The sequence below is a fragment of the Pyrus communis genome, chromosome 10 (assembly GCF_041283825.1).
Source record: "Pyrus communis isolate YQ-2024b chromosome 10, ASM4128382v1, whole genome shotgun sequence".
Classification (NCBI taxonomy): Eukaryota; Viridiplantae; Streptophyta; class Magnoliopsida; order Rosales; family Rosaceae; genus Pyrus; species Pyrus communis.
Genome location: NC_142574.1, coordinates 8,129,492 through 8,194,507, shown reverse-complemented (window position 1 = coordinate 8,194,507; position 65,016 = coordinate 8,129,492). Strand labels below are relative to the sequence as shown.

General features: G+C 38.0%; 6 protein-coding genes, 1 long non-coding RNA gene and 1 other non-coding gene across 34 annotated transcripts; 4 read left to right on the top strand and 4 right to left on the bottom strand.

Moving 5' to 3' along the window:
• Positions 1-4,443: 4,443 nt before the first annotated feature.
• Positions 4,444-6,301, bottom strand: LOC137728015 (uncharacterized). 2 transcript variants are annotated; one of them, XR_015952286.1, is made up of 2 exons: positions 5,368-6,301; positions 4,444-5,237 (listed from the first exon to the last, which is right to left on the bottom strand). It is a non-coding gene; the product is annotated as an uncharacterized LOC137728015 (long non-coding RNA). The 2 variants fall into 2 exon arrangements; XR_011067908.2 differs by having other exon boundaries at positions 4,477-5,191.
• A 1,595-nt stretch (positions 6,302-7,896) lies between these two features.
• On the bottom strand, positions 7,897-13,864 carry LOC137728751 (putative CoA ligase CCL6). The gene is made up of 19 exons (XM_068467508.2): positions 13,360-13,864; positions 12,846-12,909; positions 12,618-12,707; positions 12,279-12,335; positions 12,047-12,095; positions 11,793-11,869; positions 11,483-11,522; positions 11,301-11,395; positions 11,031-11,195; positions 10,447-10,557; positions 10,263-10,350; positions 10,108-10,174; positions 9,954-10,029; positions 9,761-9,878; positions 9,185-9,430; positions 8,896-9,035; positions 8,540-8,722; positions 8,327-8,446; positions 7,897-8,161 (listed from the first exon to the last, which is right to left on the bottom strand). The coding sequence occupies exons 1-19, from the start codon at positions 13,500-13,502 to the stop codon at positions 8,114-8,116; spliced, it is 1,977 nt and encodes a 658-aa protein (XP_068323609.2). The 5' UTR covers positions 13,503-13,864; the 3' UTR covers positions 7,897-8,113.
• On the top strand, positions 13,023-13,096 carry TRNAI-AAU (transfer RNA isoleucine (anticodon AAU)). The gene has a single exon. It is a non-coding gene; the product is annotated as a tRNA-Ile (tRNA).
• A 9,055-nt stretch (positions 13,865-22,919) lies between the features above and the next one.
• On the bottom strand, positions 22,920-25,464 carry LOC137729647 (RING/U-box superfamily protein). The gene has a single exon (XM_068468640.2). It carries the CDS (start codon positions 25,044-25,046, stop codon positions 23,856-23,858), a length of 1,191 nt encoding a protein of 396 aa, XP_068324741.1. The 5' UTR covers positions 25,047-25,464; the 3' UTR covers positions 22,920-23,855.
• A 2,226-nt stretch (positions 25,465-27,690) lies between these two features.
• LOC137728914 (mitochondrial import receptor subunit TOM6 homolog) lies at positions 27,691-29,974 on the top strand. The gene is made up of 2 exons (XM_068467715.2): positions 27,691-27,989; positions 29,836-29,974. The coding sequence occupies exon 1, from the start codon at positions 27,808-27,810 to the stop codon at positions 27,967-27,969; it is 162 nt and encodes a 53-aa protein (XP_068323816.1). The 5' UTR covers positions 27,691-27,807; the 3' UTR covers positions 27,970-27,989; positions 29,836-29,974.
• An 11,182-nt stretch (positions 29,975-41,156) lies between these two features.
• On the top strand, positions 41,157-42,875 carry LOC137729293 (CASP-like protein 5C1). Its single transcript, XM_068468185.2, has 3 exons — positions 41,157-41,305; positions 42,301-42,433; positions 42,505-42,875. The coding sequence occupies exons 1-3, from the start codon at positions 41,157-41,159 to the stop codon at positions 42,697-42,699; spliced, it is 477 nt and encodes a 158-aa protein (XP_068324286.2). The 3' UTR covers positions 42,700-42,875.
• On the bottom strand, positions 42,816-54,238 carry LOC137729292 (Tetratricopeptide repeat (TPR)-like superfamily protein). Of its 26 annotated transcripts, none has more exons than XM_088677617.1 (8): positions 53,977-54,186; positions 53,741-53,851; positions 53,554-53,639; positions 47,876-47,992; positions 47,602-47,775; positions 46,961-47,062; positions 46,120-46,184; positions 42,816-45,214 (listed from the first exon to the last, which is right to left on the bottom strand). In XM_088677617.1, the coding sequence occupies exon 8, from the start codon at positions 45,074-45,076 to the stop codon at positions 43,610-43,612; it is 1,467 nt and encodes a 488-aa protein (XP_088533743.1). In that variant the 5' UTR covers positions 45,077-45,214; positions 46,120-46,184; positions 46,961-47,062; positions 47,602-47,775; positions 47,876-47,992; positions 53,554-53,639; positions 53,741-53,851; positions 53,977-54,186; the 3' UTR covers positions 42,816-43,609. The 26 variants fall into 26 exon arrangements, with proteins under 26 accessions (XP_088533743.1, XP_088533742.1, XP_088533738.1 ...); XM_088677616.1 differs by having other exon boundaries at positions 53,554-53,643; positions 53,741-53,846; XM_088677612.1 differs by lacking the exon at positions 47,876-47,992 and having other exon boundaries at positions 53,554-53,643; positions 53,818-53,851; positions 53,977-54,204.
• Positions 54,239-61,962: 7,724 nt separating this feature from the next.
• Positions 61,963-62,969, top strand: LOC137727316 (uncharacterized). The gene has a single exon (XM_068466182.2). The coding sequence runs from the start codon at positions 62,113-62,115 to the stop codon at positions 62,842-62,844; it is 732 nt and encodes a 243-aa protein (XP_068322283.2). The 5' UTR covers positions 61,963-62,112; the 3' UTR covers positions 62,845-62,969.
• The last annotated feature ends 2,047 nt before the right edge of the window (positions 62,970-65,016 follow it).

The following is a 65,016-nucleotide window of genomic DNA, read 5'->3' as shown; positions in this document are numbered from 1 at the left end:
ACATGCAATGCATCTGTAATATTCAGATTAAATGTGAATGCATGACTCATTACGCTTTGTGAAAACCATTCGAAAAATCATGCAACCCTTAAGATGTGACTTTCACCCTAAGTGCACTTACAATTATCAATGACAAGAAGCATTCTCAATTTCACAGTGACATTCCAACAGAAATTGTATCCGATTACTTATCCAAACACTCTAATGGTAGCTAAGCATTATGATATAAAGACAGCTTAAACACAATGATTATTAATTCAAAATATGCATGCATAATTATATCATAAGCAATTAAATAAAGACTACATATTCATGCTAAGGTTCATGACTTCGCCCTAACAAAAGAGAGTTAGTTATGCATATTGATAATTAAAATACAAAGGAAGTTTATTCAAATAGAAAAAGAGTGAAACACAATTAAGTCTTCAATTAGCCAGAGCTTCGGCAATCCTAAGTTGTGAAGAGAATTCCTAGGCCGGCCCCTTTATTTATACTACTACAATTTATATTCTTCTTAGAAAAAGGTATTCTAAAAACTAGGAAACAAAACAAATTAAGAGAAACTAGGAAACAAAAAAAAATAAGGAGAAACTAGGAAACAAAATCCCTAGTTGATAAAATCTGCCAGCAACCAAACAACCACGTCCATGCCCTAAATCAGCTTCAAAATAGGCCCCAGATGTCTCTTTTTAAAGTTTAGATGTCCTGAACATATTTGCAGAAAGACCTGAACCCAAAAGACACTATTTTTGGAGGCCAAAAAGCCCCAATAAACTCAAAACGCCACTTTGTCAGCACCGCACGCTAGTTCTTTATTTCCTCGCCATAAGTTAAGGTAGAAAAATCTGAAACTTCAACACAAACCAGTTGAAGGACTCACAAACATCCATCAATAAGAATCACTCCAAAATTCATCCGTTTGATCATTTTTTGCTCACAAAAAAAAAAAATCACAAGTCCTAAATTAATAATTAAAGTATCAAAATTTCACTAAAATAATTATCAAAACATCCTAAGAATATGATTAGATATATAATATAAAATCGACGTATCAATAAGCCAAGTACGCATGCCATTCCCAATTGATTTAGCCTGCAGTATATTATCACCACCGCACCATTACCTATTCATGGCGATACGATACATGTCGGAGCTTAAGATGAAATACATGCTACAACTTACAGACCATTTGTATAGCAAATTTGGTTCAGAAGGGGATGAAAACCTTCATAGATGACAATGAGCTTCCAAGAGAGGAATCAAAGACTTGTATCATTGTATTTTCTGAAAACTATGCATCCTCAATATGGTGTTTGGATGAACTTATTAAGATCTTACAACAAGATGAACCCCTCAAAAGTACGAGAAGTACCAAAAATTTCCTCTGATTTTGTACTTCCGAGTGATTCACCTTGTACAAATACTTTCAAAGAAATGAAAATTTTGTAGGATCTTAAAACGTCCATCCAAACACCACGTTGAAGATGCATTATTTTCGGAAAATGCAGTGATAGGAGTCCTTGACTCTTCAAATGCTTTGAGAAGAGACCTGTTAGTCTCCTACGCTCACACATAAGAACTTAGTGGCGGCTTCCTATCTACTAGCTATCTACTAGCTTTAGCCAAGGTAGTTGGAGAGAGAGAGGGCTGGGAGAGAAATGGAAGCGAAGGATTGAGGCACTGAGCAGCTAGGGTTTGTAGGTATTGGCGCGGCGCTGGGCTCGAGATTGCAAGGAAAATCTAGAGAGAGAGGTTGATAGGAAACGGCGAGGTGCTAAAAGTTTCTTAAATAGGCAGCTGCTAGGTTTCCTTCACACGTGGGAATGGTGCAAGTTGATCCGTGTATATTAACCTTTTGGCAAGCTACCGGGTCCTGACTTCTATGGGCCGCTGAGGTTCTTGTTGGATTGGGCTCGAGTAGGCCCCAATTCTTTTCTCCACATCTTGACTCCAGAGTCTTTTTTTTTATTTATTTTTGCTCATACACTAATTCATGAGTTATACTTTGAAATTTGTACATCACACCAACATGGTTAATGGGAAGTGAGATTGAAGCACTTATTTTTCGTCTCAGCTATTTTTAGTTTTAATTTTTGTTTGAAATAAAGTAAAGTTTAGTATGTGTTACAAATAATGTAATAATTGTTCCACCTAGACCAGTTTTGCCTAATTAGTAGTGATTCTCGCATCAAACGGTAAAGTCTTGGCATGGGATAGGGTGGTTGGTTGATTTCGTAGCCTTTCAGCTCAAGTTAATAAGTCCTTAGGGGTGTACTATACCTAGTGCCCTAAAGCCCCCAATGGTTTGGGAGTCATTGACCTAAAATTCGTTACATGGGTTGGATCGAAAGTTTAAGTAAACTGACATTGCACGACCATTATTGTTACTGGAAAAAAAATATATATATATGAAGAAAAAATTTGAAAAAAAAAATCCGAAAAAAAATTGAATATATAAGTGTGTAAAGTATTAAATAAAGAGGATGACATGTAAGGATTTTAATCGAGTCTCCTTAACTTTGTTGGTTCACTTTACTCCAAAGGAAATTCATGAATTCTTTTCTAAGTAGCTTTAAATGGCTTAGACTTTGTGGTGGGATTCGTTGGAACTTTTGAAAAGATGTTCTAAAAAGAAAAGATGTTCTAGTTTTTAACATTTTCTTTGGGTTGTGATTTGAAGGTGGAAATTTTGTGTTAGTTAAGTTTTAGCTAAGTGTCTAATTAAGTTTTTGTTATCGTCTGAGTCTTGTTTTGCTTGAGGACAAGCAGAAAGCTAAGTTTGGAGGTATTTGATGAGTCAATATTATATTACATATTTCACCCTAATCTTAGTTTATTTTGGAACAATTTTGATCTTTGATTTGTATTTCCAATACAGGACTTTCAACTTCCTCTGGGGCAAAACATGATCAAATGGACGAATTTTGGAGTAATTCCAATTGAAGGACGTTTGTGAGTCACTTAGCTAGATCATGTCAAAACATCAAATTTTTTCCACCGAGTGATTATTTTCTGACGATAGAATAAAGGAGCAATGTAAAGTGCTGGAAAAGTAACGTTTTAGGCTTGAATACGAGTTTTGGAGCCTAAGATGGTCTATTGTGGATTCGGCCCCTTTTGAAGATGTGTTCAGGTTGTTTCGATCTTTAAAGGCTAAAATGTAGCAAGACAGTTTCCTTGTAGATTCTAATAGTTTAATTCAGATTTTATTTTCTAATATATTTTATTATTATTTGGTGTCCTAATTGGATCAAAAGACTTTTATTAGGGGATTGTTGGATAGCTTATGTAGAGCGATAGAGGTCTTTGGCGGGGCAAGTCTTTTTCTTCTTCTCTTTTACGCAACTTTGGAGAAAGGAAATTGGGTAGGGTTCTTAGAGAATTTCTGACTTTTACTCTAAGGTGTTTTCAATCTTTTTCTTCATAATAATATTTTCTTTGATTTTAGTTATGAATATGTGTAACTAATCCGTTTTTGCTAGGGCGAGGCCATGAGCCTTAACAAGAATATGTAGACTTAACTATCTCTATGTGTTAATGCTTGATCATCATTAGGATGTTTAGGTAAGTAATTGGATGCAATTCAGTTGGAATATCAACAGAGGATTGGGTATTTGCTCTTTGTGGTCAATAATTGTAATTTCACTTAAGACGAATATCACACTCTTAGGTGTTGCATGGTTTTTCGAAGGGTTTCACAGAACTTAATTAGTCTTGCATATTTACATTTAATCAAAATATCATAGACAGATTATATGTTAAATATACGTTATTGTTTGAATATCACGAGGAGAATGTGTATTACGAAAAGCTAACCTTTTAAGTTGCATGTGTAATTCATAAACAATTGGTAAAGTTACATAGGATTATTAAGGTAACGGCGGAACCCTAGTGCTTTACAAATTTGATTTTTAAAAACCATTTCCTTTTTAATTGATTTCTTTAAAATTGGTCTTTGCTGATTTCTTCAATTAGTTTCTTTAAAATTCGTTTTTAGTATCTAAAATTCCAAAATCAAATTTTCCAAAATTTTGTTTTAATTAATTAATTAAGAATTGATTTTACATAAATTATTTAAATAATCCTTATTGAGAACGATCTTGTATAAAGCATATTTACTACAACAAAATTGTATTCTTACAAGTATTTTGTGTAATTTTAACTTTAGTAACGTAAGTACTAAAAATCCTATCACGTCTATTCTCACCAGGAAAACAAATCAAACTCCCAAGCCAGAAGATGGTAAACCTAACTTTGGCAAGGCAAGGTAAGAATCGTCTGACAGTCCTACCTGCTAGCTTTAGCCAAAGAAGTTGTAAAATCTACGCCTACTTTACTTTTTCTTTTTTCTTTTTGGTTTTGGCTTGGATTTATGGATGAAAATCTTCGGCTGACCGACCAACAGAAAGCGCAGCTATTGCTATAACAAAAACAAAACCATAATTTTTGTAATTCCACAAACGAGCCATTTCTTAATTTAGTAGTTGTAAAATAGTTTTTGTTCAAATATTTGTTCTTGGGGCAATGTTATTTGTACACACAAAACTAACACACTTGCTTATATTCTCTAGTAAATGTCTCGGTATTGTGTATACAAATTATATATCATTGTTCATGACCGAAAAAAGAACATTATTGGTGTTCTACTCTACTTGAAACTCTGAGATAGGGTTTGAACGGGGTTCTATCACTACACTTGGTGTCTCAAGTTGAACATGGCTGTCGCCTGTTTAATGGGGTTACTACAACATATTGAAGCTCTAGTAGCTCGGGATGGATCGTCTTTTGCGACGAGTTGGTTCCCGGGTCATCCTTTTGTCCGAGTCCGTTTTGCTGTGGGTACATAAGCATTAGAACCACACCTCCAATGTGAATTGAACCAAAAGAACAGAGAATATTGGCAGCCACTGACAAAGCCGATGGGGTTGATTAGCAGGCGATCTAGACAAAAATTGTTGCTTACTAATCCCATTCTGTTTACGGTTGTGGTCACTAACTATGATGATATATAACCTCCAGACTGGCTGGAACTGCCGGGAGCGTTGATTCTTCTTATAGTGGTTGCTCCTAATTTATCTGCGGACACTGTGAGGGGCGACTGGATTGATGTTGTAATGTCTTCTCATCGCCGGTTATTTGCTGCAAGAACACATCCGGGCAGCCGGTGGGTTCAGAGACGCTTTCACCAAACCTGGTGGAATATCAAACACTGTTGGCATAATCACTATTCGTCTACCCTGTTTGGGCAATTGTACTTTGCATCATATATACACTTTTTTTATAGCAAAGGAACTCATTTTTTTCACCAAAAGAAGAAACGACATGCAACTTAATTACAACTTTCAATTCATGAGTGTAAATTGTTACCTTTCCTCTTTCCTTTTCTCCAACATGAGGCAACATAAAAGCGCTAGCCAACCACAGAAACACAAAAGTAGAACCAAACAGCAAGCTTCAAACTTCACACCTGGAAAAAAAAAAAAAAAACACAAAACAAAATTCAAAATCTTCCCCATGTTCATAATCTCCGATATCTCTTCCCCATGTTCATTATCTTCCCCATGTTCATAATCTCCGATATCTCTTCCCAGTGTGTTCATCCTCCAGCAGTACTACGTGGGCAGCACAGCTTGCCAAACCTTTGCTAATATGTCAAAGCTTCTCAAAGCAATCAAGGAATCAAAATTTGTATCATTGTATTTTCTGAAAACTATGCATCTATAATATGGTGTTTGGATGAACTTATTAAGATCCTACAACGTAGAGAACATTCAAAAGTGACAAAAATTTTGGCCAATTTTTTACAAGGTGAATCCCTCAAAAGTATGAGAAGTATCAAAATTTCCCTCTGATTTTGTACTTCCGAGTGATTCACCTTATAAAAAAATTGCCGAAATTTTCATTTCTTTGAAAACTCTGTACATTGAAGGATCTTGAAAAGTCCGTCCAAACACCAAGTTGAGGATGCAAAATTTCAGAAAATGCAATGATAGGAGTCCTTGACTCCTCAATTGCTTTGAGAAGAGACCTATTATTCTCCTACGCTCACAAACTTAGTGTGGCTTCCTCTTCGAAAGATCCTAACTTATTTCGACAAGTCTCTCTTTGTGTTGGTCATGGCTTGATCGGATAGGAGAGCTTCTCTCTACATGTTTACACTCTTTGGTGCTATGTTGGTAGGCATAAGCTCTTGGCTTTGCACCCGCACACTCATCTTTCTGCAATGCACGCTATATACATTGGTGGAAGCTTGTATTCTCACAAGGAAAACAAATGAAGCTCCCAAACCAGGAGGTAGTAAACCTAACTTTTGCAGGGCAAGGATCATCAGACAGTCCTACCTACTAGCTTTAGCCAAAGTAGTTGTAAAATCTACGCCTACTTTACCATTTCTTTTTTTTTTTTTTTTTTTGACCTTTTTCTTTTTTAACTTAAAAAAAGTAAAAAAAAAAAAAAAAAAGACCGGTTGGTGGCTTCTCCACGGCAGTTCACCCTTCCAGGGCCCAGGAAGACTCACAGAAGCATTTTATCCTCCCCTTGGCCACTATCGTGTGATTCACTAATGCTAGGAATCGAACTCATGACATGTCATGCAAAATACGGGCTTGGAATCCGCACACTCATCCAACTGCACACTATATACATTGGTGGAAGCTTGTATTCTCACAAGGAAAACAAATGAAGCTCCCAAACCAGGAGGTAGTAAACATAACTTTTGCAGGGCAAGGATCATCAGACAGTCCTACCTACTAGCTTTAGCCAAAGTAGTTGTAAAATCTACGCCTACTTTACCATTTTTTTTTTAACCTTTTTCTTTTTTAACTTAAAAAAAAAAAAAAAAAAAAAAAAAAAAAGGACCGGCTGGTGGCTTCTCCACGGCAGTCCACCTTTCCAGGGGCCGAGAAGACTCACAGAAGCATTTTATCCTCCCCTTGGCCGCTATCGTATGATTCACTAATGCTGGGAATCGAACCCATGACGTGTCATGCAAAATACGGGCTTGGAATCCACCCCAATGACTAGACCACCCCGTGGTGGTTCTTTACTTTTTCTTTTTGGTTTTTGGTTTTGGTTTTAATTTTGGCTTGGATTTATTGATGAAAAGCTATGGCTCGTCGACCAACAGAAAACGCAGCTATTGCTATAACAAAAACAAAACCGTACTTGTTGTAATTCCTACAAACGAGCCATTTCTTAATTTAGTAGTTGCAAAATAGTTATAGTTCGAATATTTGTTCTTGGGGCAATGTTATTTGTTCACATAAAACTAATACATTTGCTCTTATTCTTTAATACATGTCAGTTTTGTGTGTACAAATGATATTATCATTGTTCAGGACCGAAAAAAAGAACATTATTAGTGTTCTACTCTACTGAAATCTCTGTCTTTGTAGGGTTGGAACGAGGTTCTCTCACTACACTTAGTGTCTCAAGATGAACATGGATCTCGCCTGTTTACCGGGGTAACCACAACATATTGAAGCTCTGGCAGCTCGGTATGGACCGCCTTTCGCAACGAATTAGTTCCCGGGTCATTCTTTTTTCCGAGTCTGTTTTGGTGTGGGATACAGTACATAAGCATTAGAACCACACCTCCAATGTGAATTGAACCAAAAGAACAGAGAACTTTGGGTTGGGTTGGGAACACAAATTAATGCATAACATCTCTTACTTGTATGCTAAGCAATGTAGACGCAAGCATTTGAGGCTTCAGAAATCAGAGAGGAATTGCTTTATTCAACCTCACCTAACCACGCTGGACTTTAAGCAATCAATCAATCACTTTAACGTTTTGCTTGGTTACAAGCCTGTGCTAGTAGCCTCAGCTAAGAAGGATAATTGCTTTCTCTAAATCATGCATTCTTACTTGGAAGGAAATAAAACAAACATACACTCTGGGTAGCAGATATGTGAAATTATCGGGAATAAGAGCTTTTACATTATCTTTATTTCCACACAAACTAACTTGACGGGATCGCGCCCATCCAGTGTCTTTGTGAGTAGCAGATACCCGCTATTTTCTCACATAGTTCCTCAAATATCAGAAATAATATCTTTGGGAAATTGTGGTAAAAACGTTTGATCCGATAGCTTACAGCTTTCAACATCGCTGTCATACCCTTGCTCCTTTTCCTTCGCTGTACAGTGTATCAATACGGTCCTGCAGATGATATTCCGACAAAATATAAATTAACATTAGCTCGACAGAGAAATATCAGGGCTTGTGTTTGGAAAATTGGTTGGCCCTTAAAAAGTACTTATAGGTGCCACCAGTCATGACTTGTTGGACAAGGCAGTAGATAGAAAACGACACCAGGAGGCATACCTTGTAATATTTAAGCAGCTGTGGTCTCTTCAGTTTGAATGTTGGAGTAATGAGATCCCTCTCCATGTCAAAGGGCTTCGGTTCCAGGTGAACCGCTTTTAACAGCTCAAAACCTCGGAGCTGCAGGAATGTGTTCCAAGTTAGCTGAGTAGACATTGACATATACGCCATGGAAATTGAAACAGGGAATTGGGTGAAATATTATCAACATACTTGTTGTTTCTGACCAGTACTATTGAGCTCATCCAAAATGTACTTGCTTGCCTTCGGGTTTTGACATAATGATTTGAAATCATCGGTCAAGTGATGCTCTGCTGCCCAATCCCCCAACGCCTTAGGGTCAGGGACCACCACAGCAACAAGAAACGACTCAAAGCTGTTCCCATATACCCAAATCTGCAAACCAGAGGAAAATTCACAACTTTAGAAAAATCAAAAAACAAACCAGAGGGAACTTCCACAAATTACAAAGACCAACAAATAAAAACTCATATATGGAGGCAAATAGAGGTGGGTTCTAACGTATAGGAATGATTAACTTGTGCCCGGTCTAGCAAGTAGCAACATACCGATGTGATAAGAGGGCATTGCAAGTATTTGCTTTCAATGTTTTCTACCGCAACATATTCACCTTGCGATAGTTTAAATATATTCTTTTTCCTATCTATGATTTTCATTGCTCCATCTGCCTGCCATTCTCCAATGTCACCTGCAATAAAATCAAAGTCACCATCACATTTCAATGCAACAATTAAGCATCAACAAACTTTTCTAAGATGTCCAGTGGTGACATCTGCACAAGAAGACAAAACATTGGGCATCAAATGACAACTTTATGGCTGACTGTTTAAAGTTTACCTGTATGAAACCACCCATCAACAAGGACTTCCTCTGTTAGATCTTCTCGCTTATGGTAACCAGAAAACAAGGTTGTTCCTCTCAGGCAAATCTCTCCACGGGGTACACTGGAAAGTGCATCGTATCCCATTTCCGGCACTGACTCAAGCCTTGCTTCAATAGTTGTGATAGGGACGCCGACAGTTCCAATCATAGGAAAAACATTGCCAATGGACGTGAAGCTACCACCACAGCTTTCAGTAAGGCCTACATGTAAAAGAGTTTAGCAAGTTGTTGGAAGGTTCTTTTTCATCATGAAGGGAACTTTTATAAAACTACTGCAGATGAGTAGAAGCTCGCGTAACTGAACTTTCAAAACACACTTAATATTTCAACCAATAAATAATTTATACCAGCTTCTTCAAAGAAGACATTGAATTCATTTTAGGTCAATGTTTTGTTGTTTCCATTGCACTAAAAAATAAGTTCACTGCAAAACCTACGTCGATTAGTCAATTAGGTAAATTCTAGCAGCAGCATTCCTACAATCTCTATATCATTCCTAGATGACATAAAGCAGAGATGCTTCAAACATACCATATCCTTGTGATAAAGTGCTGCAGCTGGTGACCCTCAAAAATTCCTCTACATGCCTAGGCAAAGGGGCAGCACCAGACAACAATATACGAACTCGTCCCCCCAACGCTTGTTTTATCTACCACAAGTAACATTTTGTTAGAATGTAAAACAGCTATTCAAGAATTGAATGGCGAAGGATGCAACAACAAACCTTATCAAAGACAAGTTTGTCCAAGAGAGGTGCTGCTTTTTCTTGTGGGAGACCCTTTTCCAGATTCGCCAACTTGCTGTCAATTAAATCTTTCATTAGTTTTATTGCAGGAATGCAAACGCAAACAAAAAGGGGAGCTTCTCAGGATTCATACTAGTTATAAGCATATTGGAATAATGTCTTCTTCAATACACCCCCGGATGAAACTTTGTTGACAATACCTGCGAGCACAAAGTTTAAGCCAAATATTTAGAATTAAAAAAATTCAAAGACAGTAATTTATCGGGATCGGTATGATGTATATTTTACCAGAGTATATGCGATCATACACTCTAGGTACCCCACAAAACATAGTAGGCCTTAGTTCCTGAAGGTCCTCGAGTAGAAATCTGACATCCTGCCCAAGTTCAAGAAAGAAATCACATCAGAAACAAGTTACAGAAATTTAAGAAAACAGATAACTTTGAAAGATATACGAGTCTTATATACTTACTCCTCGCCAGAAGCCTACAGAGGATCCTTTGTAGATGCAATAGCTCTCCATTATTTGATCATATATATGGGCCAATGGAAGAAAGGAAAAATATGAATCTTCTTCCGTACACTGTAATAGAATTGATTTCATGAGATCAGTATTGTAGTTTTAATGCACTATGATTAGCAAAAGGAAATAATTTCTCATATTGCAGTAACAGAACTTCGGAAAGAAAAATTTCTGCAAATGAGCAACCTTGAATGAGCGGATGACTTTTTTATGAGCTCTAGCTCAAGTAGCATTGGGATGGGCGGGGAAGCGGTCTAGGCTCAAATAAGATATGACTTACTTAGCAAGGAATTACTACTTATAGTTTAAATAGTTGTTTGGAAAGACCAACCACAACAACATTAATTAAGGGCTACAATATAACTCCTCAAAATGCCCGTCACCAAATCACACCCAAACTAAGCATGCCAAGTGCCGGGAGCCATCCTCCCTTTTTTCTAATTTAACTTCGAGAGGCAGAAAAAACACAAATTTGGAAACTCCAGCAATATATATCATAAAAAGGCTAGGAAATAGCGTGTTAAGTTGTTTACCACTCTATCTGTTAGAAAAAGTAGTTGCTCCACAGACAATACTTCTGCCATAATTGCTCCATTACTAATACGTACACCTTTTGGTTCTCCAGTTGTTCCACTTGTATACATTATTGTGCAAATGTCAGTCCTCCGTTTCAGAGGTAGTTCACAAGCTGCATTTCCCTGAGAAAAGGTGTGGAGAGGTCATTTTACATAATTGACAAATAAGTTGGCGAATCCTTTACCAACGAAGGGAATTTATATGAGAGAGAAGTATAAACAACTTACCAACTGAGAGAATTCCTCCCAAGAAAAACAAGATACCCCCAGTCCTTCAGCTTCCTCCTTTTGAGCGCTAGAAACACTTGCAAAGCTGACAATTGCTGTAAAAAGAAAATGCATAACTGAGTTACAATCTGCAGCAATTGCACCCCAAATTCCAAACCTTCAGGGAATTGAAGATGACCGACTTTTTAAATTGGTAGAACAATTTGGAAGGCATGACAGAACCTGCGCAAAGCATTACCATATGAGCAGGACATCAGAACATATAAGAAAAAAACTGAAATTCAAAACTAAAATACCACATATGTATTGGGAAATTAAGTAAGACGGTCGTCAAACTATTTAGGGTAGAAATATCCAAAAGTAAGATTGTCTTTGTATTTATCTGAGGTTTTGGAACCAAGGAGTTGGATAGGATGCTTTTAGTACCAAACTATATGACATCAATAGTCTTGTGCATTTGTACTTAAGGAAATGGATAGAAAGCACACTTACAGCAGGGAGTTTGTTTTCTTGAACAAAAGCTATTGAAACTTCAGCATGATTGATGATGAACTCAACTGCATTAGCACCTGTAACACGAACAACCGTGACAAGTTAATCAGCTATATTTAATCAAACTCAACCACCATCATCAAAAGTCGAATTGCCCGTGGAAATGATATTAACGAAGAAAATATAAAGGTATTCTGAAAGTAATGGTGGTATACACACCAAGTTCTATTGACAAAAGAGAAGGAAAAACATACCAAGGGTGTCATAGAGTGGAACGTATGTTATGGCTTGGCTATTACAGGCCTGCAAAACATCAACAAAACATACAAGCATTACGCCAGAAAGCCAGAAAGTCGCCTTCAGTCCCCAACATCACAGTCATTCAACCGTAGTCACAGAATTTAATGTCAATATTAGCATGCATTTCGCGGAATGGAATGCATAAACACGGACATCCAATCATGAAAACGCGAAACAAAGCATTACCTCCATTGCAGTAAGCCACTGGGGGCAGTTTGATCCGTATATACCGCAACGATCTCCCTGTAAAAGTGTAAAAGATACAAAAACATCATGAGACTAATCTCAGTTTGCTTTCTTTTTTATTAGAACTATTTTCAGTACCATTATTACATCAACTCTCAACTACAATAGTACTAGTTCGACATAGCAAACTATAGATCACATCAAAACTATGGATAACTTATGAAACCATGAGACAGGAGCACATTAATGTATTCAGGGTTAACTTAGCGCCGTATTAACTTACTAACTAGTTAGTATTTGAGCGCTACCGCATGCATACTTAATTGGCATGTGACTTACAGGATTGACACCGCGGCTTCTGATGGCTGAACCCATTCGAATCGCAGCATCATAAACCTCTTGATACGTAAGCCACACATACGGACCCACCTATCATTTCCAATAAACAAATTTATTAAAAATTGGGTTTTGATAATCTTAATTGGGAAAAACAAATAAAATAAATAAATAAATTAGCTCACGGGTTTCAATGGGTTGGTGCTATTTTTGCTCAAACGGAAGCTTTACCTTTGTGTCGGTGACCTGCCGCCGCCCAAGCATTGGGTTGCTCGGATATTTCTTAGCAGAGTCACTGCAAGTAACACCAGAGTTTCAGCCATGAATTCACGCAGAAATTCGAATCAGATTTTATATGGTGATTAAAACATAGAATTATTATTAATTATACTAGCGTAATCATCAACTGGCCTATTAGCTCAGCTGGTTAGAGCGTCGTGCTAATAACGCGAAGGTCGCAGGTTCGAGACCTGCATGGGCCATTTTTTTGTTTTCTCCTTTCTGCTATTAATTTGATTTCGATCTGATGAGTGAGTGCTACGAGGAATAAATATATTTACATTTTCCTGAGAAATTTGTCTGTCCATTTTCTGAGGATCCAAACAAACAACAAGCTCAATTCAACTGCCCTCAACAGAAAAATGTGACACTGAATTTAAAGTACATTATTCTGATCCATAACGCACATCAAATTTTAACAAGACACGAAAAAAAAAGCAAGTACCAAAATGGGATGATAATGTACCTCAAAAACTGCCAAGGAGACTCCAACCCCTCCGGCAGCTCCATGAGACCATCCTTAGCGTAAATGCTCCGATACGCCGGCCCCGCCGCCGGCCTCCCGTTGGCGGCCGGCCTCGATTCCTCAACCTTCACTATGAAATCCATGGACCCTTTTACCCAACTGAGATTTCAAGCTGGTTACAAGTAAAGAACTGAGATTCTGAAACAAATATAATGGAAGGTGGAAGGGCTAGCTTCTGGTGAATGTGACCGGTAATTAATAACCAGAAGTAGAAATGGAGGTGGAGAGGTGGCGGTGGGGGAGATTAAGTCAGCTGAATGCAATAAATTTTAACCAATTTATAGCGGTGTTTATGAGAGGTGGTCTTCAAGGTAGCTGTATGGATGCATGTCTTGTAGATTGGTGAGGAATAACTGGCATTGCATTTATAATGGTAGACGGAGTTTGGTGAAGTACTTGCTCTGTGGAGTGTTTCGTAACTTTTAATATCAACGAGGCATGCTGTGATAAGATCCCCACCTAGTAATAAGTGGTTAAGTTGAGGACAATATTGGTATTCTTGGTAGTTGATCATATTCGACCTAAAATGTTTATAAGGGTATTTGAGAAGCTTAAAGGGGTGTGTCTTTATCATTTCTCATGTTTTAGGAATCATTTCTTTGCCAATTAGTCTTATGGTATAATAGTAATTTTCTTTACTTGTAAGTGAAATTTTTCAACTTTAAATTTTGTAATGACGTGTTTCATCCAATTATTCATCTGCTCTTTAGTGTAAATATATTGTTATATCAAAAATGTTGTCAAGTACATTGGAAAGGGATATCTTCGGATCCCTTCCACCTAATCATCATCATCAAACAATCCGAATCCTTGAAATTTGATCAAACGGCTAAAATTATTATAACTTTTAAAATGGGTCCGTATTTTTAGCCGTTGAATTAAATTTTAAAAATCCAGATTGTTTAATGAGAAGAATCAAGTGAAACGGATCCGGAGAGGATCCCTTTCCAAGTACATTTTGATGAGATTGGTATCTTTTGTTGGTTGCCAAAACATTCACTGATGACCTCCTTCGATTAAGTAGAGAACAAGTTTGTTGACCATATGGATTTCTTTCCACATGGACAAAATAGGATTCTCCAATTTTTTGAAACAATTAATTAAACAATCTCACATAAATCAAATCTCTATATAAAGGAGTAGGATTCTTTCCTCTTTTTTTTTTTCCTCTCCTTCCCTACCCTCTTATTTGAATGGTTACGGTTAAGTCATGTCAACATCTTATATTAATTTTTTATAATAAGAGAAAAACAAAATAAGAGAATGTGAGAGGAGGGGATGGAAGGGGATGTAAAGAGAAGGGGAGAGAATCCTAATCCCTATATAAAAAGTCAATACTGTTTTGAACAGTGTTTTTTAGAGTCACAGCCTTCACTAAAAATAAGTGAACAGAAGTGTCTCCCAAACAAAAAAGTTCAAAAGTAATTCAAAATAATGCATGTGTATTTTTATCATATAAACAACGTTTTTTAATAATTAATTCTTTTTGTACATTTTTTTATACAATTTTTTAAATTAGTATCTCACAATAAATTAGTAATAATGTGATTCAATAAGTTGTCTATTAAATAGTATTTTCTCTATTCGTAATGTAAATTCAATAGAATGTAAATGGAAATTGAAAGACCGATTTTATTATCTGGATTCGGCTGCTTTGATTGGTTTATAAAGGATTTCTTCTATCATGTTCGAATATTATTTATTTACTTCAAATATTTGATTTTTTTTTTTGTCATAAAAAAAATTATTGAAGTAATTAACGCACACTGAAGGCTATTATAATCTAAACAGAATTGTTTATGGTTCAGTCACATAAGTGAAAAATAAGTTAGGACACCCTAAAGAATTTTAATCTAATCAACCTTGCCGAAGTAAATTATTTTTCACTTAAAGAATAAATTTTTTTCCTAGTGTTTTAGAGTTTTTTTAAGATTAAATCAGCTAGTTAGTAATGTGTTCACTCTCTTACACTTAAGATGGGATAGATCCTCCATTTATTGTAAGAGACTCTTTTAAGGCTATGTTAGGAATTTTCAAGTCTTAGAGTCAAGCGGTGACAAAATATTAGATAAAAGAGATTATATAGCTACTTAGTTAATGTTGAATTATCAAAAAGACGGGTCAAGGGTCCACTTCCCACAACACTGATATTATCACCAACTTACTGATATTATCCCTAACTTTGTAATTATCACATGCACAATCCGTTAGGTGTCAGGTGTGGGGTTTTATCACATCAGGTGTTAGGTGTGAAGTTTTATCACAAAAGACCTTGATACTAGTTGGAGCGGGGTTAAGATATTTAAAATCTTATTTCCCAGAGATACGGTTAATGTGTGATATTTCAACATGCCCCTCACATGGGACCCAATTACTAGGTCACACATGGGAGATCCACATATCGACAACCACGTGGAGCCAAGGGGACTCACCTTACACGCGGGGCCAAGAGGACACACCCATCACATGGCAGTACAACGCAGACCCGCTCTCTGGCTCTAATACCATGTTGAATTATCAGATAGACGAACCAAAGACCCACTTCCAACAACATCGATATTATCTCTAGCTTTATAATTACCACATGCTCAATCCATTAGGTATAGAGTTTTATCATAAAAAATCTTGGTATTAGTTGAGGCGAGGTTAAGATATTTAAACACTTTTTTTTTCAAAAATACGTTGGATGTGAGATATTTCAATAATTAAAAGATGTGCATAGAGTACATTTCTAATTCCTCCTCTTAAACATTTTGTAATCCATCCCTTGCTAGTTTTACACGATCAATTGGGACTCAGCAATCCCTCTCTCAATCGAAGTTTTAATGAAATTTAATTAGACAAAATAATTTTTAATTAGAGAACATGCCAGTCATCAGATCTTATTAGCATTCCTTTCTGTTATTATTACTAATCTAACTAGAAGTCTGGGTTTGCCTCTTTACCTTATCTTATCCTTATCTCATTCGTGGTGACTCATGAGAGAGGAACTCTTGCAGATTTTATTTCTTGGAAGTCAATAGTTTCATGACTGCATTTTCTTGCTCGAAAAGAAAGACAGAAGAAAAATGCAGCTTAATGAATATTAAATTAGTTGATTAGAATAATGTGTTCATTTCTTTAAACTTGTTAGAAATAATTCCCAAAATGAAAAGGGGAAAGGAATTCTCATTATGTTGAGAATGAATTCCGATGGGAGGAGGAACCTTGCATGAGCTTATAAGAAGTTGAGCTACTTTCCATATTGTCATTACAGGTGACGCAGTCATAGTACGAATCACTAGTGATTTAGAAAATTCATGTTAAAACTGATATATAAGGATATAATGGATCTTTACAACGTTTAAATCTTACATACTATTGTAGCCAGACCTATTACTTAATTCGACCTTACTATGTCTTATCCTTTTCTCCTTTTATCACGCGAGACAAACTCTTCCATGCAGATTTTCTCTCTTGTTTCTTTGAAAAATGAATAATTTGGTGACTGCATTTTCTAACAACCCAGACATGCAGATGCAGTGCAGGTGAGGTTGGGTATGACCTCAAAAAGTAAAGGTGGATTTTTGGTAGCATAAGCCTAAACAGTGGTTGGAACAAGCTATCTGCTTGTATTGGATGCTGAAATCCCAACAATATTTGTGACCTCTTCGGACGTTTGTTTGTTGATCAACTTCTCATATCCAACGTGTTGACAAATTGAAAGCCTCCATTTCCCTTTGTTTTTTAATTAAACAAGGAGAGCTACAACCTGAATTTGCCTATAATTGCAACAAAAGTTCAGTTTAAGAGTCTGGAAAAAGAGTTTAAAAAAGTCAAGGATATTAGAAGAAAAAATAGTTTAAGACAACCAGTACACAATATCTCATTGAAATAAAAAAAACTTTAAATAAAGCTTCCGGTACTATTTATTTTAACAAAAAACCATATTTATACACTAAAAAGTCAATCTTGATGCTATTTACTTTACCCTTTATTTTGTCATTTTCGTTAAAACTCAAAGTTTTCAATGCATTTTAATTAGTTTTCCTTTTAAATAATCTTGACTTAAGTCATAGTAGATTAAGCTTAAATTACAGAGTTATGTATTCTTTCACAATATGTTTTTGAACAAACGATATTATTTACACTAAGCAGAGAAGGTGGGCCCAGCCTCACAATAAGCTAACAATAATGTGGTTCAAATTTGTCTTTGTTGAGAATCAAACCTAAGACCTCTCACTTAAAAATATAAAAAAATATCATTAAATTGTAGTACTAAATAGCTAAATAACTTTTTTCTCTATACTTTATTTTGAATCTTCATCACTGAATTATATTAAGCCCAAAAAAAACCCCCACACCAATAAGTTTTTAACTTGGACTTGGCCCACCACTATAATTTCATCCAAGCCCAAAATGGCCTGGTTGGGCATTGTTTATACCCTTTGTCAGCAGCCCATTTTGGTTGCTTAAGGCCATCTCCAACCGAGAGCTGGTTAGAAGGCTCGCTTTAGACCTTTGGTCTTCCAAGATATTAATATTTTAATGAATAGTACAAGGCCATATTTGCCTCCGTCTCCAACCGAGGGTCAAAGGGCTAGAGGGCTCGTTTTAACCTTGTCACAAAAAACCGTCTCCAACCAAGGATCATAAGGCCAAACATAATTTATTATTTAAATTTAAAAACTACAACAACTTAAATTTAAAAATAACAACAACTTAAATTTAAAAACTACAACTAAAATTTAAAAACGACAAATTAAATTTTAAAACTACAAATTAAATTCGAAAACAACATTAACTTAAATTTAAAAACTACAACTTAAATTTAATATCCATAATCAACATCATCTTCATCATCCGCCATTGTACGAGTATAGTCAGAGGTAAACAATCGGCTCATAATTTCTTCTTCTTTTTTTCCTATCAAAATAGGCCTTACTCATTGGAGTGTAATTCGAAGTGTTTCTTTTCATATTCTTATCATCCATTTCTTCTTGTATTTGTTTGGCCCGTTCTTCATGCCTACACTTCCTTTCTTCCGCCTCAAGGGCATTTTGCTCCGTCAATAATCGCAATGAGGCCGCCACTTCATGTTGAGTGGCGTAATCATCATTTACCTTGCCCTTTTCCTTCAACCTTCGCGCCTTGTTTCGTCCCATAGCCCTAGGTATGGAACCTTCACTCGAAGACAGATTTTCTACTCTTGTTTGTTGAATGGTTGGAGATCCATCTTCATCCATATCTGCAATTGAGGATGCAATTCTGAACACCCGCGTGGGAGCTCTCTGTGGTGGATCTTCAAATAACACCCACCCTTTACAAATTTCCCAACAACTGTGAAACTGAAAGGGTTTCGAGCTGCTGTCCATATACAATTCCTCCGCTTGGCGTACCTAGAAAAAAATTAAAGGAAATTAATTTATGAAATTAAATGTAATATAATTAAATATTTAAAATAAATTGTGAAAACACTTACTTCGTCGTAATAATTAGCACTACTGTTGTGACATCCCGTCCCAGGATTATTAAAACGTACGTGTGAATTGACCATTTTACCCCTAGTTCGTTTTTAGCACATTAGTGTTGTGTAGTGTGGTGTTGTAGGACCACACACACTCACACATCACTCTCACTCTCCCGGGATTCCCTCCCTCTTTCCCTCACTCTCTGTCTTTCTCTGTCTCTCTGTCTCTCTCTCTCTCTCTCCCCGAGTTCTTCTTCCTTCTGCAAACATACGGACAACACACACATATACTCAAACCTTCACCAATCAAGAATCCAAGACCACCCTCGTGCTCGTGAGGCTGAGAGGAGTTCAGAGGTACCATTTTCAGGTAAGGAAACTACCATTTTCACGTCGATATCGCCATGTCCGTTTTAGTTACTGTTCATGCAAGATTAATCTAGATTGTTTTTGGAATTTCTGAGCTTGTAGATGTGTTGGTGAGGTTCCCTGGAGCTTGGGAGTAGCTCGTTGAGTGAATTTGGACGTCAGGATCGTTGGTTGTGGAGTTGGCCGAGTTTTGGACAGGTATAATCTCGTCATTTTAGGCCTTAAAACTTGTTGGGTCATGTTCTACTAGCTTTAAGGTTGATTTTGGTGCAAGAAACGTGGAAAAAGGTGGAAAAACGAGGGAGAAATAGTGAGTTGCAGGTTTTCCGGCGACGGCGCCGGCGACAGTGACGGCGCCGGCGACAGTGACGGCGCCGGCGTCGGGGACTGATTGGAGAAGGAGACGGAATATTCCGTCAAAGTTGACGGAATATTCCTGACGCCGTTAACGACATCAGTTAGGTTTAACGGAATATTCCGTCAGTTTAACGGAATATTCCTGACGGCGTCTGTTGACACCGTCAGTGTGCATGGCACGTGGCCGCGCGTGGGGGGCGCGTAGGTCCGTGCCTATTAAGGCGCGTGGGGCCGCGTGCGTGGTCCAAAAATTATTTTAAAAATGGTTGTGATCCTGAGGTTGTGTAGAGCACGTTGGTATATTCAATTGTCCAAATTGAGCAATATATGAGGAGTTATTAGCTAAGATTTGGACTATGCGTTAAATAACGTCAATTTGGTTAATACTCATATAGGCGAGGCTTGTACGGACGTCGGGCATGGCTAAGGGAGGCTCAGGGACCTACGAGACGTCGATGTGATATGTGAGTGGGCTTTTGTTTTCCGTATATACCTATATACAATTATATTCCCAGAAATAGATTAAAAAGAGTAATTGATTTATGCCATGCATTTTCTTATTATCGCTTATGCATCATATGAATGTCGTTTACGCATCATCGCATGTATTAGTAGTGGCATACATATATATATATATATGTATTTGGTGCCGTGGACGCACAGGTAAGTGCCAGGTAAGTGGTATTCATGTTGTTATGCAGTAGTAGTTTGAGATGTTAGAGAGCTCATAATCTGCACCCCCGGTGTTAGTGCTCCCGCCCGAGGCCAGGGCACAGCCTTCACGTGTATGTTCACCAGCACCGCATGCTCGCCTTGGATCCAAGTTAGGTGCAAGCCTGTCGTACAGACCACATTAGGTGGTTCCGACTTGTAGGTGACCCGCGATTTATCGCCCAGCTTCACGTGATCGTAGCACTAGAGCATATATATATATTACACCCAGCCTGTCGTACAGACCACGTTAGGTGGTTCCGACTCGTGTGCAGATTCAGTTATTGAGTTGAGATTGGAGCTCTAGATGCAGCCGTACAGGTCACGTTAGGTGACTCCCGGCTGCTAGATTATATGTTATTGATGTGAATTATGCTTGAGTATTTACATTTATTATGAGATTCTAATGTGGCATATTCTCAAGCATGAATGGCATACTTTGGAGCATGAATGGCATACTTTGGAGCATGATTGGCATACCTATACATACGTATATATGTTCATTTTCTGGGAAGTATACAGGTTTTACGGCGAGGGGTTAGAATGTATTTTGCTAAAGAGTTTTCAAAGAGCTTTGTTTTTGCCCACTCACGCTTTTGGTTTTGCGCCCCTCCAGGTTCAAGAATTGCAAAGGTGTGGTGACTACGAGGAAATTCAACGGTGTTCTGACAGAATGGACCAAATGAGGACTCACCTTCGGGTGTTTCATTTTAGAAGTTGTATATTTTAAAGCTTCCGAACTGTGCAAATGGTTACGTCACTCTCACGTGACGGCCAGCATGCCCTCCTTCGGGACGGGGTGTGTCAACTGTCATGTCTACTTGCGGTTGTTAACAATGCTTGATGCCATTTGTTCAAACTTGGCTAAAAATGTTTCTTCCATCTTGAAGAACAACTCTCGTGGCTTCGAATATTCACTTGAGTGGTGCCTTCATAGAACTCTAAGTTTTTTTTGGACACACGAGTCCAAACACTGTCATTTGTTTGACAATTCAATAAAAAAGCCCCGCTCCGGCCCCTCACACTATCTTCTGACACCCATCTATAAGCCTTGCAAAGAGCTTCATCTTCTTTTTGGGTCCAAGCCCTACCTTTCATTGCAGACGAGGCCATTTCAAAATTATTAAAAAAATTGAAGGATAGATTTTTGAAAGAGTAAGGAAAATATGAGAATTGAAATGGTGAAAATTTTGTGAGGAATGGTTTAGGTATTTATAGGAAAAAAAAAAGAATTAAAAAAAAAAAAAAAAAATTGAATCCAACAGTAACTGGCTCTAGCTAGCCGTTGGATTCAAAATTCTTTTTAAGAATTCCTGTCGGTTATAACCGACATGATTAATCAGTTTTCTGGCCAGCCCCGGGCTAGCAGCCAGCCCTTCAGCCCTTTCAAATTCCGTGGGACCCTCTTAGATTCCACGAGCCCTTTGGCCTAGCTCTCGGTTGGAGATGGCCTAAGTTAAATCGGGCTTTCCGCATTTATTCCCTTAGTCTGTATTATGCATTTTGCTAATCACGACAAAGTTGAAGAAATCCGAGAGTCACTTGTATGACATGAGTACATCATTAATTAGTGTCCCATGTCAATAATGCAAAAACTAACACATTTACTTATATTATTGACACATAAAATTATTGTAATAGTGTACTTGTGTAGCCGTGTCATACAAGTCATTCTCAAAGAATTCCTTTTATACAATTCCACACAGAAAATTGATCTTGTTACTTGCATAAGGGTTCTTTTTTGGCTCTTCCAAATATCCCATGTATCACAGCAAATAAATGTTAACTGATTAACAAACAGATACTTGTGGTTGTAAGCAAAAAGTAGGCCAATTTAGGACAAGGCTGCAAGGGCAACTAGAGAACTAGTTAACCAACAAAACTACCAAACACCAAAAGGCAGCCAGGTTACACAAAAGGAAATGAAAAATAAGACAAATATGGAAATGTTATAAATAGGCAAAAGTTAAAGAGATAATCTTTGCTAAGGACATGAGCAAAGCGGATGCAAAATAACATACTGTTTTGTTTCAAAATTATAACATAAAAGGATTGAAGATAAAAATAGAAAGGGATGGATACTGATATTAGTGCTTTCAGTTCTTTTCTTTCTTTTAGTTGTTGTGCCTTGATCACTCGCGGAGTGCTCTATTTATAAAGCCACATTCGTATGTTTACAGAGAATGAAAATCACCCGCGACAAATCAAGCAATCATCCGTGATAAACCACCTTTGAAAAAGCATAACACAACAAACTATTCCCTACTATTCACTGCTATTCCCATGTGGGCATTCAATCATTCTCATAATCTTTACAACAGGAAACTGATATTCAGCAGAAATCATAAGGAAGCAGGCACAACCAAACAATAATTCAACCTTAAGAACTAGTAATGGAGCCCTAATATTCGGAAATTATTCTGATTCATAACTTCTCGTGCACCTATTAACATATGAGAGTACGATATACATACTAAAACGAAAAACATACAAGATCCACATTATAATCCATAATCCTATAATACTTAAAGCTCAGAATTGGACTGATTTAGTTGATTTCTCCGATTAATAACTTATGTCATTCCAAGTAAATATGTTACAATACGCAATATAATTGAATCCACGCATCAAAATGGAATTACTTGTGTTTCAAGAAGAGAAAAACAAAGGTAACATAAATTCATCTGACAAATGCTACAATAATATTACATAAGACATGTAAGTAAAACACCAAAAATGACATGTAACATTCTTTTCCCTTCTCAAAACCCTAAGCATGCCTCCCAAGTAATTGGAAACCACCCAAATTGCAATTTGACCCACTTAGCTTTGACTTTGCCCGATGTGCAATACTGCAATGCAACACCGACCGCACATCCATGTCTTCCAAAGTCAAGGAAGATAAAAAGAATGACAAGGACAAGCACTCAAAGCCTCAACTCCACCCGCATTGCACTTCACATCCTCCCCCTATCCGCACTTTTCATCTCTTCAAAATTTTGTGATGGTAAAACCAAGATAGACAATTTTCTCCCTAACCATCGTATCCCTAAACGTTAAACTCCTTAAACTCTAGACCCTAAGCCGTAACTGGATAACCCTAGCTCCGCCTACCCCTGTTGTATGGTTCACATGCACAAATGACTTGTCAACTCCTTCCCACATGGTCTAAATTGTATGGTTGTCGGTCGGTTTGCTCCAAATAAGCAGCCCTATATTTAAAAGCTAACCCAATCTTTCCCTCTAAATAAATAAATGGCGCCAAAACCCATTAAATTTCTCCACATTTATGATCCTCTCTCTCCTCTCTCCCCCATAAAACCCCAGTTTTGATTTGTGTGTTTTTTCTTTCTCTTCCTCTCTCTCGTCAATTCTGGGCATTAAATGCCGTCTCGGCAGCCCCCCCCAAAGTTAATGACCGCACCGGCCCTCATTAACTCTCCTCCCCACTTTTCCCTCCACCCATCTCCCACCGTCCGATCCACCCCACCCTCGCTCCATCACCACCCTCCACGTGTCGATCCGGAATTTAACCTCACTTCCTTCGTTCCTATCTCCTGTTAAACCTCTCCGGCGACAACAGCGCTTCCGGATCTCCGCACCTTAGCCGGCTTGATGAGAAAGCCGATAACCCCGACGATCTTCCGAACATCGGACTTGTCATCGACTTGCTACGCCGCGAATATCCGCCGGTTCCGGCGCCGGAGAATCTCGCGCTCGACTCTGACAGCGGGAAGAAGCCTTTTCGGCGGAAGAAAGGAGACTTCATGCTGACGCCGCCTCTGTAGGATGATCTGAAGGAGAAGACTCGAGGCTTCGTCAACGACCCGAACGGCGACGGCCGCTTGCTCCAGAAGCTTCCTCTCCGGTACCGCCACGGTGACACCGTCGCAGGCTCCGTCACCATCATCCTCTCCGCCGACGCCGAGCTTCGCTCGAACCCGAACGAGTGCGACCTCTTTAAAATAAAATCTCCGCCGTTGATCCGGTAATCCTCCCAGTAGTTGGAGCTCCTCCTCGGCGATCGCTCCTCCGCGCACCGCTCGATCTCGGTGACTAACGAATCGGAATCACACGGCGCCGTAGCTTCGGCAAGAGGCTCGAGCGCGATGCTCCGGAAAACAGCGTCGTCGAGGCTGGGCCTGATCCTTGCGGCCATCAACGGAACGAACGGAGATTCCGGACGGAAAATTCCGGCCCGGCAGAGAGGACAGTTGGCGTGAGATCGCAGCCACATGTCGATGCAGTCAACGTGAAACACGTGCGAGCAGACCGGCAGCGTTCGGACGTAGTCATCGTTTTGGAAGTCGATCAGGCAAACGGCGCAGTCACGGCTGAGGAGGGATTGTTTTGATGTGTATAGAGAGAGGGGGATTGTTTTGATCACCGACTCGTCGAGGCCGTAGGGGGAGAACACGTGGAAGCCGATGTCGGCGGGGTCGAGCGACGAGTCGTAGGGCGGGGAGTCGATGTCACCGATGGATGATGGGAGGTAGGAGCGGCGACGGCGGTGGTGCCAGCGTCGTTGGAGGCGGAGGATTGGCGGGATGACGTGGCGGGAGATGAGGCGGGAGTAAGTGACAATAAGGAAGGCGGTGGCGACGACCACGACCATGGCGATTAAGGGCGGGGAGAAGTCGATGGGGTACTTGGACGGCGGGGATGATGCATGGAGCGAGGTGGTGATGAAGAGGGTGGAGAGAGTGGGGGCGGGTGCAGGAGATGGGGATGCAACGACCATTTTTATGAGTATTAGTACAGTGGCGGAGGAGGAATCATTGGCGGCGGAGGCGGGGGTGGGTGTTTTGAAGAGTGGAAAGAGAGAGAGAGAGAGAGAGAGTGGGGGAAAGTGGAGGGAAGGGGGGTTAATGCTTTTGGTTGACTGGTGTAGTCGGTTTGGTCTTACGCGATTCGTTTCGGGGTGGTCGCTGCCTACGACACATCAGCGTCGCTGAATTTAAGACCGCGTCCAGCTGTTGTTTTCGTCTGCGGGAATGCACCACTTTATTTTCCATGTGGACTATGTTTGTTTCATAGTTTATAATCCTCCTCATTTTAATTTCTGAACAAGACCAAGTAAACGGGATATTTTGCTGGTAACACTGATTTTAATCGTGTTGTACACCCATATTGTAATATGGAAAATAAGATATTACGTGACAAATATTTTAGGTACGCAAAAATATCTCTAAATAAAACTCAATTCGATTGAAAAATCTTAACTTGTTACTCGCATATACTCATAAATATCCTAACCAATTTAACAATTCGCAAAAATTTCTTCAAATAAAACCCACTCTGTTGAAAAATCTTAACTCGTTGATTGCATACTCACAAATATCCTAACCAATTCAGCAATTTAATTGTTTGACAGTTAATGTTTCCATGTTGTTCCGCATTAAAACTATAGTTTCAAATCTGATTTTTATTTTTTGAAAGAATTCACATTAAAACTAGTAAGATATAGTGCAATTGAATTGGAATTTTCGATTTGGCTGAGTTTATTAGCACTCTAATATTTATTCTTTTGAATTTTTTTTTAAATGTAGTGTTGCGGCCCTAATTTCACTAAAATTGTGATTGTGTCAATCCTAGTAAATTTTTATAGAATTCTATAGTCTCTTTTAGATAGTTTTCCTAGTTGTAATGTATTACTTGAAAGGCAATGATTCTTCCTTCCTTACCACTAAAAATAAGGCACAATGGGGTGAGAAATCACAACACAAAATTCACCCAATTCTCTCTTTCATCTTTGCTTGCTGCCTCTCTCCCTCTCTGTATTTCATCGGTAAAATAGGCCTCCAATACGTTATGAGCATGCTCTTAACGCTGCACTAAAGAGAATTTGTCCATCTTCAATCAGGGGAGGATTACGTTTCATTTATTCTTTTACGACTAACATTTTATTTCTTGAATTAATATTCTTTATACAGATTCTATTTCTTCTTTCTATATTGAACGTGATAGAACGCATTTTGAAGATGGATATCCGACAATGGAGAAGGATCTTCTACAACTACCATTCAAAGGCTTTCCAGCAAATCAAGTTCTTCTAAAACACATAATTGATATTTTATAAGCCCCTATTAGCATGAAAATATTCATCATGATGCATGAACCTTTATCTTACTCTTATATATATATATATTGTATATTTCACATATATATGTTGTGCACATGCAATTAATATTTCCATATTATGATTATGCAAACATGTTATATTATGCTACACTATGATAATAGAAGCAAGAACTAGGGCTTTGAAAACCCTAACCGAGAAAAAAAAAAGAAGAAAAAAGTGCAGCTGAGCCACGCCAAGCCGAGCCATTGTCCAACATTAGCAAATAATTGCGTCGTCCCTACCTTCAGGCTTGGCTGCCACAGACACCAGCCTGCCTGCCCGAGCTCCAGCATCCCCCGTCAACTCGCAATCGTCCCGTAATGGCGAAGCCATCTCGGACGACCGATTTGAGAGATTCCAGACGGTTCTTGACAGATGCGAGAACTAGGATTTTCCCCTCGTATGGAACCACCTCCTTAAAGGCAATCGAGAATGGTGGTCATGTCCTTGAGCCTTGAGCTCGGTCCTCGAGACATGACGCCACGTGCGGTGGCGAGTATCTTTGTTTCCGGCGAGAACTAGAGCTCTTTAATTCGGCTGACGACGACTGAAGTTTCCAATATGGTTCGGTGACTAACCACCAAATACAGGAGTTGGACTTGAGCCGTGAAGTCCAATCAATTTTGGGCCTTTTATTTTTCTCGGCCCAACCTAGTTTTTCTGGGCTCTTCTTGTTGTAGCTTGCAGCTACTCCATATGAGCCTTCTTTTCTCAGCCCAGGCCCCATGCACGGCTTCTTTTCCCTGCAAGCCTGCAGCCTGATGTTGCTGGGTTATAGCCTTTCTTGGCCCAAAGACAAATTTTGGCTTGTTACTTGCTTCCAGCCCGCACCCGGCCCTGATAGGGTGCCCACGGCTAAGCACAATTTTGGCTATTTCGCACTTGTGTGGCCGCAGTCATCCAAAACCAATATCACCCGAACGTCTATATTTTCTTGCTTTCACAACCGACCCTTATATGGTTCCAGCGGATTGAATTAATTTAATGACCAGTAATTCATTAATTTAATAAAAAATAAATTTTTAATCCCGTAAAAATCCGTATACATCATTTTTAATAAGAAATTAAACGAGAAGATATTAATATTTGAACAATGATCCAAGTAGACAGCCACATAATTTATTTTATTTACAACATTGCCCTTATTTTGCAAATCATTCTAACCGAAAATATCGCGCCCGTGCAAAGTCGAAAAAGCCCTCAGCCGCACGACAGCCGCAAGGCTGATATCATCCTTTTGAAGCCGTCAAAAACCCCCAAATTACAAAATCGCAGAGCACCAACTAGGGTTTTAGGGTTTTAAGGTTTTAAGGTTTTAGGCGTCAGGCTGCGTTTGTCATATCACTTTGCGGGAAAGAGAAGTCGGATCAGATAAAGAAAAATGTTTCCCATGTTTATGCAGAAGCCAGACAAGGCTGAGGCTCTGAAGCAGCTGCGGAGCCATGTCGCCATGTTCGGGGCTTGGGTCGTCGCGATCCGAGCCGCCCCATATGTTCTTCACCTCCTCTCTGGGGAAAAAGACGAGCTCAAGCTTGAATTTTAATGGCCATCTCGTTCTATGAGGTAGTTTTCGGGATCATATCGTTCTTATTATTTTCCGATTTCTTCATTTTTTTTTTGTTGGTGGGTTTTCGATGTATTATATTTTTAGGATATACTAGGAAGAGGGTATTTCTGTTTGTTGTTAATATTGAGAAATTTATGAACTGAATACTTGTTTGACAGATTGTATTGTTGTTGTGTTGGGATAAATTTGATAGTTGCTCATTAGGTGTTGTATGTAATAGGGTAGGAGTTGTTGCATACATTGACAATTTGATTATATTTGAAACAGAGTACGAAGAAAATCGGGAGTGATGACCGATTGCTTCTAAAATATTTTACCTGAGTTATTTTATGATAGTATATTTGTTTCTTTGAGATGATGATTGAACCTGACAAAGATGAATTTTTTCTTGTATAATCTGCTCTTTTTGGTTGTTTTAATTTTGACGCCACGGATCACTACTCTACAATGCTATAAGTAGCATGTGAATTTGTGATTATCTAGTTATACAAAACTTCTCGTCAAGTTAGTGATGATGGAGTCAACAATGTGCCTTAGGTGAAAGCAGGCCATATGAACAAGTTGAATCAATATTATTGCGGAATAGGCAATAATATTTGATGTAATGCCCCATAGGCAAATTGACACAAGAACTGTGTATGATTTATAGCATATTTGAAGTAAGAGTAATTTTTTTCCCTTTGAATGTATTCCCAATTTTATTTACAGATAGGTTGAAACAGTATGACTATTGGGAATTTTGGTCTATAAGTCATTAGCTTTTTCGTTGTTGGAAAATGATGCATGATAGCATGTCTATTGTGGATTTTGAATTTGACTTATAGAAACTTTGGTGCTAGTCACATTGTGGATGGGTATTGTAGGCATCACTCTTTCACAAGATAGTACCTTTTATTATTTCTCTATCTCTCTGTTTTTTCAATTTTGTTTTCTCAGTTGAATGGTTTTCTTGTGTGTGCGAACTGTTTTGAAAACAAAGAAATCACACTCATCCTTTTTGCTGTAATAGGTTGAAGACCTTTAGGCATGTTTGATACATAGGATTGGCTTGTCTTGGACTAATTGTAGGGATTGGTTAGGATTGGCTGGATTAGTACTTAGTCTTGTCCTAAGTTTGGCGTAACTTTGGAAATAAATTTTATTCTTTTGAAGTTCAAAATACCAAACCCCTGGTAATTGTATTTTGAATAGTCTACTAGCACAGCTGAACATGGAAGCTGCCCATTTGCAAAGTCTTTGCATCAACTTGTGGCTGTGGCATAGGGCTTGTATTGGACCATGTTTCTGCAAGGGGTTAAATAAAGAAATTTAAGGTGGTTCGAGTCTGGGTTAATCCGATTTATGTATAGTCCCATGTTTATATAGCGGATAAGGGCTAAATAGGGTAACATGGAAGGCTAATCTGGTAAAACAAACGTTCTCTTATGGTTTTTGTTTGTGCATTAAATTTTTGTCCCGGTCAGAGAGAACAAGCCATTATTATTAATCAAGTCCATGCTTCAATAAGAAGAGTAGGGTAGCTTGCATTGGCACAAAAAGGATTATAGATCCCAGTGGAAAAGATTGAATTGTAACTACGCAGGAAACCGGAGGATTTTGAGATTTCGTTTTGTTGGGACAATATGTGATTATTTAGTTATTTGATTGTAATTAATTAGGCAGTGTCTCTGTCCACTCTGATTGTCTGGCTAATTTTTCTAGATGTTTGAGCATTTTATGGTGATTGTGGCTGCGTAGTATCCTAGTAACATCATCCTATATTCTTCATTACGAATCTTCAAGCGCTCAAACTAATGATGATATTCTTCATTGATTCTCATGTTTTCTTCTTTGATGGTGCAGGTCTAGCAGTCGAGGAGTTAGACGTTATATGAAGACGAGTTATTGAGTGCTACTATCGACTGTCTGAGTTTATTTTGATTCATAATGTTTATCTTGGAGTTGATCAGTATGAACCTGCAGTAGATTATGTTCCGGTAGCCTTTCATTTTTGTTAGACAATTTCTGTTTTATTGACTGCACTTTTTGCTTGGTATTTGAAGACGTCCTAAGTCGTCAATATTATTGAATCAATGTACTTGCTGGTACTTCGACGTTACAGTTGTTGATTTTGTCATCGATGAAGTGTTAAGTACCGTACCGGACTATTTTCTGTATATGAATAGTTACAAAGATGCAGCTGAAAAGGCCCAATGATTCCAACTGCAAAGCATTAAAGCTGGCAGAGGCCAAATAAGCCATCAGGACAACTGCAAAGCATAAAAGATCCACGTATGCAACTGTGATAAATTCCCGAAATTCGTCGCAAAATTAAAAGATGTCTTGAATTTTGGACGAGGCTCCTCTCTAGATCTTCTTTGTGGGGTCTGAAAGTTTAATTAATTGTGTCTGTTTTTTGTGCAGTCAGTTTTGATTAGGTATTTGTTTGTGTTTAATTTTAAATAAAAAATTCAAAATAAATTCTAGCAGCACGATGTATAATGAATGAACACGATTGGTTGATCATTCAAACATGATGTACAATCCTAATCCTTAAATTTTAGTCATCTTTCTCTATTGGTTGATATAAATTTGATAACTTCTGTGATAATTCGGCATCATGGAAACTTCTTACTCCACATGATATGTCATAATGTTTCATTTCATTTCATTTTATTTTGTAATATTTATGAGTTATTTATTTTGAACAAAATGAGTTATTTACAGGGATGACAACGGTTCGGTTTGGGGACGGAAATGCTATATCCATCTCCATAACCATGAGAATTAACCATACTCATAACCGCAAAATAACCATTGGGGATTATCCATAACCATATCCACCGGGTAACGGATTTTCAATCGGTTATCGGTTATATCCATCTTCGAAAAAAAAAAAAAAATTATATTCATCCAATTGACGCACTATAAATTTTAGTAAATACTAATTCTGCCATTAAATAGCCACATCCAATTACAAAAAGCATAAAAATATATATCTGAAGTTGATCATGATAAGCCAATATGATAAATTGGTCCAATAAAAAAGAAAAAGAGGACAAAAACAAATACGAAAGGAAGACAAAATAAATTGTCTAATAATTTGAAAACTTGTGACGACAAAAGAATGAGATATTTGCACCTTGCTTCTAGTTCCACCAAGCCAGCGTCATATTTCATGGTGCTCCTCCTTCGCAACCATCAATGGAGCATGATTCCTCCATTATTAAGCAAATGACAAATAATAGCAAATGACAAATAATTAATATGAATCGTTGTACACATATAATCTACAAAGAAGATAGTTATATACATATAATATAATTGCCAATACTTACCTCATTCATATCCATATCTTAAAAAAAATTGCAGCAATCGACGTGTGCATTAGAACAAGAAGCTAGTTGTGAAACATAAAGACTTAAATTAATTCTAAAAACTGAATGCATACTGATTAATTAAGTTTGAAAAATAAGTTTGAAATTAAGATTAAAGAACATGCACAAATATAAGATGAAAATAAATTAATACTTTGGGGTACCTTGAATTTCTTTCCACAACCAATTTTGGGCGCACATTAAGGCTTCCAATGTCTTTGGATGAAGTCTACTATGGTGTGGACTTACAAATCTCCCACTAGTATTGAAAGCTAATTCGGAAGCAACTGCAGATACATGAATAGCTAATATATCCCTTGCCAAAGCACTTAAGATAGGATATTTAGTCCCAATTGATTTCCACCAACACAAAATATTAAAATCAGATGTTCTAGGCAAAACAGCCTCTTCCAAATAGTGATCCAATTCTGACTTTACATTATCAGTACTTACAGTACTAGAAACAAACAGGCAAGGTTATCCATTAAAGGATTCATCTCTTCAAAGTCAGATTGATTCAAATGAGATGAAGTGAATGATGGTTGATGACCCATGTTAGAAATATGATTAGATCCACACTCTTTTACCAAATCATAACAATATTTGCGAATCTTATCAATTTCATTCGAAGCATATTGCCCATACATAAGAGGAAAGAAATACTCAGTTAGCCTCATCTTGAATCTTGGATCCAATAAAGTAGCTACAACCATTATTCCATGAATCACACTCCAATATTTATCAAATTTCTCAATCATACTTCTTGCCATATTTTTTATTTCATCACATCTAGAGGTAAGCCATCGGGTTAGCGACAACCTGATCTCACAAATCTTTGGAAAATAAAGATTGGTTGTAGGGTACTTAGTTCCAGAAAACAACTCGGAGACATTATAAAACAACTTTAACTTCTCACAAATCTCTCTTGCCATCTCCCTATCTCTATCATCAGGCAAATACTTATATTGCGACTTTCTTTGTTTCAAACGAGGGAAAACATCCTTGTAAATCAAAGCAGATTGAATCATTAAAAAAGTGGAATTCCACCGAGTTTTACAATCAAGCACCATCTTCTTAGTGCTTGGAAGCTTCAACTGACATGCTGCTTCCTCAAAATTTTCCTCTGTTTTTGTGTTGCCATCTAATAAACAACACTATCACGAATTTTCTCAACACCACCACCATTCACTTCCAGACCATCCTTCACAATTAAGTTTAATATATGCGCACAACAACGCATGTGAAAGAACCCTCCACCCAACAAAAGTGAACTACTAGAAAGTTTTTCAAGAATAAGATCAATCATTTTATCATTTGTAGTGCAATTATCTACGGTTAAGGTAGAAAGCTTATGATCGAGGTTCCAATCTAGCAAGCACTCCATCAAAACATCTGAAAGTGTCTCGGCGATATGCGGACAAGGCACATAAATAGATCTGAAAAAAATTACTAAGAAGATGGTTACAATAAAGAATCTGAAATATAAATCTAAAGCTATACAATAATTAAATAGAAATTAAAGTATTAAAGATATCATCTTATTATTTGACTCTGCAATGTCCAAGAGTCATCAATAAAATGTGATGTTATTACCATAAATCCTCTGTTTTGAATACTTGCAGTCTACATATCAGTAGTTCTGGCAATTCTACTTTTATTTTCATCCAACAATTGCATTGTTTTCGAGCGCTCATAATCATATATTTTTAGGATATCACTCTTGATTGTGTTTCTTGAAACAACCTTAAACAACGGTTGGACAACACTCATGAAGTTTCTAAATCCAACATGCTCAACCATGGAAAGAGGGTACTCATGCAATATTATCATTTGGGTGAGAGCTCTCCTTGCACTTTCTTGATCAAATGTATACAACTCTACTTTCCCATCTCCTACTTTTTGGATTAGTGTTTGCTTTAATTTTTTTTTTCCTCCGATGTGGACATATCGTCACATGATGCCTCAAATGGCTGGTTCCATTTCTAGTGTTCCCACCAAGCTTCTTGTTACAATAATTACATATTGCTTTCATCACCCCATCAAGTACTATTCTTGTGTAATGTTGCCACACCAAACTACGAAGTCTCGAATTATTACCTTCACCATCATCACCCCCAGATTCCTCAATCTCACTAGCGACCTCATTTGGAGTTTGTATATCTTGGGGCTGAGCAATTTGATTTGGTATTCTTGTTGCACAACACTTGGATTCAATGTAGGTGCTAGATTACAATCAGTTTGGGTAGATATTGTTTCTTCTTGAGACTTAAATTTTCTTTTAGACATTTTGATTACTGCGAACACAACCAAATCCATTAATATGTAAACAAAGACATGGTATAATATTGAAACTGAATCAATTAACATGTAAACTAAATATGTAACAACAAACAAGAAGACAATTGATTTAATTTTGCATAATTCCTATGGGCTCATAACATATTTAATAAACTGAAAAACTGACACTAATTGATAATTTGCATGAATCGAATAACATGAAAAAGAATGAAATATTACCTATTGAGCTGACAACATGCACCAATTTCTTGACAGTGAAACTCTTGAAGAGAGATGAATCTGATAAACTTGGAACATTTGATAATTGATATATAAAATGATTCAATGAATTAATTTGGTTGAGTATAACAATAAGAGTATTGAATTGATGAGGTTGTTGGTATGCCCCGTGTATGATGTTTGAAGAGAGATGAATCTGATAAACTTGGAACATTTGATAATTGATATATAAAATGATTCAATGAATTAATTTGGTTGAGTATAACAATAAGAGTATTGAATTGATGAGGTTGTTGGTATGCCCCGTGTATGATGTTTGGTGCATAATAAAGATAGTATAGGGTTTGATGCATGCATAATGAATTAGTACTATAGGGATAGTAATAATTGAATACGTTGTGGGCATGATTCCAAGACTTCGAAAGGCATATTTGAATAAAATATAATAGATACCAAATATATATATATATATATATATATATGTATAAAATATTCGGATCAGATTCGGGTATGGATATAGATTGGGTACCCCTATAACCATATCCAAAACATAACCGAATAAATTTCACGGCTTTTCCCCATGTCCAAACCATACCCGAATTTTCATATCCAAATCCAATCCATTCGGGCGGTTATTCACGGTTATCGAGTTTAACGGTTAGAATTACCATCCCTAGTTATTTACTAGAGAATGTGGAAACTAACAATTTCAAAAGAAAAAAAATAGGTTGTATTTTGTGGGTCCTGCCATTAATCAAATTAAAATAATTTGGCATCAACCTTTTTTGCTATCATTTTTTACACATGGAGGAATAAGGGTCTTCTTCAAATTTTCTTTGTGAGAATCTCATGATCTTTTATCGTATTAGTTCATCGTACATCAAACGTCATAAATTATTTTAAATTTTTTTATTTATAATTGAACACAAATAGTACCTGACGAAAACTGACCACACGATATACAATAAACGAACACGATTAAATAATCTCTAGAATCCTCAAAAAGAGGATCTCGAGAGGATCCTCATTCCACATGAAGCACTTCCTTCAATCCAAGTCAGCAGTTAGCTCATCTGTTAGAGTCATTATGCTCTTAAAATTATTCGTTTTTTGTCCAACTAGCATTTTTGACATCTACTCTCGAGATGCTCTAAGACAAACAATAAGCCATGTTACTTTCCATCACTATCGATTACTCAGAAAATACTCATGTAAGAAGTTATCTCGATATTGTGTCGAATATGAGAAGCGCCTCCTTCCAAAGCAAATGGCTCAACCCCACCTTGTTGTAATCCCTTGAATTAATTGTTTAACGTCTATGTGTTGACCCTAAAAACTACCAAGCCTACGTGGCGCGCATGCCAAGTAATTAACAAGATAACTACGTCATTCGGTTGATGCGGGGCGTGTCTGTGGGGCGTGCCAACTCGTTGGCCGAGCTCGACCGAGGAGTAAAATGTGTTGATGTTACGTTGAGCGCACTATTGGCTTCTTGGTCTTGCAACTGCGGTCCAGGAAGGAACACGTCTCGACCTTCGGAATCTGGAGCCTAAAGACAAGGCTGCTGGTTTTGCGAAGTTCACGGATTTTCGGCACCGGGTTCGATCAAGGTGATTATATTCATAAGAGTATAAGCACGCCGAACCGGTACCAAGCTATACGGACACAAATACTCAAAAGAGATGTATGTCTTGATAGTGAATGTGGTTCGGCTGTTAGAATGTTGAACTCTAAAACTTACTTGTGAGTATCCAATCATAAAACAACTCGGCGTTCAATGTGCCGAGCCCAGTAATCTGTAACACCTCACTTCGCCGAGAAAGCTAATGAGATGACCTTTACCAATAAGGATTCGAAAATCCTTCTCGACTGAGACTTGGATAGGTAACTAGTTGGCCTCGACGCAGTGTTGTTTATTTAAACTGAAGGTGCTCCGTGGTCGGTTGATTCTATGGCAACAATGCTGTTTATCCAAACTGAAAGTGTCACCAGTTGCCTTCGCGGTGCTGTTTATCCAAACTAAAGATGTGTGGGCAAAAAAGAAAATAAAAATCTCAAGGTGTTTGAGAGGTTTCGCGTGGAGCAAGGGTTTACGCAGGGCAGTTTGTGTGTTGAATTGGAGGCTTAGAATGATGCACCCATATCTTATTTATAGTAGCCAATCTCGTCATGGCCGAACCAGAATTATACTTGGATTAGGATTCCTCATCCTAATCTAACCAGATCTCGGCCAATCCTTCCTCCATTAGGACTTTGAACCAACCTCTTTATCCGACCACATTCACTTCTTAAACCTCAGCATCCTCATTCCACTGAGACTTCTTATACTACTAGGGTTCGACTCATTCGCTCCTACCCAAATTAATCATTCTTGTAATAGGACTCGACCGACCTGACTGGGCGGCTTATGACCACTAGACGGCCCTTAGTATTTTTGGAAGAGTTTTGGACCAAACATAAACCTAAGCTCGACCTTATAATATTATTTTGGGCCCAAACACTATGTAAAGACTTATTTGGATTAGAAAAACTAGTATTTGAGCCCTTGTGGTGAAGTTTGTAGAATTTGGGTCCAAAATTGAAAATTTCATCAACTCTTTGTTAATTGCTAGCACACGAGGCTCACATGTGAGACTAAAAAGATAAAATTAGCCTCTCATGTAAGCCCCACGTACTAACAATTAACGTAGAGTTCCATTTAGCCTAATATATGTGGCTCACGTACTAATAATTAACGGAGAGTTGACAGAATTTTGAATTTTAGGCCTAAATCCTAACATACTTTATCACATGGGCTTAAATCTTTATTTATTTATTTTTACCACAGAGGCTATCTTCTAATTACCCTATCACTACGGAGACTAATAATGCAATTAGGCCATATGTAACTAGTTTACCACTAATTAACTTACCACATTCAAAATTTCGAACTAGGTTAGGAATGTTTTAAATTGACCTCAAGATCGAATTTTTGTTTCGAAAGTCTTGACCTTTAGCCACTTTGTACTATTGTCTAATGATATTCCTCTTCACTTGTAAAAGGTCTTAGAGTCAATTCTCGCTAAAGACGAATTTGAACTATATTATTGCTAGCCTATTGTGAGGCTAAGCTCACCCCCCTCTTTCTTAGTATAGATAATATCATTTGTTAAAAAAAAAAAAAAAAACGATTTTTGGATTGTTTAAATAGAATTACAATTGTGTTTACTTTTCGAACAATGAAATTCAAATTTATTATAGAATAACGGAAATTATAAATACCCACAAAAGCACTGCCATCAGCGCTGATTAAACTTCCATTAAATAGATTCCATATGAAGATTTCTTAACTTTAAAAAAATGAGAGATCCCGATAAACACAACATAACGCGTATAAGCAACATATGTAGGTAGCTTAATGTGTTAAAGTTGTTAGGGTTTCCTAGCCTTCGGGGTTAGGTCTCCTAGTTTTTAGGGTATGTTTTAAGTAATGGTTAATAATCCATCTTCTTGAATGACAAGTTTGTTGCACTTTCTATTTTAAATTTAGTCAAATACCACAATCTAGGGTTGTTAATCGTGGGGTGTTATTTCCTTCGTTCAGTTTCATTGTAAGGCTATTTAAAAGCCATTGTTACTTTCTAATTCAATAAGAAAGGTTCCCCCAAGTATTTGAGTGCATTAGGAGGTTTATTTGTCGATCTTTCTAGTTCTTGGTATTAAAACCTCATCATAGGGCCTGATCAAAAGTCTGAAATACAGTTATTAGTTCAGTGTGAAGCAACAATGACATGGTCCCTGAACGTAGTTTCGTGCAGCAAACAACTGTAAAGTTTGATGGACATTATGATCAGTGGAGCATGCTCATGGAGAATTTCTTATGCTCCAAGGAATATTGGAGCTTGTTGGAAACTGGGATCCCTATAGTAGTACAAGGGATGGATCTCGCTGATGCACAAAAGAAGATAGTTGACGATCAAAAGTTGAAAGACCTGAAGGCTAAAAACTACATGTTCCAAGCCATTGATCGATCAATTTTGGAGACGGTTTTGAAGGACACTGCAAAGGATATTTGGGACTCTCTGAAGCAGAAGTATCAAAGCACGGCACTGGTCAACCATGCCCAATTGCAAGCTCTTCGCAAAGAGTTTGAAGTGCTCCATATGAAGGATGTCGAATCAGTGAATGATTATTTTGGAAGGACTCAAACCTTATTAGCTATTGTAAGAGTCCTTCCAAAATAATCATTCACTGATTCGACATCCTTCACATGGAGCACTTCAAACTCTTTGCGAAGAGCTTGCAATTGGGCTTGGTTGACCAGTGCCGTGCTTTGATACTTCTGCTTCAGAGAGTCCCAAATATCCTTTGCAATGTCCTTCAAAACCGTCTCCAAAATTGATCGATCAATGGCTTGGAACAGGTAGATCTTAGCCTTCAAGTCTTTCAACTTTTGATCGTCAATTGTCTTCTTTTGTGCATCAGCGAGATCCATCCCTTGTGCTGCCGCAGGGATCCTAGCTTCCACCAAGCTCCAATATTTCTTGGAGCGTAAGAAATTCTCCATGAGCATGCTCTAGTGATTGCAGTGTTCATCAAACTTTGGGATTGTAGGTTGCAAGAAACTGCTTTGAACAGCCATGTCGTTGCTGCTTCACACTGAACTAGTGACAGCATTTCAGACTTTTGTTCAGGCCCCATGATTGGGCTATGATACCAAATGTTAGAACTAGAAGGAACAACAAATAACCCTCGTAAAGTTTGAATAATGCACCCAAATGCTTGGGAGAACCTTTCTTATTAGATTAGAAAGTAACAATAGCTTTTAAATAGCCTTACAATGAAACTGAACGAAGGAAATAACAACCTAGGATTGACAACCCTAAAATCGTGGTATTCGACTAAGTTTAAAACAGAAAATGCAACAAACCCTCAAGAATAGGGATTATTAGGCCATTACCCAAAACAAACCGTAAAAATTAGGAGACCTAACCGTAACGGCTAGAAACCCTAACAACTTAAAAAGGGTTATGTGGATTGGAGACCGAATCGATGTGCATTCTGCTAACCAATGGCTCAATTGTTATTAAATTTGTTGCTGATAATAAACTACAAGGACTTACAATAAGGGAAGTCATTTAATAGGGAAAGTGATTTTCACACATTTTATAACTTCTCACACACTTTTCTTTATTTATGATCGTCGAATTGAATAAATCAAACGAAATCAAGAGACAGAATTTAATATGAGTGTGTAAGAGGCTAAATAGAGTGTTGAAAATTACTTCCTTTACAATATGCATGCGAGCGAGATTTGCAAATAACTACTTAGAATGAGTCATTTACACATTTTTCTTGCATGCATACAATTGTAAAGCTCACGTGGTGCCTTTTCTAAGTTTTGCTATCTTACCTTTTCTAAGTTTTGCTGTCGAACCTTTTGTCATCTATTTCTTCTCCATTTTTCCTAAATGCCTCAGAATCTGAAAGTCGCTCACCTCTAACATACCCTAAAAGTGTGTCATCAGCTACGATCTAATGATAATCTTCTTCACTTATAAAAAAAATATCTCAAGTTCAATTCTCATGAATGACGTGTTTTTATATTTGGAAAGATTTGTTTAATCCAGAAAAACCAAGTGAACGAATTGTATAGTTTCCATCCATCTTACAAATTAATAATCATGTGTTTTCTCACAATCTATAATAATGCAATCATCAATATGTAATCTTTTTCCTATGTTTTGCTCTTTGTAAGATTCCTTATTCGTCAGTTCAGAATATGATATAACAGTACAAAACTAGCATCCAAATAGAGAATAAATGATTTTTTTTGCATCTCAAACACGATCCTCACAGATCACAATCCAAAAATTAACCTGCAAAACCAATACCATGGAAAATTATGATACGAATCTCTCAGGAAATTTACATGTTTCATCGCCTAAAATTCCCCTAACTAGGGACTCATTGAGAGTATGACAAGTGGCAAATTCATAACCCCTCTTTCTAAAGCAATGGCAACCTCACCTTCTTGTAACCTTTTTCTTGACTAATAATTTAACCAAAGTATTTATTTTTTTGAACAAAATAATTTAATTAAAGTATTAATCTGTAAATAATTTGCTACTTAGAAGCCGACCCAACAGCCCCACCACGTTGCCGCCACTTTTGTCGAAGGGATGAAGAAGAAAAAAGGAAAAAAAAAAAAAAAAAGACTTTAAATAGAGTTTGTCTTAATATTTTATCAAATATTATTTAAATTTTATCTTATTTAATAATTAAAATCTAGCTTTTTAATATCTATATATATATATATATATGTATATGTCGTACAATACGTAATAATATAAATAAAATAATTAGTTTATCTATAAAAAAGAGGATATCATATGAAAAATGTAAGCAATTCCTTCATTTTCTTGGGTTATTGGCCGACTGCGGGAGTTTCGGATTTAATACCGATATTTTAGCGACAAATCCAATAAATATAAGTGTAGGGCTTGGTGTGTTGATTTATTTTTTATTTTGCAAAGAGAGTGTGTGTGAGCCGTTTATTTCAAAAATAGGCTGGATATGATCAATTGCATTTTTTTTAGAAAATCAAAACTTGTATGTAAAGAGTTTGAGCAGTGGCTTCTCAGCACTACGATCTGATGATATTCTTCTTCACTTGGAAGTAAGAGATTTTATGTTCGAATCTATATAATGTATCATACATGTTGATGTTGGTCATTTTCTTGACACCGTTTATAAGGAAGAGTGAATCCGGTCGATCTAACGCCAATAATTGCAATAAAACAATGGAATTCGAGAAAAATCCCAAACCCTATACGAATATTATTCTTATTCTTCCTCATGGAATACACTTTACTACAGGAGCGCGTAAACAAGGAGTACAAAAAGCATCTCACAGTTACAGCACAGCATACTCAGACACCATTTCTCCAATCAGTTTCGTCCATTGAGACGATGCCACCCAAGAAAAGGTCAGGTCAGCTGTCCAAATCCAACACACTTGTTCTTCAATCACCATTTAATTACAAAACTTTCCACGAGTCCAAACACCCACCTGAGAATTTGCCAATATACTGTTACAGTGCAAAATGGAGAGAAGAGAAGCAATCCAGATTCCATGAACAAGAGTAAGGAAGGGATAACATTTCCGAAGCCGCAGAGCCGTTTGATAACCATTTCAGCTTTTAGTTTTAGTTTTTTCGGTTTTCGGTCTTCGGTTTTCCCTTAGAGGATATGAGAGGGAGGGATGTTAGAAATGGTGGATGTTGTAAATGATTAAGATGAACCCTAGATATGCAAAAAGGGCTGACCATGGATGAGGTACCTGGATCAGTGGGGACGAGTGCCAGCTTCTCATTGAGATTGGGTCAGGCCATCTTTTCCTCTGCTTCTCTTCTCTTCATGTCTTTGGGTGTGGAGTTCTACAGCTACACGGCTTTCTGGTAACTCATAATTTTTTTTTTAATTATTTCGTATCTTATTTGCCTCATTGTTTTAGAATTTGGTTGGAAAATGGTGGAACCAAAAATAATTTCATTATTTGGATGATTGATTTTGTCTCATGCATGACTCATGAAGTATGAATGTAAATGGAAGTTGCTTAAAGTACAGTGAAACCCAATTTTACGAATCAACCTGGAAACTGGAAAATAGATTGATTTGTGATTTACCCTTTTGCCAATTTTAATGGGGTCCTATTTCTTTATTTGATCATTTTTTCTTGTGCCAGAACATTTTAGCCAACCAGGGAAATGCATCCATTTTTTGCTTTGGGTTTACCATGGAAGGCTTTAGACCCCTGACTCTGCAAGTGTTCAAGTCAGCAATTTCCTAGCAACTTTGTATTCATGTAAAAATAAGTTTGTTTTGGCTGTCAATAGTGGCGGAACCAAAAGTTCGAATTTTAGGGGGTCGCAGTGTTCAAATACTAGTGTTTTAGATAGAAACATGGTGCATGGGCTTGTTGACGTCAGCCAAACCATGTCGAGCACATGTCAACAGATATCGAAATATGCCAAAGCAATCAAATAAGTGATATCGAGAGAATTTATCGCTTGCTGTCGACGCAACCTGTCGAGATATATGCCTAGCATCCATAACATCAAAAACTTGGTAGACACAAAAGAAACCAGTACCAAATATTCAAAAGGTCCTTGGAAGACAATTACATGTATATTTCCCAAACCCTGCGTGGTCTTGGGACGTCCTTAATCCCAATGTACATCTGTCACTAGTTATCAAATTGGTCAATGAACCAATGAAATGCTAAATAACAATTTTATTTTATTAATGTGATAAGTTCTACAAGCCTGGAAAAAAAAAAAAATACCAATTAAACGAATACTATGAATTCCCTCTTTTAATCCAGTGTTTTCTGTCAAACTCGAATAAAGCAGTGCTCAACATTTAATCTTGCTCCCATGTTTTTACATTGCAGCTATCTGGTAACAGTCATGGGTCTGGTCATACCTTGGAGTTTCACTTTGGCATTGGTGGATGGTTACTCTGTGCTCGTGAACTGCCCTCTTCGTCAGCCCGGAATACTGCTGATCATCGTTGTCGGAGATTGGGTAAGCAGACTAAGCAGCAAGCATCATTCCGATAGATGTTTTTGTAACTGATTCAACATTTTTCTCAACAGGTATTATCCATTCTCACTCTAGCTGCAGCATGCTCAACGACTAGCGTAGTGGATATCATGCTCCATGCTAACGGTCCATACTGCCATCCAAAGTTTTGCAGCAGATATAAAATATCGGCTGCGATGGCCTTCATGTCATGGTTTCTGACTTTTGCTTCGTCTCTTTTCAATCTTTGGTTACTTCCGTCCTTGTGACTTCTCACATGAATATAGCTTGTCTTCGACTTCTGCAGACATTTGTGAACATCGTATTCAAAACTATTTGAAACCATAGGTTTGTATTTGATAGCGTTCAAATCATACACAAGCAATTGTAAATCATGAATAAAAGTTTCATTCAATGTTTAAAAGCTCATCAGCTTGATGACCAATCGTTTTACAGCAAGAGTAAAGCAACAACCATTTCTGGCAACTAAGAAACGAAATAAGCATACATTTACTGGTATTTCCTACTTGACAAAAGCTGAATACATGCCATACAAATTGAAAATTTTACAACTCAACGGTGCTTTTCTTCATCCGGTATGCCCGGGAGACGGCTTGTATTGCTTTGGATAATAAATTACAGATGCAGGTGAAGGATTTCAGGTTTTCTCCACACTCCAAAAATTTAACCCATCTGCCTCAGCTCATGAGCAGAAAATATGAACCTGGCACGACCCATCTGCCTCAGCTCATGAGCAGAATATAAGAACCTGGTATGCTGGCTGCACAAAGCGATTATCATGTTCAGTTCATCACCTTTGCAAGCAGCAAGACCCGCCTTGGCTTTCCCCATTACTTTAAGCACTCCAGTATCTATGGAAACCCTTCGTGCTATCTAAACATAACTTCAGGAACTCTTTCTTTGTAAGATTTTTGTGAGGATTCACCAAGATCTTGGTCTCGTTTTCAGTGCTTCCCAATATCCCTCTATCCGGCTACACAGCCATCTTAGAATAAGCACATTTTTGGAATAAATGCAGCCATCCTTGGGGTTCTTGACAATAGGCAGAGCCTTCCAGTGCAAGCTCTTCAAGAGAGAGTACGCCTTCAACAGTATGTTTTCATGTGTATTCAACTGTGTACCAAAAAATGTTTTGCACTTTTAAAATTGATAAATCATCTAATCCCCATTCCCACACATCTGAGCATCCAACATTTCTATCTTCAACCTTTCTGCTACTTCCCTGTTCCCTTGTTTCATATACCCACTAATGAACGCATTATAGACCTCAGAATTCGGTTTAAACCCTTTTCCCACCATCTCGGCCTGAAGCTTAAGCGCTTCTTCCAACTTCTCATCCTCACACAACCCTCTTATCAGATTCTCATAACTCTTCTCGGTCGAACGAAAACCAAAATCTACCGTTGCACCTTTCATAACATTCAATGCTTCTAAAACCCTACTCTCATCACAAAGACCCTGAATCAATGCATCCATTGTTGAACACTCGGGCCTGAAATCTTTCCTAAGCATGTCCTTGTATAAGAGCGTAGCAGAATCAATGTTTCCTGTTTTACAGTACCCAGTAATAAGATGATCATACGTAGCACAAGTACTCTCTATTCCACTCAATCCCATTTCTTTGAAAAAATCTTCAGCCATTTCAATTTCTCCGATTTTGCAAAACCCGCCAATCATAGTGTTGTAAGCAACAACATCAGGCACCACACTCTTGGCTCTCATTTCTTCCCACAACTCCTCTGCTTCACTCATTCTATCTTCCTCACAATAAGCAGCCATCAAAATACTATAACTAAAACCATTTGGACAGCAATTCAAACCGACCATTTGATCCCAAATCTCCTTCACCTTCTCCACCACACCATCCTGATAAAAACCCAACATCAATGCATTGAAAGTTTGCACACTCGGGCTGATTCTAGCAACCCTTTTCACTTTTTTCTCTAAAACATCACAATCCAATCCAAAAATCTCCCTATAAATCTCATAACCAGCATACGCACCTCGACGCTGCGAAAGAAGCCGAATCAGAGCATTGCAGATGCTCAATCCGGGGCTGATCCCACGAGACAGCAACATTCTCACAATCTGGATTGATGGGTCGATTTTCTTCGACTCCAAGCAAGCTTTGACCAGCAAATCAAACACAAAGGGCGCCGACCCACATTGCCTATAGGTCTTGACAAGACTCTCAAACACTTTCAACGGCTCAGCTTCGTCGGATACCCGAATGGTGGCTCGAATAAGGTCGTAAGCTTGGGACCTGAGCCGGGCTCGGGCAAGGATGTGGATTATGGTGGAGTGAGAGAGGAGGTTGTGGTTGCAGAGGGACTTGCGTTGGGTCCAGTGGAAGAAGGCCAGGACAAGACGGGTATTGTTTTTGATGTGGAGGGCAATCTTGGAAAAGTCGTCTGGGTTGAAGCCGTTGGGGTAGAGAGAGTGAAGGTAGCTCCATCGGGATTTGGAGCGCTGGTAGGTTAGGATGGAAACGACGTCGGAGATTAGGAGGCTGGTTTGTGATGGAGCTTGATCGGATGGTGGAGAAGAGGAGGAGAAGCGGGGGACGAAGAGGGGTTTGGGATTTCTTGCTGAAGAAAGAGTGCGTTTGAGGATTTGAAAAGCCATACAAACTAGGAGACAGAACAGAGCAGAAGATGAGAGGAGGACGAGGACAGTGGACCTCAATCATAGGCGCATTCAAGAAACTTGCAACCACTCCGTTGCGAACGGGGTGATTTTCTGACGGACCTGATCGAATTTCACCTGGAGAATGAGAACCAAGCACTTGCATTTATCAAATCAACACTTGCATAAAATGCCAAAAGCACTTGCATTTATCCCAACAGGATCCTTTCCGGATCCTTTTGGTGAGGATCCTGGGTATCTGTGAATTGTGTCCGTTCACCGTAAATCGTGTGGTCTATTTAATTTTAAATAAAAATATTTAAAATGATTTTTGACTGCACAATGTACGATGAACGGACACGATTCACGGATCCCCAGGATGCTCACAAAGAGGATCCGGCGAGGATCCGGATTCGCATTTATCAAATCAACACTTACATGAACAATAACATGCCAACAAAAATTGATTTGAAAAAACCCCGCTGTCATATATTTTACTATTTTGCAGATGTGATTTGCTAAAAATAAATGGTTAGATTGGCCCAAGTGTTACGTTTTCATGCATAAATTGATAATGTTGGTGGCGGTGTCATCATCTCTTCTTGTATACATCAGATAAGCAAACAAATCAACAAAAACCCAGAAAAGAAGTTCACAAATGTAATTATATGAATGCAAGAGGACTCAGCATCTTACTGACCATGATGAACACTTTAGGACACAAAAAATCACTCTTTTTTCTTTATATACTACTCAGGCCAGGAAACACTAACGCACAGCTCCTAAATCCAACTGAATCAGATGTAAAACAAATTCGAATGACAATAATTTTCTAAATTCAGATTAAAAAGATTCTATTTGTTTGGAGCAGATGAAATTACAGTCCCCAGGAGCACGTCTTAGTAAATGAGAAATTTCCAATCGTTAAATTGGATAGACAAAATCATGAAATTTTTTCTAAAGCCCAATTATACTAAGTCATAAATTTGAAGCAGATTTTGACATGCAATAGGTGAATAAGGTAGGAATCGTTTCAGACTAACCTTGATGACGGCCATCGGAGGAATCGTCCAATTACCGTCGGAAGGCTTGAATCCGAACCAAGCTCCTAGGTGGTTGGTCATAGGGAGATGCTGTCGATGTGAAATTCAACATGAAAAGGGTGAAGGTTTAGGAATTTCAATTTGAAAGATCTGGAGCAAAGTAGCTGCTCGGTGAGGACAAGCCGCACAAGATTTTCAATTGGAAAACAAGACGACGACCAGGCAGGAAGAAATCAGGAGGAAAAGAGATGACTGTGAGGCATTTTTATCCGTGTCAAAAATGTAATAATGCAAACTTAGCAGGGGTAAAACAAGAAGCACACTGTGATTATGAACAATGTTTTAAAGAATATGTGGGAGGATAATTTTAGGGCTGGTTCGGTATGTAATACCGAACCAAAACTAGTATCCCGAATCCCAAACCGAAAATTTTCGGGACGGGAATTTGAAGACCAATCCCAAACCAAATTTTTGGGAATCCCGAAATATTTTTGGGATTTTGGGACAAATTGGGAATCCCAAATTGAAATATGAAATTATGAATTGTTCTTCAAATATATTCTACTATCAAGCCTTCTGAAATCATCAACCATGGCAGCAGCAATAATAAAATCCAAATGAATATCAAACAGAACATGAAAATTATGCAAGGTGGAGGGCATTCCAGGTTGCAGAGCATCAATTAGAAACTATTAGCCTCTTGGGACATGCTCCAATTTGCTTTTTTTTTTAAAAAAAAAAAAACTGGCTTTCTTCTTTTATTATAAATTATAATGCAGCAGCCCATATTTGGTAAATTTTTTACTCATCGGAGACAGAATTATGATAGGCAAACATATACAAAGCTCATCTCAACCATAGGATCACTCACCTGAAAATTAGTTTGAGTGTTCTCAACTAATTTCCTAATAAATTCCTCGTTCACCAAATTTAACAAGCCAATCTGGAGAGAGAGAGAGAGAGAGAGAGAGAGAGAGAGAGAGAGAGAGAGAGAGAGAGAGTGAGTAAACGATCCCAAAGAGTCCGAAGCAGTACACAAGAAAAATGGATATTGAAGAAATTATAGCTCATGAAGTAAGAAAATATGCATACAGTAGACTCTAGGAATGTTATTAATAGGAAAAAAAAACACCTTGTAACACATGTGGTACGTAATATGATACTCATAAGTAATGTATATGAATCCACCATGTACGGTGCATTGCACCATCCAACAAATATCCATCTGATGGAGCTAAACCCCTTTATTTAGGCTTGTTGAGCTACACGTAATGGTTAAGCTCTGCAACTAGGGCTGGAATCTAGAATTGTGGTAATTTAGACTTGTGAAGTCATGTATTTTGGTTTATTATTGTGTCAAGTCATCTATTTCTTGAGGACCAATATCGGTACAGGTTAAAAGACAAAGAATAACAGGAAAACAAGTTTGCCACTAATTGACTTGATCATGCAGACTAAGCCTTCGGGAAAAAAGTAGATTACCTTCCACTTTCAGACAAAGGTTTCTTTGAGCTTTCTAACTCCACCTGATTTCAAAACGTATCTCCCTGGAGCTTGATAATAGCATCAAGGATTTTCGTCACTTACCTTCTTAATAATAGGCTCAATGTTCTTTATAAAGTTGGGATATGAATCTGCAATAGCTTTCTCTAAATCCTATTAAAAAAGCAAGATTGAGAGAGATAAGTGGCAGGAGAAGAAAACAAGACATTGTATGAATTTATAACACAGTTGGATACTATAGAATTCCAGCTACATGTAATGTTTTCCATATTACTCAAGAGCTCTGCTTCTTCTTCTTCTTCCTCCTCTCTCTCTCTCTCTCTCTCTCTCTCTCTCTCTCTCTCAGGTATATCAGTTTAAGATTACACTTCTGACATGGGAATTTAAGCATGAGTTACCACAGATAGATTTAGGAACAAAGTTTTGTTAGTTTTTGGTTCGTAAATTATGTCCTTTTCTGTCTAGGATTGTTTTAGGAAAAGGTGCACCAATTCTTCTCCACTTAGGGTTAGGAAAGAATCTTAGTTTCCTATTCAATGTAGAAATCCTAGAAGTCTATTTGGAATTGGAAAGGAAGTCTAATTTCCTATTCCACTTAGAATAGGAATTATAATCTGTAAAGGACATGTAAGCCAACCCTATATCTATAAATAGGGTGCGGCAAGGCTGTTTTTTCAGGAGAAGAAAAACAGCAAAACAGCAGGAAGGTTTGATATTAGTTCTAGGGTTTGCATAAGTTCTGTAATCTCTATTATTAATCTAAGAAGCAGTGATTTCTCTACCTAGGGAAATCACAACTGGACGTAGGCACAAGTTCTGCCGAACCAGTATAATTTCTGGTGTGTTTTCTAAGTATTTCTATATTTGCTAGTTGAGTCTATTGCCGTTGGTTATATCTAAGAATAAGGTCCAGTGAACGGGGTTTTCAACAAATTGGTATCAAGAGCTAGGATCAAGGTGTTCTACGATGTTAAAAGGGAAGATGAATGCGGATCAAGGACCTGCGTTAAAACCCTTTGACGGCAAGGATGACTTCACGGATTGGCAAAGGATGATGAAGAACGTACTGATACAGCAGGATTTGGATGATGCACTTGATGGTAAGAAGCCGGAAAGCATGACAGAAGCAGCATGGAATAAGGTTCTCAAGAAGGCCAAGAGTTCCATCGAGATCCATCTCACAAGATCAGTTCGGTCACACATCACCGAAAAGATGTCTGCCCAGGAAGCATGGGAAAAATTGGAGAATGTTTATATGGGAAAAACAGTGTCCAATAAACTGTTTCTAAAGGATGAACTATTCGGGCTTCGACTAGAAGAAGGAGGTGATATTGAAGATCACGTATGCAGGTTCCAGAATTGCATAGCTAATCTTCAGAAAGTCGAAGAAACTTACAAAGATGATGATATGGCTATCATCCTGCTAAGGTCTCTACCTTCGTCTTTCAAGCACTTTCGAACAACTCTAATGTTTGGAAAAGAGTCCTTGAAGCTTGAAGACGTAATTCAAGCTCTTCAGTCATATGCTAAACTAGATGATATAACTGAAAGCTCTCAAGGCCTTTATGCCAAAGGCAAGGAGAGGGGGCGGGAAAAGACAAGAGAAGAGAAAACTGGCAACAGAGGTAGGTCAAAATCCAAGAAGAAAAAGGAAAAGAAGGAAGGTTGCTTCGAATGTGGTTCAGCCGATCATTGGAAGAGGAACTGCAAGATTTGGAAAGAAAAGAAAGCCAAGATGGAAGGAAGCTCAGGTTCCGCTAGTGCAGTCACCGAACATGAGAGTGACGGGGAACTTCTTTCGGTAACATCGGGCTCCAAGGCTTCCAATTGGATTTTGGATACTGGATGCACGTTTCATATGTGTGCAGAAAAAGAATGGTTCGATACTTTCAAAGAAGTCAGCAGCGGGGAAGTCTTAATGGGGGATGATTCTTCATGTCCTGTAAGAGGAATAGGCACTGTTCGAATCAGAATGTTCGATGGGATGATACGAGCTTTAGGGAACGTCAGGTATGTTCCTAGACTAAGAAAGAATTTGATTTCCTTGGGCACTTTAGATGAGGCCGGTTATGGGTACAAGTCTAAAAAAGGAAGACTCAGGGTAACCAAAGGATCGCTAGTGGTAATGCGGGGTGACCTACAACCCAATAAGTTGTATAAGTTAATTGGGACCACTATAGTCGGGGGAGCAGCTGTTTCTGTAAATCAAAGTATAGAAGACAAGACTGAACTATGGCATCATAGGCTCGGGCACATAAGCCAGAAGGGATTGCAAGAATTACACAAGCAAGGCCTGTTGGAAGGCGTGTCAGCTTGCAAACTGGACTTTTGTGAATACTGTGTTCTTGGGAAGCAAAGAAAGGTATCATTCGCAAGTAGCAGTGCAGATAGCCGAAGTAAGGAGCAACTCAGCTATATTCACTCAGATGTTTGGGGTCCTGCTCCAACAAAATCAAATGGTGGAGCCAGGTATTTTGTTACTTTCATGGATGATTTTTCTAGGAAGGTTTGGATTTATTTCATGAAGCAGAAATCCGAGGTTTTTGCAAAGTTCAAGGAATGGAAAACAGAAACCGAGAATCAAACTGGAAGAAAGATCAAGTATCTGAGAAGTGACAATGGAGGTGAATATACAAGTAATGAGTTCATTGATTACTGCAAGCAGGAAGGCATCATAAGGCACTTCACAGTAAAGAAGAATCCCCAACAAAATGGAGCTGCTGAGAGGATGAACCGAACTCTCATGGAGAGAGAAAGGAGCATGCGATTTCATGCAGGATTGCCTGATAGTTTTTGGGCAGAAGCTGTTAATCATGCAAGTTATTTGATTAACAGATCACCATCTACAGTTCTCGGCTTTAAGAGTGCAGAAGAGGTATGGTCTGAGAAGCCGGTGGATTATTCCAAGCTCAGGGTGTTCGGCTGCAGTGCTTATGCACATATTCCAAGTGATGAAAGGTCCAAGCTCAAACCGAAGTCTATACATTGCATATTCCTAGGTTTTGAGAAAGGAGTGAAGGGTTTCAAGCTTTGGGATTTCAACAACAAGAAAAAGGTTGTCAGTCGAGATGTTGTCTTTGATGAGACAACCATGCCTCTGAATAAAGTTGAGAACAGTAGGGAGAAGAAGGATGATGCTGGAATTGAAGCAACAAAGATTCCATTAATTAGTTCAGATGAAGAAGAAGCTCAGGTGGAGCAAATTGAGCAAGAGGCCGAATCTGATGGTTTTGAGGAAGAAGAAGAGCATCAGCATCATTCACCAGTTAGGAATCAGGTGGAGCAAGAAACAGGACAGATTGAAGGTACTCCAATCCGCCAGATATCCCAAAGGAGTCAAACTCCACCCAACAATCCACCTGCATTCCAAAGATGCATAGCACTGGACAGACCTAAGCGGAACAAGAAGAAGCTTGACAGGTTTGGGTTTGACCAAAACGAAGTTAATTATGCTCTTAACATTAGTCAAGGAGATCCAACTACTTATCGAGAAGCTATAGCAAGTGATGAGCGAGATAGTTGGATAAGTGCTATGACAGAGGAAATGGAGTCTCTTTACAAGAACTCCGTTTGGGAGTTGGTTCCTAAACCCAAAGACAGAAAGCTAGTTGGATGCAAGTGGGTATTTAGGAAAAAGGAAGGACTACATGAACAAGATGCCGTGAGATTCAAAGCAAGGCTCGTGGCTAAGGGGTACTCACAAAGGGAAGGGGTGGATTATGATGAGATCTTTTCACCTGTAGTCAAGCATACTTCTATCCGATTGCTTTTAGCAATGGCAGCTCAGCATGACATGGAGATTGAGCAGATGGATGTGAAGACAGCGTTTCTTCATGGGGATTTAGAGGAGACGATATTCATGGCTCAACCAGAAGGGTTTGTTGAATATGGGAAAGAAAACCTAGTATGTCAGCTAAGGAAGTCCCTGTATGGCCTGAAACAGTCTCCAAGACAGTGGTACAAAAGGTTTGATTCATTCATGCTGAAAATTAATTTTAGAAGGTGTTTGTATGACTGTTGTGTGTACTATCATGTGTTCCAAGATGGGATGATCATATTGCTATTGCTATATGTGGATGACATGTTAATTGCTTGTCAAGACAAGTCTAGAATTCAAGACTTGAAAAAGATGTTGAGCGAGGAGTTCGACATGAAGGATCTAGGTGCCGCACAAAAGATCCTCGGCATGGAAATTCAGAGAGATAGGACCGCTGGAAGGATTTGGATATCACAAGCCAAGTATATTCAGAAGGTTCTTGAGAAGTTCAACATGCAAGAAGCAAAGGTAGTTTCAACTCCTTTGGCAGCTCACTTCAAGTTAAGTGGACAACAGTGTCCTACTTCCGAGGAAGAGCAACAAGAAATGAAGAAGGTACCTTATGCTAATGCCGTGGGCTGCCTCATGTATGCAATGGTATGCACACGTCCTGACATAGCTCAAGCAATCAGTGTCGTTTCCAGATACATGGCAAATCCAGGAAAGCAACATTGGGATGTAGTCAAGTGGATTTTGCGTTATTTGAAGGGTTCTTGGCGACAAAGGATTATGTTTGAAAAGCAAAAGGAAAATGCAGGGGTGTTAGGATATGTGGATGCCGATTATGCAGGGGATTTGGACAAGAGAAGGTCAACTTCTGGTTATGTGTTTACATGCGCAGGAGGACCAATCAGTTGGAGAGCACTACTGCAACCGATTACAGCTTTATCGACCACAGAGGCAGAGTATATTGCATTGGCCGAAGCTGGAAAGGAAGCAATTTGGCTTAGTGGCTTGGTAAGTCAAATGGGAATCACTCAAGATTGTGTGAAGCTTAAGTGTGATAGTCAAAGTGCCATTCACTTGGCAAAGAATCAGGTTTTTTCTGGAAGATCAAAGCACATTGAAGCAAGATATCACAGAATCAGAGATTGGGTGGAGTCTAAGGAAATTTGGATTGAAAAGGTTCATACGGATGACAATGCCGCAGATTTCCTTACAAAGATAGTGCCGGCCAAGAAGTTCAAGCATTGTTTGAACTTGATCAAACTCGTTGATTGATTAAAGTGGAGCACCTTCTCACCTGAGGTGCAAATGAGGCAATAAAGAAGTTGCCAAGGTGAAGACTCTTGAAGTTTTTCCAGAGCTACTTCAAGAAGGTTCAAAGATACTCTAGGGTACAAACGATCAAGACTTGGTTTGACTCACCAAGGTGGAGATTGTTAGTTTTTGGTTCGTAAATTATGTCCTTTTCTGTCTAGGATTGTTTTAGGAAAAGGTGCACCAATTCTTCTCCACTTAGGGTTAGGAAAGAATCTTAGTTTCCTATTCAATGTAGAAATCCTAGAAGTCTATTTGGAATTGGAAAGGAAGTCTAATTTCCTATTCCACTTAGAATAGGAATTATAATCTGTAAAGGACATGTAAGCCAACCCTATATCTATAAATAGGGTGCGGCAAGGCTGTTTTTTCAGGAGAAGAAAAACAGCAAAACAGCAGGAAGGTTTGATATTAGTTCTAGGGTTTGCATAAGTTCTGTAATCTCTATTATTAATCTAAGAAGCAGTGATTTCTCTACCTAGGGAAATCACAACTGGACGTAGGCACAAGTTCTGCCGAACCAGTATAATTTCTGGTGTGTTTTCTAAGTATTTCTATATTTGCTAGTTGAGTCTATTGCCGTTGGTTATATCTAAGAATAAGGTCCAGTGAACGGGGTTTTCAACAAGTTTCAACGTACATATATGTTAATGCATACAGTTGGAGCACGACTGTGATATAAATAAGCAGAAAGGGCTTCCAAAGCTCTCAAATTCAAAGAAATAACAGGGATGCTAGGTCAAAGAAAAAGTTTACACTCTTGTCCAATTAAGAAAGGTAACCATAATATGCTTTTTGCAAAATTAAATGTACACACTCATATGTTGCAGAACATGTATTAACTGTTTACCAACCTCGTCAGAAAATAAGAAACTGACACGAGCGACTAAATTATCCCATGCTTCCTGCAGAGTAGGGACTTTTGTTGAGGGATCAACGCCTAACTGCAAGAAACAGATACAACATTTACTAACCATTATCATAAAATAAGGAAGAAAACAATCTTGCAAAGTTTTTAAAGAGACAGTAAGCTAATATAACCTTCACTAGTGTAACAGCATACAACCACTGCAGCAACACTAGTGCAATTCATAAGGCTTCCGATCCTAATTCCTTACCGCTGCATCTTATCATCCAAAAAGATAGCCTAACCTAATGGTAAACATAAAAATAGAAATTAAATTACGGCTGGAATCATGAACATCCAATCCAAAACATGAACAAATTTCACAAACCCTAATCTAGAATTCGAACCCTAAATTAATTCCAAAATTTACCTGATTTGGGAGAGAATCGGTGCACAGTGCACTGGATGAAGAAGACTCTCAGAGAGGAGAGGGCTCGGTAGCTGAGCGAGGGAGGGTGTGGTGGTGGGCCGGTGACTGGGACTGGCCGGAGTTGAGCTTCAAATTCGAGACAGAAAGGAGAGGGCTCGGTGGCTGAGGGAGAGAGGGTGCACGGCTTCAGTTGAAATGAAAGGAGGGAACTCAGAGAAGGCCGGAACCCACAATGAATGGACGGCACAGATCAATTTGAAACAATCCAATGGTTGAAATTAACTCTATATATAATTAAAAAAAGAGAAAATTAGAATTAGATGTCTCATTTTAGACTTTTGTAGATTAAACATTTACGACTTTTGAGTTTTTGATTAAACTTTTCAAATATTTGATTAAGATACTCAGACTTGAACTATTTTAGATTAATTGAAATTAATTTACATTTAAATATCTGCTATATATTTTAAATAATTTCAACTATATTTAAGTTTAAAAATTTAAACTTTTCAAATCTAAATGTACACCCACGCCAAATGAAAATGTACCAACATTAAATGAAAACATACCAACGTCAAACAAAAACGTACCAACCCCGAATTAAAACGCACCCAATTATAAACTATATTAAAATGAATATTCATCATTTTAGAATGTTTAAAAATATATTTGATTCATATACAATGCTCTAGATAGTCTTGTTGATTGGAATTAAATCCTTATTATTGTAGATAATGCTAAATAATAATGATAAATCATATAATTTTGAATTAACAAAAAGGTTAGTATCCGTTGATTAATGACTCTTTCTAGAAAGAAAAAATAATTAATTAAAGTAATTAAAATTTTTACATTGTTATCGAGTCTTTCTATAAAAAATTAATAATTAATTAAAGTAATTCCTTATTATTAGAACAAAAAGTAATAAAACTTATGTTTTGAAAACAAATGTACCAAAAATTCAAATGTACAAAAAACTAAATGCACCAAGAAGCCAAATGGATCAAAAATTCAAATGTACCAAGTAATTAAATGTACCATTATAATCAAACGTACCTAACAAAGAGTTTTGTTACATTCTATTTAATTTACTAAAATAAATATTTTAATAAAAAATTAAAAAATCTTAAATCATTATAATAAGATATACATAAAAATAGGAGAGAAAAAAAAAAGGAATGATAACGTGAATAGACTTCTAATGAAATAAAATAAAATAAAATTAAAGTATCAAAATTGTAGGGAAAATGTTTAATCAATTTTGCAAAAGGAATAGATATTTAGTCTATGACATTTCAAAACGAGACGTCTAATTCAAAAAGTCCCTTAAAAAAATAATATATATATATATAATAATTAATAATATATATTTTTGGTTCGGTATGGGATTCCCGAAATATTGAGAAGCCAATCTCGAATACCGTACCAAAATTTCGGTTTGGGAAATTTTTGGTTTGGGATCAAGATTTTTTCGGGATTTTTGGAAATTTTTTCCACCCCTAGAAATTTTTTTCCATATTGTAGTTCTAATTCTAATTATTTAGGAATGTGATTAAGTAAATTCTAGCAAATTATGCTTAAGAGTATCTTCTAAATCTTTCTTATAGGTTTTTGTATTACTAGTAGGGCAAGTAAGCTCGTTATGTTTATTATAAATAAAGACACAATTGATGTTTTGTTAAAAAAAAGAAAGACATAACTGATAAGAAGCATCATCACGGAAATTCTCCAACTTTCTCTTTTCTCTTTCTCATTGTGACGCACCGTCTCCTCTTCCCTCACTAAAATAACCATACAGCACGTTATCAACAGGTTTTTGACACTGCGCTACGAATTTAGATATATCTTCTACAACCAAGTTCAAATGTCTCCTCAATTTCAACAATTAAGTGTTTAAGGTGTTTTCGAAAGAGAGATTTTAAAATTTTCACTAAGGTGTAGATAAAAATTGCGGTAAACTTAGATAAGACATAAGAGGTGGGCGTTTAAATTGAAAATCTCTTTTCTTGAGGTTTATATTTCAACGTCACAAAGTCGTTTTTTCTTTTTCAATAAGATAATAGAAGACTAAAAGGAAAAGCCACAGTGATAGCTTTCACTAGCCAAAAGAGTGAACCTTTCATCCTTAGTTAAAACATTAATTTACACTTGCAAGTCATTCATGACATTGACATCTTCCTGCAATTTCATCTGTCACAAAATTTGCTTTAATCACGAAGGTTGCTTAAACTGAATATCACCATAACAATTAGTAAAAGTGACATTCATGTATCTCATAAGGTTTATCTTCAAATCTATGTTTGGAGTGAGTGATTTGCAAATTCCAAGTGATTGAAGCCATGTTAGTGAGAAATATATACTACAAAAATTTAGCTAGATGAAATCAATAATGCCATTGGTAAGCATTAAAGGGCACGTGAGAATATCTGTAAATGACTCTTTCTAAGTAAGAATTTACAAATGTCTCTTACATACCTTTGTAATACTCATATAACATTTTATAGTACATTCCTCACTTACTTAGCATTAATTCCATGAAACTTAAATATCTCTCAACCCAAACATATCCTAAATTTGATATTTGGATAGCATGCACGGTTCATATTCCTATATCACAAGTAGGGCTGGGCATAGGTCGTGCCGGGCCCAAATTTGGAGGAACTTGACCCTACCTGTTTTAAAATGTAACTAACCCAGCCCGTTTGAGTCCATGGGTCCAATTACCTTTTTTTTTTTGTTTTTTTTTTTTTTTGGGCATGCTGCACTGCCAGTGCCTTTTTTTTTCTTTTTCTTTTTCACATTATCTTCATACCTACCACTCCAAACCCGTCCTAAATCCAACCGCACGCCGCCTCCTTCCACACACTTCCTCTCTCTTTCTCCTCTCAGCCATGGTTTCCTTCGCCTTGCTTCACTCCCCGTATTGCTCCGGCGTCTGGTCCAAGAAATAGTGGGTCATCCCTGAGATCGACGACCACAACAACATCTTTTCAGCGTTTGAAGGGAACTTCAACCTCGTTTGTTAGCAAGCGACAAACTCACGAGGCGGTGGAGAATTCGAAGTTGGATTTCCAGGTTTGTCTTCTCTAATGGTGAGGTGATGTGGCCATATGGTGTTGTCGTTGTCGAGGGGGAGAACATTGTGGGTAGAGATGAAAGAGATGAACATAGATGGACACCTTATCGAGGTCTGAGATGAGAGATCGTAGAGTGGGAAAGTCTCAGTACGATCGAGGTCTGAGTGTCTCTAGACTTGCAGAGATAAGAAGGGCAAGAGAGTGAGTTGCAGAGGCCAGGGATATAGATGAAAGAGAGGGAGAGTTAGTGAGAGTGATGTAGAGTTTTGTCTTAGAGACAGTGGAAACGGTGGAAACGGTCCAGGTCGGGGACCCGTTTCCTCAGCAATTAAGACTCACCCCGCCCGTTTCAGATTTAAAAAAAATTAGACCCACCCTGAACTGCTTAAACCGCCCCTACTCCCAGGTCTATGCCCCGTTTGCTCACCCCCTAATCATAAGATATATATATATATATATATATATGTATGTATGTATATATATATATATATGTATGTATATATATATATGTATGTATGTATATATATATGTATGTATGTATGTATGTATATATATATGTATGTATATATATTCCAATGCGTGCTGGACAGATAATTCCTCACGGGTCTGATCCATTATTGATGACCACTTTATCAAACAATTCACTTTCGAATGATCGCGGAATTGGGGTTCTGTAGTGGATGATGTTGTATGCTCGGTGGATGAGGAAATGAATGATGGCTTGTCTATGCCAATATTTGAGCTTGAAATTTGGGAGGCGGTATTCCAAATCGGTGGGCTTAAAGCCTAGGGCCCGGATAGGTTCCAAGGGGTATTTTTTCATTTGAACTTAGGGTTACAGAGAGGTTTTGGGCCTGGCTTCTGATTTCTTCTCGAGGGTTGCAAGCCCAAAAAAGCTTAATTCTATACACATTGTTCTGGTGCCAAAATTGCCTAACAAGGATTCGGTGGGCCAATTTCGACCCATAAGCCTCTGTAACTATTCATACAAAATCCTCTAAAAAATCCTTGCAATTCGTCTTAAACCACTACTTTCTAGCATTATTTCCCTAATGCAGAATACATTTGTGGCTGGACGCCAAATCTAGGACAACATTATGGTGGCATATGAGATTTTCCACTTCCTGAAAATTGAGGAAGGCAAAACAAAAGTTTGAACTTGGCAATGAACTTGATATGTGCAAGGCTTATGATCAGGTAGAATGGAATTTTTTGGAGGCTATCATGCGGAAAATAGGTTTCAATGACCAGTGCTTATCTCTTGTGATGACATGTGTCTCTATGGTGGACTTTGTGGTTCTTGTTAATGGTCAGTCATGTAGGCATTTCTCTCTTTTTAGAGGCTTTCGACAAGGCGACCCACTATCACTATACATGTTTCTCATCATCAGCGATGTCTTTCCTAGGAGTATACAATGTGTGGTGGAGGAGGGTTCTATTAAAGGCATGCAATTTAATCACCAGAGCCCTAGTATGTCACACATGTTCTTCGCAGATGACACCCTCATCTTCCTACATGCTACCCCACAAAATGCCCGGAACATCACCAAAATCCTCAACGCCTATTGTGAGGCTTCGGGCCAGCAAATAAATCTTCAAAAGTCCAGTGTCTATCTTAGAGCAAATGTTCCCATGACAATGAGTAACTACTTATGTGATATATTAGGTATTCCGATTGTCTCTGATCTTGGCATGTACCTTGGACTTCCGTCTATCTGGAGCAGATAAAAATAACAGGCCCTGGCGTATATTAAGGGCAAGCTTTTGGGGGAAATCCAAGGGTGGAAACATAACACTATATCTATGGCAGGGAAGGAAATCCTGATTAAGGTGGTTGCATAGGCAATCTTGACTTACCCAATGAAAATCTTCCGGTTCCTAACCATTGGTTATGGGGATTTCGACTCCTTATCGGCGAGATTTTGGTGGGGCCAAAAAAATGATGAAGAAAAAAAGATTCACTGTGTGAAGTGGGATGCTTTGGGTCTCCCAAAATGTGAGGGGGGCTTAGGTTTCTGTAATTTTTAGGAGTTTAACTTGGCCCTTATTGTAAAGCAATGTTGGAGAATTATCCAGAAGCTTGAGTCTATGTGGGTTAAGGTCCTAAAGGCCTGATATTTCCCTAATTCCTCATTTTTAGACCCAAACGTGGGAGCCGTGCCTCTTGGGCTTGGGCAATCCTGCTCGAGGCTCGAGAAATACTATTACATGGGGCTCACTGGCAAGTGATGAATGGTGAGAGTGTTCGGCTATGGATTGACCATTGGCTCCATTCTCTGCCTCTTCGATACCTAATTCCATGCAGCTCCATTCCTGTTAGTCGGGACTTCTGTGTCAGCTTGTTAATTGATATTGAATCTAACAATTAAGAGCTGGATTTCCTCACTTATTTTGTCGCTTCACATGAATTGACTAAGATTCAAAAAACACATATTGGGGACCCCCACATGCCTGATCGTCTTGTGTGGCCTTTGGAGAATAGGGGTTCGTTTTATGTTAGCTCTACTTACTATTGGCTTTACTCTAGAAATGCTGGGTTACGAAGCGGCGCACGTCGTCTTCTTCGACTATTAGCACAGGGGTATGGAAAACAGTTTGGAAGTTATCTGTTCCACAAAAATTAAACACTTTTTGTGGTATGGAAACCAGACGCGATATTTTCAAGTGTAGCTCATCCCCTTCTCCACTGTGCCTCATTTGCTAATGCCATGAGGAGACTAAGGAGCATCTATTGCTTCTTTGTCATTGGGTTACTCCGGTATGGTTTGGTGGGCGTCTAAACTATTGAGTAGCTTGGATTTTAAAATTTAGCTCGTGTTTAAACTCTCTTATCTGCTCAAACTTGGGCTCGAAACTTGTATTAATGCGCTTATTGCTTTTACATGATGGCATATATGGAAGGCGAGACGCGACGCCACTTTTAACAATAAGAGAATTGATCCTCTACATGTCATGAATTTAGCTTTTTGAGACCTTGATGTCTATCTGGATGCATCACTTAGGTCCCTGCTACCCAGGCACGTAGCGCCGAGCGTTTCCTTCTCTGTGCTTGGATGGTCCCCTTGGAGTTCTCGTTTGTTAAAATCAATGTGAATGCCTCATGGAACAAATCTTCTCGGCTGGGTAGGGTTGGGTTGGTAATCCGGGACCATGCGGGGGCTTCTGTTGCTGCTAGAAGGATTGAAATTGCAGTTGATTGTGCGGTGATGGCTGAAGCCATGACGGTGCTGTTAAGCTAAAATTGGGCAAAGGAGCTTGACTTTGAGCAAGTGATTGTCGAATCTGACTCCCTTGAGGTCATCTTCTGTCTAAATAGCTCCATTAAAAATGGCAGTTAGAAGATTTTTCCCACCTTCTCAAATGTCTCTTAGGTGAGAGAATTGTTCCAAGTCTATCGCTGGTCATGGGTTCCTCGACTAGCTAATATGGCAGCGGATAAAGTGGTGTCAATCAAATTCTTGGAGATAGCGTTTGCACGTGGGTCAATCGACCTCATTTTCACTGGTGCACATCCTAAACAAAGATGGGCTACCTTGTGCTCCCACCTAACTATGTTAGCTTAGGAGTTGGTGGGGTGACACTTGCAATCATTGCGGTGTCTTATCCTTTATCCCCTCCTCCTCCAAATTCTATCTGTTTATTTCCTTTGTTGTTTTCTTTGCTTGCCCCTTGTGGGCTCTCAATTGTACTTAATTGGCTTGTGCTCTGGTAATGAGAATTCCCGGTTTAACCAAAAAAAAAAAAAAAAAAGAAAAAAAAAAAAAAGACTGAAGAAAGAATCATATTCATATTCATTGCTCCCTTGTAAGTACCACTTCAAACCAGTGGATATGGATATATAGTTACGACATAATGCAGACACACTTCTATATTTGGAACATATTCCAGATGTTCCTGCCAAAGGAAACAAGAAAAAAAGAAAGTAACTAACTACCTCGAAATTATTGGTTAACAAGAATGATTTGATTCTTCAGCATCTTGTTAATCAATATCCAGTAACACTCGACCCAGTCGGATTTGACACCATAAAACTTATAGGGTACTTTGGTCATGAAAACTTGCGTGTAATCGTGGTATTGGTTTAGAGATGCATTTTTGTCAATAATTGTACGGATATTGATTGATTGATTGGGAACAAGTTCTATACGATATTGATCACATTGAGAATCGTGGGGTCTCATTGCCACTAAACTAGTTGAAGATACAACTGGATAACATACATGCCAAGCAATTCTCAAATACAAGCAATTGTGACTTGTGAGGTTAATTAAAATTAAAGTGTCCTAAGAGAGAGGGAATTGGTTCCCCCACGTTACGCATTCTTTCTTGGAAGAAAAGGGTGAGAAAAGTATACTTAATTACTAAGTAGTAATACAATTTTATGTTTTTATTTTATTTAAAGTGGTGGCATTAATTCTTATTTATCTTTAATGATGTATTGTCTGTGACATCGTTGATTCTATAGATTATCCATTGCTAAATTGTTTGATGATTTTATTAGTTTGGACTTAATAATGTTGCATAAAGTATTAGGGTAATGTTACGGAGATCAAACATGAACACTCATTCAAACCACCTGAGTTACATGCATGCACATTGCATAAATTTGAGAACTTAAACTCGTATGTATGAGTTAATAGAAAGTAGGAATTAAGATTCCAAAGTATCCAAATTTTGATTATCAACTGCATGGATATTATAACAAAAAATTAGTGTTTTTCCTTTCATTTTCCACTTTTCTGCTTCAGACACATCAATTTTTAATTCTGGTGTAGGTAATTAACTACAGTAGAAAAAAAGATATAATGTAAAGTGAAATTTCGTATATGTTCTCATTTGACAAGAGCTATTTATATGTTTTTTATATCTGCCACCATCGCCCACCATCGCAATTCGCAAAACATATAATTCCCTCCAACCCTAATTGATTCAACCACAAGCTAACACGAGCCTTACTTAACACATAATTAATCACAATATCTTATATATTTCCCCAAAGGGTTTTATTTCTTTTACTACTACAAGTTACAAAACTAAGCTTAGCTAGCAATCCAAAGCCATGAAATACAATGAGATATCCCACTTCAGCCATCCCCAACACAAGCTCAAGTTTGAGTACTCAGAAATCCCATTCAACTGTGATGGTTGCAAGGAGGTCGGCATAGGCTCGCGCTACAAGTGCGCGACTTGTGACTTCGATCTCCATATGCACTGTGCCATACCTACCCCTTCCATCTTCCACCCTTTCTACACCAAGTGCTCATTCCAGTTCCTCTCAAGGCCGCCCGGTGATAGCCCTCGCTTTTGCAATGCGTGTGAGAAGGATATAACCGGGTTCGTGTACCATTGCAAGTCCTGCGGGTTCGACCTTCACCCGTGTTGCGCAAAGCTCCCCATGGTGCTCGATGATGGGGAGGTCAAGCTCTATCTGTATCGAAAAGTGAGTAGCTCTTGCCATAGGTGCGGGCGTAAAGGACGGAGTTGGAGTTACAGATCAAAATGTAAGGAATATAATTTGCATGTGGCATGTGCGAAGGAAATGCTTGTGGAAACTTGGCATGAGTTTTTGGGGTCGCATGGGAATAAAAGCAATAGTAGTAGAAAATTGGAGATGACCAGAATTCCTACCCTTAAGAATACACTTCAGAATCATCACCGTCGAAGCAAAGGTAAGGTGAAGAAGTGTTGTAAGATGGCTGGATTGGCTGTGCAATTTGTGATATCAGCAGTGTTAGGCGATCCAACGACTCTGATTGCTGGGGTTATTGGGAATTTCATGTCACGAGCCTGATGCGCGGTTCATGATGGGGTATTTGGACGATGAAATTGTTGTACTGTTAATAAATAATATTATAGAAAACCAGATATCATTTATGTATTTATTTCTTGGTAATTTCATGATTTTTCTTTTTCCAAGTCACCACCAGAAAATAGGGTCTCCCCTACAAAATCTTGCCTGACGAACCGCGTTTCATATTTTAGTTGGTGGGGTTAAGCTGATCAACAATTAGGGTTTACTCAAAAGCTTTATGAGACGAAATATATTCGTAGGGCTATGATATATTCGTCAGACAAGTTTTTGGTGTAAAGAGAAATAAAGTGGCGTGTAATACCTTAAGATTTGCACGACGAAACTTGTGTTCGTTGGCTAGACCCCTTTACCCGACAGGCCGCTTCGTACGCCCAAGTTTTCGTGTGTTGGGCAATGGATTCTTACTTGAAAAGAAAAATGATGAATTGCAGCTCTGCTGTTTTGCATTCCTTTTCTGTAGTAGGAAAGCTATCTTAGCTATGAGTTTGGTAGAACACAAGCTACTGTAGTTGATAAGGTTCTGGTAATGGAAACATCTCTACAAATTAAGATTATGCGACATGGAGATCACCCTAGCTAATTTTTGATATTCTAATTGCTTTGTTGTGAGGGAAGACATATTTTAATTGCTTAGTTGTATATATAAATGGTTTTGCTGGATGGTGGGACAATCTGGCGTTGCATTTGTTTCTTAGTTTCCTGTTGTTCTATTAACAAAAATACTAGGTCTAAAATATTTTAGCCTGAGACTTAGTCCGATACCACCAAACACTTTACTATTCTTATCTTGCTTAGTCGAAGCTAAGCCAGTCCAGCTTTGTTCCTAACGTTAGTCCAGTCCGAAATGGTCTGGTGCAACAAACACCTTATGGTTAGCTAATTGCATTTTCTTTCTGGTTTGTTGGGAAAATGGATGAGTTGTATCTGTGCGCATAATACTGTGCAATAGGTTCGATTTCAAATTCATTGTAAATATGGGATTTTTCTTGTTCAGTAGTTGAGGCGTAACGTTTTAATTACGAAGGCTTAAAACGTATGAATATAATGGCAATCTTCATAGTCTTCTCTTTCTTTTTTTCTTTCTTTTTTTCTCGTCAAGAAATATTTCTCTTTCTGTCACCAAGAGCTTTGAATCTTGTGTTCTTCAAATATTTCTCTCTCTTTTGAAGCGACGAAGACTTGGAGGAAGACATAACTACAACTTGAATCTTGTATTGTTTTAATTAATATGTATGATGAATGAGTCTAATGAATACGAGTACCATGTTATATTATAAATTTGAAATATTGTTTTTTATATATGTAATAATTTTTATTTTTTAGTCGCCGCGTCTTTATTTTTCGAGGTTTGACTTGTCGGCGTATCCGTGTAATATAGCTTGAGGTCCTGTGTAGTCATTATCTTTCTGTATTTTAGGTTCAAACTATGCTTAATGCATTTTAAACTTCTCCCTGGTTCTTTTCTTGCTCGAACTTTTGATATTTTCGGTTTCTATCAAATTTCAGTATTACGGAACAGAACAGAATTCTTCCTAAGGTGGGCAACAACCTTATAACATTTCTGGATGACCCTGAGTCTCAACCCAAGGTAATTATTATGGGTGTCTAAATATTTCTTAGAAATTGTATGGTCAACAAGTCTGTTTTTTCCTTTACAATTAATTCAGCTAATATTGTCTATCATCTTCCCTTCCATAAGAAAGGTTTTTTGGTATTAATTTCAGTCATTGCAATTTCAGCGCACTCGTTGACGGTTTACCAATTTTTTTGGGGTCATTTTACGAAAACATTCATAATTTTTTGGCTCTTTTGCACAAGAATAGTCAGTGTCAAAGTTTTGGAAGATCAACCAAAATTGATCATTTTTTGGAACTGTTCAAGTTCGATTTATTTCTATTACTCTACTATTTAAGTTTTATTGATGGATTGGTTGATTGTCTTTTTTTGTTCCTTCAGGTTTTCGGTAAGATATAATTTCAATTAATGGGAAAGAGTCAAAGACTGGCAAGTTCAAAATATTCAATAATGCATATCTGTTGAATTTAAGTCTTAATTGCAGATGTTTGTACATTATTGTTTGACATTGGGGTTTTAGCCACTGTAGTGTGGAATGTTAAGTTATATTTCTTCATTGACGTACCCTAGAGTCGT

Excerpts from the sequence above, each read along its gene's own strand:
- LOC137729293 (XM_068468185.2), top strand. The coding sequence starts at position 41,157 with ATGCAAAAAGGGCTGACCATGGATGAGGTACCTGGATCAGTGGGGACG. Across the intron at positions 41,306-42,300 it reads TACAGCTACACGGCTTTCTG|CTATCTGGTAACAGTCATGG; the intron begins GTAACTCATAAT and ends TTTACATTGCAG. Across the intron at positions 42,434-42,504 it reads TCATCGTTGTCGGAGATTGG|GTATTATCCATTCTCACTCT; the intron begins GTAAGCAGACTA and ends TTTTCTCAACAG.
- LOC137728914 (XM_068467715.2), top strand. The coding sequence starts at position 27,808 with ATGTTTCCCATGTTTATGCAGAAGCCAGACAAGGCTGAGGCTCTGAAG.
- LOC137727316 (XM_068466182.2), top strand. The coding sequence starts at position 62,113 with ATGAAATACAATGAGATATCCCACTTCAGCCATCCCCAACACAAGCTC.
- LOC137729647 (XM_068468640.2), bottom strand. The coding sequence starts at position 25,046 with ATGGTCGTTGCATCCCCATCTCCTGCACCCGCCCCCACTCTCTCCACC.
- LOC137728751 (XM_068467508.2), bottom strand. The coding sequence starts at position 13,502 with ATGGATTTCATAGTGAAGGTTGAGGAATCGAGGCCGGCCGCCAACGGG. Across the intron at positions 12,336-12,617 it reads GAAGCCGCGGTGTCAATCCT|GGAGATCGTTGCGGTATATA; the intron begins GTAAGTCACATG and ends ACACTTTTACAG. Across the intron at positions 9,431-9,760 it reads CACTTTATCACAAGGATATG|GCCTTACTGAAAGCTGTGGT; the intron begins GTATGTTTGAAG and ends TTTTACATGTAG.
- LOC137729292 (XM_088677611.1), bottom strand. The coding sequence starts at position 45,076 with ATGGCTTTTCAAATCCTCAAACGCACTCTTTCTTCAGCAAGAAATCCC.